This window comes from Leucoraja erinacea, unplaced genomic scaffold (genome assembly GCF_028641065.1).
Source record: "Leucoraja erinacea ecotype New England unplaced genomic scaffold, Leri_hhj_1 Leri_142S, whole genome shotgun sequence".
NCBI classification, from domain to species: domain Eukaryota; kingdom Metazoa; phylum Chordata; class Chondrichthyes; order Rajiformes; family Rajidae; genus Leucoraja; species Leucoraja erinaceus.
This window is the reverse complement of record NW_026575704.1, coordinates 1-72,089: the sequence shown is the minus strand read 5'-3', so window position 1 is coordinate 72,089 and position 72,089 is coordinate 1. Positions and strand designations below refer to the sequence as shown.

Genomic DNA, 72,089 nt, shown 5'->3' with positions numbered 1-72,089 from the left:
TGCTGTCTGTACGGAGTTTGTACGTTCTCCCCGCGACCTGCGCGGGTTTTCTCTCTGAGACCTTCGGTTTCCGCCCACACTCCAAAAAGGTACGTACGGGTTTGTACAGGTTAAGGGTCTTGGTATAAATGTAAAATTGTCCTCGGTACGTGTGTAGGATAGTGTTAGCGCGCGGGGATCGCTGGTCGGTGCGGACTCGGTGGGCCGAAGGGCCTCTTTCCGCCCTGTGTCTCGAAACTGAAGAAAACTAAGCTGCCTTCTGCAGGACAAATTAAAATGTTACTAGCTTCTAAATGTCACCTTATGAGCAGTTTTGCACAAAGACTGTTTGATCTAATTCACATTCCTTGGACTTTGTGCGCAGAAGTGCTGGCAAGGGATGAATAGATCCTGTTACAGGATTGTTTTTTTTATTCCTTCCCAGATTTCTTTTGATGGGCCTCTCTCCTGGGGCCTCCTGGTGAAAGGTTTTGGCCCACTCCGCTGCCCACGCACCAGCTGCCAACTCCCTGCCTTCTCCCTCTCTCTCCATCCCTGCCCCCCTGCCCCCCTCTGAAGATGGGGTCTCGACCCGAAACGTCACCCACTCCTTCTATCCAGAGACGCTGCCTTGTCTCGCTGAGTTACTCCAGCATCTCGTGTTCCATCTTCGGTTTAAAACCGGCATCTGCTGCTCCTTCCCACACACCCTTCCCCCATCCCACTTCTCCGACCACGGAGCCTCTTGCCCAGAGTATTGGAATCGAGGACCAGAGGACACAAGTTTAAATGAAGGGGTTAGAGTAAAGGGGAGGTCATTTAAGACTGAGGTGAGAAAAAACTTTTTCACCCAGAGAGTTGTGAATTTATGGAATTCCCTGCCACAGAGGGCGGTGGAGGCCAGGTCACTGGATGGATTTAAGAGAGAGTTAGATAGAACTCTAGGGGCTAGTACCTAAATGGAAAGACCTGGGCGTCCTTGTACACCGGTCACTGAAAGTTGGCGTGCAGGTACAGCAGGCAGTGAAGAAAGCAAATGGAATGTTGGCCTTCATAACAAGAGGATTTCAGTCTAGGAGTAAAGAGGTTCTTCTGCAGTTGTATAGGGCTCTGGTGAGACCACATCTGGAGTATTGTGTACAGTTTTGGTCTCCTAATTTGTGGAAGGACATCCTTGTGATTGAGGCAGTGCAGCGAAGGTTCACGAGATTGATCCCTGGGATGGCGGGACTGTCATATGAAGAAAGACTGGATAGACTTGGCTTGTACTCGCTAGAAGTTAGAAGATTGAGGGGGGATCTTATAGAAACTTACAAAATTCTTAAGGGGTTGGACAGGCTAGATGCAGGAAGATTGTTCCCGATGTTGAGGAAGTCCAGAACACGGGGTCACAGTTTAAGGAATAAGGGGGAAATCTTTTAGGACCGAGATGAGAAAAACATTTTTCACACAGGGAGTGGTGATTCTGTGGAATTCTCTGCCACTGAAGGTAGTTGAGGCCAGTTCATTGGCTATATTTAAGAGGGAGTTAGATGTGGCCCTTGTGGCTAAAGGGATCAGGGGGTATGGAGAGAAGGCAGGTACGGGATACTGAGTTGGATGATCAGCCATGATCATATTGAATGGCGGTGCAGGCACGAAGGGCCGAATGGCCTACTCCTGCACCTATTTTCTATGCTTCTATGTTGCTATGTACGAACACATGTAACAGATACAGGTACACTAGTGCTGGTGTGTGGAGCGATGGCTGGCCGGTGCGGACCTGATGGGCCGAAGGGCCTGTGTCTTTAAAGTCTCGGGACCTAAGTGAGAAGCAAATTCAGTGAGTGCAGAATTTTGTTTTTTTCTGCCCATGGATTTGATGGGAGCCAAGGTAAATGAACAAGACCTGGCCATTCCCTCCCCAGCCCTTTCCGAAGGATTTATCTTGGAATCCTTCCACATTGCACAAAAACATCGGAAGAATTTTAACCACAGAAGTCCATTTCGCCTTCAGAGCTATGATGCTTAATCCGATTCAGCACTTCAATCCTGCTAGCCCTTCAATAGGAGCTTGGCTTCTCCAACATGTGCCATTGCCTGAGGGCCTGAGCTACAGGTTGAGCAGGCTGGGACTCTATTCCTTGGAGCGCAGGAGGATGAGGGGTGATCTTATATAGGTGTGTAAGTTCATGACGAGAATAGATCGGGTCTCTTGCCCAGAGTGAGGTGAGGTGAGGTGAGGTGGCAAAAGATTTAATAGGAACCTGAGGGTAACGTTTTCACACAAAGGGCAGTGGATGTATGGAATGGGGAGAAGGCAGGAACGGGGTACTGATTGGGGATGATCAGCCATGATCACATTGAATGGCGGTGCTGGCTCGAAGGATGAGAGGGAATTTCATTGAGACATATAAGATTGTTAAGGGTTTGGACTATGACTAAGAGGCAGGAAACATGCTAGCCCCGATGTCTTGGGGGAGTCCAGAATTGCCAGGGGCCTGAGTTTAAGGATAAGTTGAGCAGGCCATTTAGAACATTCCTTGGAGCGCAGGAGGAATGAGGGGTTTCTCACAGAGAGTGGTGTGAGTCTGACGGGAATAGATCTGTCTCTCAGAGTAAGGTGCGCTGGAGGTGGGTCTCTGGATGCTTTCAAGAGAACCCTAGGGTAGGGCTCCTAAAGATAGTGGAGTGGGTGTATATATGGGGAGAAGGCAGGAACGGGGTACTGATTGGGGATGATCAGCCATGATCACATTGAATGGCGGTGCTGGCTCGAAGGGCCGAATGGCCTCCTCCTGCACCTATTGTCTGTTGTTTATAACCCCTGACACCTGTACTAAACAAGGGGTACTATGTGAATTTGCGCCTCAAAAATACCAATGGACACCAGACAATAGGTGCAGGAGTAGGCCATTCGGCCCTTCAAATCATCACCGCCATGGATGATCAGCCATGATCCCCAATGAAAGTACCTGCTGGCCTGCCTTCCGAATGGCCTATCCCCTGACACACTATTGTCTGGAGCCCTATCTAGCTCTCTCTTGAAAGCATCCAGACCACCTGCCCCAACGCCCTCTGAGGCAGAGAATTCCACAGACTCACCACTCTCTGTGAGAAAAAGTGTTTCCTCATCTCTGTTCTAAATGGCTTACCCCTTATTCTTAAACTGTGGCCCCTGGTTCTGGACTCCCCCCAACATCGGGATCATGATTCCTGCCTCTAGCCTGTCTAATCCCTTAATAATCTTATATGTTTCAATGAAATTCCCTCTCATCCTTCTAAACTCCAGAGTGTACAAGCCTAGCAGCTCCATTCTCTCAACATATGACAGTCCCACCATCCCGGGAATTAACCTTGTAAACCTACGCTGCACTCCCTCAATAGCAAGAATGTCCTTCCTCAAATTAGGGGACCAAAACTGCACACAACACTCCAGGTGTGATCTCACTAGGGCCTTGTGCTGGCTCGAAGGGCCGAATGGCCTACTCCTGAACCTATTGTCTATTGCCTATTGATATTTTTAAGGCGCAGATTGACAGATTTGTGATTAGTAAGGATTTCAGGGGTTATGGGGAGAAGGCAGGAGAATGGGGTTGAGAGGGAGAGATAGATCAGCCATGATTGAATGGTGGAGTAGAATCGATGGGCCAAACGGCCTTATTCTGCTCCTATAATATAAACTTTATTCCCTGGAGTGTAGGAGGTTAAGGGAGTCGTAGAGTGACACAGCTTTGGACCAGGCCCAATCGGCCAAACTTGGCCACGCCGGCCAACATGTCCCAGGCACACTCGTCCCACCTGCCTATGTACGGGTGATTTTATAGAGGTGTATACGATCATGAGGGGAACAAATAGGGTTGATGCACCAGGTCTTTTTACCGGAGTGGGGGATTAAAAACAAGAGGACATAGGTTTACTGTGAGAGGGGCAAGATTGCATTGGAACCTGAGGGGCAACATTTTCATTCAGAGGACGGTTCTGTGTCCTGTCCCATGTGTTATGTTCTACAGTATGTCCTATATCCTGTAATCTACGCATCATCTATGTCCTATGGTCTCCCCTCTTCTCCTCTCTCACATCAGGCAGAAGTGTGAAAACGCACACCTCCAGATTCAGGGACAGTTTCTTCCCGGCTGTTATCAGGCAACTGAACCATCCTACCACAACCTGAGAGCAGTCCTGAACTACTATCTACCTCATTGGTGACCCTCGGACTATCCTTGATTGGACTTTGCTGGCTTTACCTTACACTAAACGTTATTCCCTTATCATGTATCTGTACACTGTAAACGTCTCGATTGTAATCATGTATAGTCTTTCTGCTGAGTGGTTAGCACGCAACAAAAGCTTTTCACTGCACCTTGGTACACGTGACAATAAACTCAACTCAAACCCAAACTTAATGACGTCCTATTTCCTACATTCTATGTTCTCTGTCCTGTGTGCTATGTCCCATGGTATATGTGCTATGTTCTCTATCCCATGTCCCATGTCCCAAGTTCTATGTGCTATGTTCTCTATCCCATGTCCCATGTCCCATGTTCTATGTTCTGTCCTACATTCTATGTGCTGTGTCCCATGTCTATGTCCTATGTGCCATGTGCTATGTCCTTTGTCCTATTTTCTACATGCTATGTCCTATGAAACATATAAGATTGTTAAGGGCTTGGACACACTAGAGGCAGGAAACATGTTCCCGATGTTGGGGGAGTCCAGAACCAGGGGCCACACAGTTTAAGAATGAGGAGTAAGCCATTTAGAACGGAGACGAGGAAACACTTTTTCTCACAGAGAGTTGGCGAGTCTGTGGAATTCTCTGCCTCAGAGTGGGGTGGAGGCAGGTTCTCTGGATGCTTTCAAGAGAGAGCTAGATATGGCTCTTAAAGATAGTGGAGTCAGGGGATATGGAGAGAAGGCAGGAACGGGGTACTGATTGGGGATGATCAGCCATGATCACATTGAATGGCGGTGCTGGCTCGAAGGGCCGAATGGCCTACCCCTGCACCTATTGTCTATTGTCTGCTGTCCCATGTGCTATGTCCTTTGTACTGTGTCCCACGTTCTGTATCCCATGTTCTATGTGCTGTGTCGCATGTTCTGTGTCCTGTTTCAGGTACTGTAGCGGTTCACTGTGATGCTTTGTGTGTGAGCTGGTTGCAAGAGAGAGTGGAGAGAGAGGGACTGTAACAGGCTGCAGCTCCAGGTTAAACAAGCCAGCCCTTGTGCCGGGTTGCTGTCTTTGTATCCGGCCACTGTGAGATTGCAGTAGGAATGGGGCCTCCTTTGAAGGGGGGAGGATGGGAGGATACGGGGTGAGGGGAGACACAGGGGGGGGGGGGGGGGGGGGGGGGGTCAGTTGGCTGGGGCTGGCGGGATGTGGTTACCGCATCGATCGCTTTGGCATGGCCACCAGCTCGGGGGTGGGTGGGAGTGTGACCTTCACAAGCTATAGGAGTAGAATTCGGCCATTCACAGGGAGAACATGCAAACTCCGTACGGACAGCACCCGTAGTCAGGATCGAACCCGGGACTCTGAGGCAGCAACTCTACCGCTGCACCACCGTGCCCCCCCCCCCCACCAATAGGAATCTGAGGGGTAATTTATTCACACAAAGGGTGGTGGGTGGATGTAACGAGCTGACAGAGGAGGTAGTTGAGGCTGGGACCATGGCAACGTTTAAGAAACAGTTAGACAGGTACATGGATAGGACAGGTTTGGAGGGATATGGGCCAAACGCAGGCAGGTGGGACTAGTGTAGCGGGGACATGGGCAAGTTGGGCCACACTGTATCACTCTACGACTCTAAGTCCCTCTACACCAGTGTCTGAATTTGACGAGATACGTTTTGTACTCATTTGCACGCACTTCCCTTGACTAATGAAAGGCCGTTGAAGGAATTGAGGGGAGAGATTAGCGGGGCGTCTGCCAGCACGCTAAAGGTCACGGGCGTTTGGGAAAGGTCGCATGGGCAGGGGACTTTGTTTTCAGAAGGTGGAAGACAAGCGTAGGTTGTTCGAAGTGAGTGCTCGCTGGCCAGGATGGATGTGGTCAGAGCATTTCCTCTTGCGGGGAGAGTCCAAGTCGAGAAGCCACAAACGCACACAAAATATGTCACGGGGAAATAAGGAGCGAGTTCTTCGGGGAAGAGAGGAGCGAGTTCTTTACTCAGCGAGTGGTGTGAACACTGCAGGAAGTGGTCGGATGAAATGGTTTGGTTGTTTTCCAGAGGGAACTAAAGGACTCTGTGGGAGAAAGTGTGCGGAATTGGAGTCATGGGGTAATGAGTTACGAGGATCTGAGTGTAGTTGGGACACGGGCAAGTTGGGCCGAAGGGCCTGAATCCATACTGTATCACTCTACGACTCTAAGTCCCTCTACACCAGTGTCTGAAATCGACGAGATACGTTTTGTACTAATTTGCACGCACTTCTCTTGTCTAATGAAAGGCCGTTGAAGGAAATGAGAGGAGAGGTTAGCGGGGCGTCTGTCAGGACGCTAAAGGTCACGGGCGTTTCTGAGCTCCAGGGAGACAATAGACAATAGACAATAGACAATAGGTGCAGGAGTAGGCCATTCAGCCCTTCGAGCCAGCACCGCCATTCAATGTGATCATGGCTGATCATCCCCAATCAGTACCCCGTTCCTGCCTTCTCCCCATATCCCCTGACTCCGCTATTTTTAAGAGCCCAGTTGGAAGCCGCGCTGGTGACTCTGGGAGGGGTCGGGTTTTCCCACGGTTTCTGGGCTCAGCCCGTCAGTCGATTGAGGACCACTGTTGTAGTCAGTTGTGTATTAGAGCCTGTGTTATCGGAGAACTGTAATTGAGAATTAATTTTGTTCAAACAACCGACTGTCGTTTCTAATCGACCAAAGTTATTCCCTTTAGCGTGGATCTGTACACTGTAAATGGCTCGATTGTAATCACGTATTGTCTTTCCGCTGACTGGATAGCACACAACAAAAGCTTTTCACTGTACCTCGGTAACACGTGACAATAAACTACACTCAACAGAACTCAACTTAAATTTTGGTAAATTATGGTCCCCTAATTTGAGGAAGGACATTCTTGCTATTGAGGGAGTGCAGCGTAGGTTTACAAGGTTAATTCCCGGGATGGCGGGACTGTCATATGCTGAGAGAATGGAGCGGCTGGGCTTGTACACTCTGGAGTTTAGAAGGATGAGAGGGTATCTCATTGAAACATATAAGATTGTTAAGGGTTTGGACACGCTAGAGGCAGGAAACATGTTCCCGATGTTGGGTGAGTCCAGAACCAGGGGCCACAGTTTAAGAATAAGGAGTAAGCCATTTAGAACGGAGACGAGGAAACACTTTTTCTCACAGAGAGTTATGAGTCTGTGGAATTCTCTGCCTCACAGAGGGCGGTGGAGGCAGGTTCTCTGGATGCTTTCAAGAGAGAGCTAGATAGGGCTCTTAAAAATAGCGGAGTCAGGGGATATGGGGAGAAGGCAGGAACGGGGTACTGAATGGGGATGATCAGCCATGATCACATTGAATGGCGGTGCTGGCTCGAAGGGCCGAATGGCCTACTCCTGCACCTATTTTCTATGTTTCTAAGTCCAGAAGCAAGCGTTGGCCTAGCAAGAAAGTGAGTGGATGTAATTAAATGAGCAGTAAACTAAACAGGGCTTTCTCTGACACGTTGCAGGTAATCTAAACATCCCACACAAATATGGCCTGAAAGCACATTCAAAGCAGTGTTTTATTTAGTTTGTTGAAAAGCCCCATTGATGAAGTCTGCCCAGACGGCCAAGAAACATTTGACCTCCATTTAAAAGCCCGAGGAACGTGTATTTTTGGAGTCTTCACCATCTTTGACAACAAATCTGAATCATTAGTTTAACCTCATATTTCGCTTGGGCAGTTTGCACCAAAGATCCTATGGCGGAGCAAGATAGACCACTCCTGCTAAATGCAATGGGCTGACGTGTAGTACGCAACGGAGCGGAACGTGGGCCTTTATTTCATCCATTTCCGTAACCCGACCCGACCCGACCCGCAGTGTAATCAACGTTGCGGGGGAACAGTTTGTGTTAATAAATTATAATTCTGAAAATGAGGAGAAGATTTTTACCAAATAACTTTTATTTTTTCGAGGATGTTTCCGTAACCGGCTTCCGTCTCCGCAATAGTATCTTTGCTCCGCTACGGGATCTTTGGTGTGGAGACGGAAGCCGGTTACGGAAATGGGGCCGAAAATTACCCATGAATCTGCCCATGACCGTACCCGTCTTTCTCGTCGACTGGACCATCTTGCTCGCTATAGGATCTTTGGTTTGCACCCCAGCGGTATGGACATTGACTTCTCTAGTTTCAGGTAGACCTTACTTTCTCCTCCCCTTCTCAGCTCTCCCTCAGCCCACTGGCTCCACCTCTTCCTTTCTTCCTCCCCTCCCCCCTCCCCCCCAACCTCACATCAGTCTGAAGAAGGGTTTCGACCTGAAACGTCGCCTATTTCCTTCGCTCCATAGATGCTGCCTCACCCGCTGAGTTTCTCCAGCATTTTTGTCTCCCTTCGATTTTCCAGCATCTGCAGTTCCTTCTTAAACATTAGTTTAGCTTAGTTTAGATTAGAGATACAGCACGGAAACAGGCCCTTCGGCCCACCGAGTCCACGTCGTCCAGTGATCCCGCACATTAACACTATCCTACACCCACCAGGGACAATTTTTACATTTACCAAGCCAATTAACCTACAAACCCCTACAGAATCCGCGGAATTCTTTGCCACGGAAGGCTGTGGAGGCCAAGTCAGTAAGTAAGTAAGTTTATTGGCCAAGTATTCACATACAAGGAATTTGCCTTGGTGCTCCGCCCACAAGTAACAACATGACATACAGTGACAGTTCCGAATGACTCAGAAAACACTAAACATTAATAATAATAAAACATGAATGATAAAACACCATTGGTCAAACATGTGAACCAACAAAATACCAGATCAAAGGGAGGCTACAGATTTTTGGCTGTTGAGTAGAGCAACTACTCGTGGATAAAAACTGTTTTTATGTCTGGCTGTGGCAGCTTTGACAGTCCGGAGTCGCCTTCCAGAGGGAAGTGATTCAAAGAGTTTGTGGCCAGGGTGAGAGGGGTCAGAGATGATCTTGCCCGCTCGCTTCCTGGCCCTTGCAGTGTACAGTTCGTCAATGGAGGGAAGGTTGCAGCCAATAACCTTCGCTGCTGATCGGACAATTCGCTGCAGCCTCCAGGTGTCGTGCTTGGTGGCTGAGCCAAACCAGACCATGATGGAGAAGGTGAGGACAGACTCTACGATGGCCGTGTAGAATTGGACCATCATTGCCTGTGGCAGATTGAGGCAGCGATAGGTAGACTCTAGGTTATGGGGAGAAGGCAGGAGAATGGGGTTGGGAGGGAGAGATAGATCAGCCATGATTGAATGGTGGAGTAGACTTGATGGGCCAATTGGCCTAATTCTGCTCCTATCACTTATGAACATGAACCCCCTTACAACGCACTGGTACCTGGCAAAACAAACTACTGACGACAAGGTCGGCACGGTGGCGCAGCGGTAGAGTTGCTGCCTCACAGCGTCAGGGACCTGGGTTCGATCCTGACTACGGGTGCTGTCTGTACGGAGTTTGTCCGTTCTCCCCGTGACCTGCGTGGGATTTATCCGGGCACTCCAGTCTCCTCCCACACTCCAAAGACATACAGGTTTGTAGGTTAATGGTCCCTAGTGTGTGTGTGTGGAATAGAATATAACTTTAGGATTTGAAGGCAGGAGAGTAGGGTTGAGAGGGAAAGATTTCGATCAACCGAGATTGAAAGGCAGATCACCCAGACTTGTTGGGCCAAATGGCCTAATTCTGTTCATGACACGTGAGCTTATGGCTAGCGTTGATAGACAATAGGCAATAGGTGCAGGAGTAGGCCATTCGGCCCTTCGAGCCAGCACCGCCATTCAATGCGATCATGGCTGATCATCCCCAATCAGTACCCCGTTCCTGCCTTCTCCCCATATCCCCTGACTCCGCTATCTTTAAGAGCCCTATCTAGCTCTCTCTTGAAAGTATCCAGAGAACCGGCCTCCACCGCCCTCTGAGGCAGAGAATTCCACAGACTCGCAACTCTCTGTGAAAAAGTGTTTCCTCGTCTCCATTCCAAATGGCTTACTCCTTATGCCCCTGTCCCACTTAGGAAACCTGAACGAAAACCTCTGGAGACTTTGCGCCCCGCCCAAGGTTTCCGTGCGGTTCCCGGAGGTTGCAGGTGGTTGCCGGAGGTTGCAGGTAGTGGAAGCAGGTAGGGAGACTAACAAAAACCTCCGGGAACCTCCGGGAACCGCACGGAAACCTTGGGTGGGGCACAAAGTCTCCACAGGCTTCCGTTCAGGTTTCCTAAGTGGGACAGGGGCATTACTCTTAAACTGTGTGGCCCCTGGTTCAGGACTCCCCAAACATCGCGAACATGTTGTTTAAGAGGGAACTGCAGATGCTGGAGAATCGAAGGTTACACAAAAAAGCTGGAGAAACTCAGCGGGTGCAGCAGCATCTATGGAGCGAAGGAAATAGGCAACGTTTCGGGCCGAAACCCTTCCTCAGTCTGAAGAAGAGTTTCGGCCCGAAACGTTGCCTATTTCCTTCGCTCCATAGATGCTGCTGCACCCGCTGAGTTTCTCCAGCTTTTTTGTGTAACCATCGGGAACATGTTTCCTGCCCCTAGCGTGTCCAAACCCTTAACAATCTTATATGTTTCAATGGGATAGCCTCTCATCCTTCTAAACTCCAGAGTGTACAAGCCGAGCTGCTTCATTCTCTCAGCATATGACAGTCCCGCCATCCCGGGAATTAACCTAGTGAACCTACGCTGCACTCCCTCAATAGCAAGAGTGTGCGGGGATGGTGGGTCGGCATGAACCCGGTGGGCTGAAGGGCCTCCCTCCGCGCTGTATCTCTAAATTAAAAACTAAAGTGAACATCAACTGGGGAAAGTTTATTGGCAGCGACAGCTAGCACCATATTTGTGCAGAAAGAGCTGAGAGTTTATCACAGCTCCATCAGAGAGCAGTTGGCAGGGAACTCTATGGGCCGCCGTTGCCTTATGTGGAGTTCTTCAGTCCACTCACACTGGAACATTCCAGAGCTTTTTTGTCACACACACAAAAGCAGCCACGGACTCGGGGAGTTGAGAATGTCCAGAATGCGGGGTTGTCTGAGCTCATTTACCGGGACCTCCTCACTCACCCTGAACCTGGACTGCCAGACACAGTGCCCCCAGAGTCGCCTGGGCTTGAGAGCGCGAGGAGAGGATATTTACGAGGATGTTGCCAGGACTTTTGGTCCCCTAATTTGACACAGGACATTCCTGCTATTGAGGGAGTGCAGCGTAGGTTCACCCGGTTAATTCCTGGGATGGCGGGACTGTCATATGCTGAGAGAATGGAGCGGCTGGGCTTGTACACTCTGGAGTTTAGAAGGATGAGAGGGCATCTCATTGAAACATATAAGATTGTTAAGGGCTTGGACACGCTAGAGGCAGGAAACAGGTTCCCGATGTTGGGGGAGTCCAGAACCAGGGGCCACACAGTTTAAGAATAAGGGGTAAGCCATTTAGAACGGAGACGAGGAAACATTTTTTCTCACAGAGAGTGGTGAGTCTGTGGAATTCTCTGCCTCAGAGGGCGGTGGAGGCGGGTTCTCTGGATTGGATGAACTGCCATGATCATATTGAATGGCGGTGCAGGCTCGAAGGGCCGAATGGCCTACTCCTGCACCTATTGTCTATGTTTCTATGGATGCTTTCAAGAGAGAGCTAGATAGGCCTCTTAAAAATAGTGGAGTCAGGGGATATGGGGAGAAGGCAGGAACGGGGTACTGATTGGGGATGATCAGCCATGATCACATTGAATGGCGGTGCTGGCTCGAAGGGCCGAATGGCCGACTCCTGCACCTGTTGTCTATTGTCTATTGTCTATTGACTCGAGGGCTCGAGCTATGGGGAGAGGTTGAGCAGGCTGGGATTCTTGGTTCGTTTAGTTTAGTTTAGAGATTACAGGCCCTCCACAGAGTCCGCACCGACCAGCCATCCCCGAACACTAACGCTAACCGACACACAGGAGGGACAATTTTACATATACCCAGCCAATTCACCTACAAATCTGTATGTGGGAGAAAACCTGAGACCTCAGGGAAAACCCACGCAGGTCACGGGAAGAACGTACAAACTCCGTACCGACAGCAGCCGTAGTCGGGATCGAACCTGGGTCTCTGGCGCCGCGAGGCAGCAACTCTACCGCTTGCCCTTATATGCGGAAAGGAACTTCAGATGCTGGTATATACTGAAGGGCCGAATGGCCTACTCCTACAACTATTGTCTATTGTCTGGAGAAAAATAATGGGTAACATTTCGGGTCGGGACTCTTCAGATTTAAGTGTGACGAGACCCGAAACGTCAACCATTCTTGAATGATTGATACTTTATTATCTGCTCAGGTCCAGATGGGCTGGATTTAAATGAGCCACGGATACAGTTTCACGCCGGCCCCTCATGTCCAAGACAAATGTCGTGTCCCCGTTCCTCAGCACCTGAAAGGGACCTTCATAAGTAAGTAAGTAAGTTTATTGGCCAAGTACTCACATACAAGGAATTTGCCTCGGTGCTCCGCCCACAAGTAACAACATGACATACAGTGACGGTTACGAATGACTCAGAAAACACTAAACATTAATAATAATAAAACATTAATGATAAAACACCATTGATCAAGCATGTGAACCAACAAAATACCAGATCAAAGGGAGGCTACAGATTTTTGGCTGTTGAGTAGAGCAACTACTCGTGGATAAAAACTGTTTTTATGTCTGGCTGTGGCAGCTTTGACAGTCCGGAGTCGCCTTCCAGAGGGAAGTGATTCAAAGAGTTTGTGGCCAGGGTGAGAGGGGTCAGAGATGATCTTGCCCGCTCGCTTCCTGGCCCTTGCAGTGTACAGTTCATCAATGGAGGGAAGGTTGCAGCCAATAACCTTCTCTGCTGATCGGACGATTCGCTGCAGCCTCCAGGTGTCGTGCTTGGTGGCTGAGCCAAACCAGACCATGATGGAGAAGGTGAGAACAGACTCTACGATGGCCGTGTAGAATTGGACCATCATTGCCCGTGGCAGATTGTGCTTCCTCAGCTGCCGCAGGAAGTACATCCTCTGTTGTGCCTTTTTGACTAAGGGCGCTGCAAGGGCAACCGTCACGGCGCAGAAAGACGTGCGGACAGTCCACCAACGCCGGTGGCACATGGGATGGGGCCACATTATCACGAGATGTCGGGACGAGAGCCAGGGCGCCCAACCCGCCGCTGCGGGCTACTAGGCCGAGCTCAAGGCAGTAGCCCTGAAGCTGGACCTCGCTGCCGGGGGTTTGGTTCCGTCAGGTGGAATTCCAGTTCCACGTCGGGGTCACCACTGTAGCGGGGACTCCAGGAGTCCAGCCAAGAGTGAGGCGAAAGCGAGTTGTGTGTACGAAATGTCACTGCGCTGCTTCCAACTCCAACAACTGGGCACGGGCGTTTGTATCCGACCTTAAATACCCTGAAGGTCAACCCCGTGACCTGCGCCTCCCACACCGAGACACCTAACTCCTCCCTCCAGAGCCGAGGGTTCACTCTGCCCGTGGCCTACCATCAGGTGCCGCCACAACATGTAACATGTCACAGGGAAATTCTTTGTCTTGCTTACCATGCCCAATGTATGCAAAGAGTCGCTACATAAAGGACGTCAACAAAATTACAGAGTGTTCAATGGATTCCCCAATGGTACCTCTTTTTTTATCGCACGGAAACCCCCCCCCCCCAAGTCCATGTACAAAACCTTCCCCTTAGTCCCACCTGCCTGACCCTCGAACTAACAAACCCTTGTGTCCATCTGCATTTAGTCCAATTCATATCATAATTCAAATTACCAATTTTTGTTTGCACCACTTCCACTGGGAATTTGATTTTGCCCGCCAGCCGTACCAATAAAAAAGAAGAACACCCAATATACCCCTAAACTTCTGTCCACCACATTCTGAAGTCCATGTCCCCACTGATTGAAGGCGAAAAAAAAAAAGGTTCAATGTCTTCCTTTCGTTGTCTCACATCAACTCTGTCTATCCTCGAGCCTCGTTTTGAAGACCTCTATCAGGGCCCCCTTAACCTTCTGCGCCCTCGCATCGGGGCGATCAAGACCTGCAACGGGGGGGAATCTCAGTTCCCCCGCGCCGGGCGATCTCTGTAACGGGCCGGGTTGGTCGAAACCCAGGCAACATTCTAGTAAATCTCCCTTGCTCTGTGGACTCTCTATCTATTTTGTATCAAAGGACAGTCACATCCATTCCTATAGGTGGGCGACCCAAAATGCTTTTTTGCCATGCAGCACAGATTTGGTCTCAGACATAATGCCAATGACAATTTTAACACACATCCCAGCTTCTATACACAATTGTTCCCATTATGAGGGCTGGCATACCAAAGCTTTCATTAGTCCCTATCTACCCAGATTCCACCCTTAGTCGGAACTATGACGGTTATCCCCAGATGCCTCTGTTCAACGTATTCCCAATTCCCTACCATTTACCGTGTACGTCCTATTTTGATTTGTCCTGCCAAGGTGTAGCACCTCACATTTATCAGCATTAAACTCCATCTGCCATCTTTCAGCCCATTTTTCCAAATGGCCTAAATCACTCTGTAGATTTTTTATCGCCCCCCCCCCATGTAAAACCTTCTCCTGAGCTGCCTGACCCTCTGAACTAACAAACACTTTGTGTCCATCTTCATTTAGTTTATTCATCATCATAATAATCATAATTAAACTTTTTGTTTTGCACCATACGATGAATTTGATTTGCCAAGTCAGCCGTACCAATAAAAAGCAGCAGAACACACCATATACATTTTAACATAAACATCCACCACAGTGACTCCTCCACATTCCCCACTGTGATGGAAGGCGAAAAATAAAGTTCAATCTCTTCCTTTCGTTGTTCTCCCGTGGTTGGCGGCATCGAGCCTTCCGTTGACGGGGTGGTCTTGGCTCCCGTAGCCGGTGGCGTTTTGGCCCTCGCATCGGGGCGATCAAGTTCCTGCATCGGGGGGGAATCTCAGTTCCCCCGCGCCGGGCGATCAGACACCAGGCCGGGGCTGGTCGAAACCTTCTGCGCTGTTTGGAGCTTCCCGACATCTATCAAAGTATTAAAGGTATCAAAGGTATTTTATTGGTCACATTCACATACACCCAGGTGTAGTGAAGTGAAATGCTTTTTGCCATTTTGCAGCACACAAAAAAAAGAATACAGACATAACACCAATGAGAGTCTTAAACACAAAGAACATTCCCCCCACAATGGCTCCCACCATGAGGGAAGGCACAAAGTCCAGTCCCCAACCCCAGTTCACCCATAGTCGGGCCTATTGAGGCCTCCTCAGTTGCCTCTACGGAGGCCCGATGTTCCTGGCCGTTCTTGCCGGGAGGTGGTGCTCCGGCGTCGGGAGAGTTCTCCCAGCGGCTTGGGAACCCTGGAACGGCCGCTTCCGTACTGGAGGCCGCGATTTTTCCGAAGCCGACAAGGCGAAAATGTTCATGGAAATCCACAACTGAAAATCCTCATCGCGAGATCCCAGGCTCCCGGTGTAAAGTTCGGCGCTGCCACCCGCAGCTGGCCGCTCCACAGTCCCGCAGCTCCGCGATGTTTTACCCGGCGGTCTCAGCTCACCGGAGCTCCAGCGCGGCGACCCGGGCAAGGCATTGCCCGCTCCGCGATAGCGCTCCAACGCTGTGCCGCCGCCGAAGCCGTGGTTCTGGGCGGTCCCCGACAGGAAACGCCACTCCAGGCCCGCTGGGAGGCTGCGAGGACGGGTCGAATCTAGCAGCCCGGTGAACGTTCTGCCTCTCCGACCAGGTATGGACCCCTGAAAGATTTAGTTTCCCCTTTAATTTACAGCACCCCCCACACTAAATCCCTTCTATTTGGCTCCAAATAAAACACTTAACTAACTAAAATACAAAATAAAAAGATGAAGAGACAGACAGCTGCTGGCTGGGCAGCCGTGCACAGGACAGCGCCCCCTACGGTCTACGGTCTCTACCCGAGACTGCGAGCTCCTCGATGGTGAAATTGTCACGTCTACCGAGGTACCGTGAAATCCTTTTTTGTTGTGTGCTAACTCGTCAGCGGAAAGACTATACAGTACATGATTACAATTGAGGCGTTTATAGCTTACAGATACAGGATAAAGGGAATAACATTTAGTGCAAGATAAAGTCCAGTGAAGTCTGATTAAAGATAGTCCGAGGGTCTCCAATGGTAGTTCAGCACTGCTCTCTAATTGGTGATGGGATGGTTCAGTTGCCTGATAACAGCTGGGAAGAAACTGTCCCTGAAATCTGGAGGTGTGTGCGTTTTCACACTTCTGTACCTCTTGCTTGATGGGAGAGGGGAGAAAGAGGGAGTGGCCGGGGTGAGACTGGTCCTTGTAGATGCTGCTGGCCTTGCACTGAACATCTCACTGGTACAAGTGTCTGGATCGCTGGTCAGTACGGACTCGGTGGGTCAAAGGGTCTGTTTCTCTACTGTGTCTCTAAACTAAACTAAAGCTCATAAGATCATGTGATAGGAGTAGAATTAGGACATTTAGAGTCATTCAGTGATACAGTGTGGAAACAGGCCCTTCAGCCCAACTTGCCCACACATACCAACATTGTCCCAGCTACATTAGCCCCACTTGCCTGCGCTTGGTCCATATCCCTCCAAACCTGTCCTATCCATGTACCTGTCTAACTGTTTATTAAACGATGGGATAGTCCCAGCCTCAACTACCTCCTCTGGCAGCTTGTTCCATGCACCCACCACCCTTTGTGTGAAAAAGTTACCCCTCAGATTCCTATTAAATCTTTTCCCCTTCACCTTGAACCTATGTCCTCTGGTCCTCGATTCCCCTACTCTGGGCAAGAGACTCTGTGCATCTACCCGACCTATTCCTCTCATGATTTTATATACACCAGATCCTGCTGCAATCGTTCACAACCATCTTCACTATCTGCAAAACCACTCACTTTTGTATCATCAGCAAACTTGCTAATCTTGCCCTGTATGTTCTCATCCAAGTCATTGATGTAGATGACAAACAGTAACGGGCCCAGCACCGAACCCTGAGGCACACCACTAGTTACAGGTCTCCAGTCTGAGAAGCAACCTTCCACCATCACCCTCTGCTTCCTTCCATGGAGTCAATTTGCAATCCATTCAGCTATCTCTCCTTGGCCCATCAAGTCTACTTCGCCATTCAATCATGGCTAATCTATCTCTCCTCCTTAACCCCATTCTCCTGCCTTCTCCCCATAACCTCTGACAAGAATCTATCTATCTCTGCCTTAAAAATATCCACTGACTTGTCCTCCACAGCCTTCTGTGGCAAATAATTCCACAGATTCACCACCCTCTGACAAAGTAAATTTCTCCTCATCTCCTTCCAAAAAGAACGCCCTTTAAATCTGAGGCTGTGACCTCTGGTCGTGGACTCTCCCAGTACCTATTTTAGTATCATCCACAAACTAGGCCGCAAAGCCTTCAATCCCTTCGTCCAAATCGAGAGCCACGCGGACTGTGGGGGGGGGGGGGGGGCGATTGAGTGACAAACAAACGCTCGATACGGAATAAACTGGTCAGGAATTGTGTAAAAATGGGTGCATGAGGAGGCCATTTGGCCCTTCGAGCCTGCACTGCTAGATGTCGTCACAGAATGATCAACATAGAAACATCAGAAAAAACATAGAAATTAGGTGCAGGAGTAGGCCATTCGGCCCTTCGAGCCTGCACCGCCATTCAATATGATCATGGCTGATCATCCAACTCAGTATCCCGTACCTGCCTTCTCTCCATACCCCCTGATCCCTTAGCCACAAGGGCTATCCATCTAACTCCCTCTTAAATATAGCCAATGAACTGGCCTCAACTACCCTCTGTGGCAGAGAGTTCCAGAGATTCACAACTCTCTGTGTGAACAAAGTTCTTCTCATCTCGGTTTTAAAGGATGTCCCCCTTATCCTTAAGCTGTGACCCCTTGTCCTGGACTTCCCCAACATCAGGAACAATCTTCCTGCATCTAGCATGTCCAACCCCTTAAGAATTTTGTAAGTTTCTATAAGATCCCCTCTCAATCTCCTAAATTCTAGAGAGTATAAACCAAGTCTATCCAGTCTTTCTTCATAATCCAGTCCTGACATCCCAGGAATCAGTCTGGTGAACCTTCTCTGCACTCCCTCTATGGCAATAATGTCCTTCCTCAGATTTGGAGACCAAAACTGTACGCAATACATAGACACGCAATACGAATCAAGGAGGTTCTCGGCACTTTGGCCCTCATCAGTCAGAGTGTTGAGTATAGATGTTAGGAGGTCAGGTTGCGAATATATAAGATTATTATTTATTTTAGTTTAGAGATACAGCGAGGAAACAGGGCCTTTGGCCCACTCACTGAGCGCACTGACCAGCGATCCCTGCACACTAACACTAATCTACACACACAAGGGACAATTTACAATGATACCAAGCCAATTAATCTATAAACCTGAAATTTAGCACAGGGACTCCATCATATTGTTTAGTGTAGTTTACTTTAGTTCATGTCACAGTCTGCCCTCTCCTCATTCTCATCCACTTCACCTCCCGGTACTTTTCCACCGGTCCCTCCTTCTCCTCACCTGCCTGCCTGCCACTCCCCTCTCATCAGCCCAACTCTCCTCACCTGTTGCACTCAGCTGCCTCTGATCACCAATTAACCCGGTATATAGACTCTCCTCACCATTCACACAGTGCCAGATTGTTCTCAGCATTCATGCAAGACTCTCCAGCGATTTCCCGACTGACTACACGGATTCAAACCTGCCTGCCCCTGACCATTCCGTCCTGTCGTCTTCCCGGATATCACCTCGGCCTTCTGTCCCCGACCACGGCCTTCGTCCCGTACATCCAGGTTTCTGTCTGCCTCTCTCCTGGGCTGTTTGGTGTATCCCTGCAACCGCTCCTCGACTTCCTGCCTGGCTTCGACTCTCCTTTCGTCTGTCCCTCGCTGGTTTGTTTGCATCGTGTGTTGGATCTCCTGGTTACCGGACCTTCCGCTACCCCGACTACGTCTCCTGCCTGCCCCTCTTCGGAACCCTCGCTCAATCCTGAGCCTCTGTGTGAGTACGGTGTACCCATTCCTGTGTTACTACTCTGTGCTGCTATTGGGTCCAAGCTATACCCGTTACAGTTTAGAGATATCGAGCGGCAACAGGCCCTTCGGCCCATCGAGCCTGCACTGACCAGCGATCCCTGCACATTAATGCTATCCCCCACACACCAGGGACAATTTACACTTACTCCAACCCAATTTCCACCAGGTGGCGCCAGCAATGGCTGCCTCGCCAGCAGTCTGTCTGTCCCTTCCTTCTTTGTGTTTTAATAGTATGTGTTAAATCTTTTTTTTTTTTATCTCTTACCTCGGCGAAGATGCGATCTTTTTCCGTATGGTATCTCCGTCCGCACTGCGGCTTAACATCGTGGAGGTGGCGGCCTCTGCTGGAGGCCGACCTTTGAGAGCTCTACCACGGGGAGCCTACGGGACTTTAACCGCGGAGAACCGTGATCCCTTTGCCAGGGATCGAGCTCAGAGCTCCAACCATGGGTGCTCGCGGATTTATCATCACGGAGCTCGTGGTCTCTGGTCAGAGACCGACCTCGGGAGATCCAAGCCCTAGGAGCGTCGCCCGCCCCAACACGGGAGCTTCGACCGCCGTGATGTGAGAGCTTCAACCGCCCCGACATGGATGGTTACATTGCCCCGACCACGGGAGAATAAAGAGGAAGAAGTTTGGACTTTTTCGCCTTCCATCACAGTGGGGAATCAGCTGTGGTGGATGTTTATGTTAACCTTTATGTAGTTGTGTGTCTTGTTGCTTTTTTTTCCTGTATGGCTGTATGGCAATTCACATATTGGTACACGTAACAATAAAAAGCCTTTGAGACCTTTGAACTAACCTACAAACCTGCACGTCTTTGGAGCGTGGGAGGAAACCGGAGGTCCTGGAGAAACCCTACGCAGGTCATGGGGAGAACGTGCAGAGTGCAGAGAAGGTTCACCAGACTGATTCCTGGGATGTCAGGACTGTCTTTTGAAGAAAGACTGGATAGACTTGGTTTATACTCTCTAGAATTTATGAGATTGAGAGGGGATCTTATAGAAACTTACCTTAAGGGGTTGGACAGGTTAGATGCAGGAAGATTGTTCCCGATGTTGGGGAAGTCCAGGACAAGGGGTCACAGCTTAAGGATAAGGGGGAAATGCTTTAAAACCGAGATGAAAAGTCAGTGGTGAATGGAAATCTCTGCCACAGAGGGGTGAGGCCAGTTCATCTGGCGCTGTTAGATGTGGCAGCAACTGGAGAGAAGGCCGCTGCGCCACCGAATGGCCGCTCCCTGGCCTCTCCCATCCTAACTCCGTACAGACAGCACCCATAGTCAGGATGGAACCCGTAGTCAGGATGGAACCCGGGTCTCTGGCGCTGTGAGGCAGCAACTCTACCGCTGCGCCACCGTGCCACCCTCTCTCCCGTCCTGTGGTAGATACAAAAGATTGAAAGCACGCACTACCAGATACAGGAACATCTTCTCCCTCTCTGCCATCTGACTACTAAACGGTCCTCCCATAAGCTAGGGTGGAGTCCTGATCTTCCAACCTACCTCTTAGCGAACTTTGGAATTGTTTTTTAAATCTGCACTTTCTCTGCAACTGTAACACTATAACACTGTAACACTATATACTGCAGTGTATCATTCCCTGTGCACTCCCTGCTGTCCTTGTGTGTGGTTTGGCTGTACCTTTGTACAGCAGGATTTGTTTTGACTGGATTGCATGCCAACCAAAGATTTTTACTTAACACTGTTACAAACGAGAATGATCAAACAACACCCATAACTCTCTATCTAGACCCCTCAAAAGGTGGGAGTGTTGGAATACCATTTGTCCTTCGAGCCAGCACTTCCATTCAATGTGATCATGGCTGATCATCCCCAATCAGTACCCAGTTCCTGCCTTCTCCCCATATCCCCTGACTCCGCTATTTTTAAGAACCCTATCCAGCTCTCCAGAGAACCTGCCTCCACCACCCTCTGAGGCAGAGAATTCCACATGGCTGATCTATCTCTCCCTCCTAAGCCCAATCTCCTGCCTTCTCCCCATAACCCCTGACACCTGTACAGATCAAGAATCTATCTATCTCTGCCTTAAAAATATCCACTGACTTGGCCTCCACAGCCTTTTGTGGCAAAAAAATCCACAGATTCACCACCCTCTGACTAAAAATAATTCTCCTCATCTTCCTAAAAGAACCTCCTTTAATTCTGAGGCTGTGACCTCTAGTCCTAGACTCTCCCGCTAGTGGAAACATCCTCTCCACATCCACTCTATCCAGGCCTTTCACTATTCTATTCAATGAGGTCCCCCCTTCATTCTACTAAACTCCAGTGAGTACAGGCCCAATGCCGTCAAACGCTCATCATATGTTAACCTACTCTCTGGAGAACATGGATAGGCAACATTTCGGGTCGGGACTCTTCATCAGACAAGGAATGAGATGCGTTGGGAGGAACTGATGATACTGGTTTACACCAAAGATAGACACAAAATGCTGGAGTAACTCAGCGGGACAGGCAGCATCTCTGGAGAGAAGGAATGGGTGACATTTTGTGTTGAGACCCTTCGCCTGGGATGTGAGATGCAATGTCCTTGACCGTACGGGACTCCTCTCCTTACAAACCCCCCTGCCCTTGAAACAGAATAACAGGAAAATAAGATCAGCAGTCAACCAGGCAATTCGGCCCATCAATTTGTCCCCTAATTTGAGGAAGGACATTCTTGCTATTGAGGGAGTGCAGCGTAGGTTTACAAGGTTTATTCCCGGGATGGCGGGACTGTCATATGCTGAGAGAATGGAGCAGCTGGGCTTGTACACTCTGGGGTTTAGAAGGATGAGAGGAGATCTCATTGAAACATATAAGATTGTTAAGGGCTTGGACACGCTAGAGGCAGGAAACATGTTCCCGATGTTGGGGGAGTTCAGAACCAGGGGCCGCAGTTTAAGAATAAGGAGTAAGCCATTTAGAACGGAGACGAGGAAACACTTTTTCTCACAGTGAGTGGGGAGTCTGTGGAATTCTCTGCCTCAGAGGGCGGTGGAGGCAGGTTCTCTGGATGATTTCAAGAGAGAGCTAGATAGGGCTCTTAAAAATGGGATATGGGGAGAAGGCAGGGACGGGGTACTGATTGGGGATGATAAGCCATAGAAACACAGAAAATAGGTGCAGGAGTAGGCCATTCGGCCCTTCGAGCCTGCACCGCCATTCAATGTGATCATGGCTGATCATCCAACTCAGTATCCTGTACCTGCCTTCTCTCCGTACCCCCTGATCCCTTTAGCTACATCTAACTCCCTCTTAAATATAGACAATGAACTGGCCTCAACTACCTTCTGTGACAGAGAATTCCAGAGATTCACCACTCTCTGTGTGAAAAAACTGTCCTAAAAGATTTCCCCCTTATCCTTAAACATCAACTGCCTTTCAATCATGGCTGATCTATCTCTCCCTCCTAACCCCATTCTCCTGCCTTCTCCGCATAACCTCTGACACCCGTAGAGATGTAGGAGATTAGATAAAGCGGATGGAGTGGATATGGAGAGGATGTTTCCACTAGTGGGAGAGTCAAGGACCAGAGGTCGCAGCCTCAGAATTAAAGGACGTTCTTTAGAATTTATTTAGTAAGACGGTGGTGAATCTGTGGAATTCATTGCAATAGAAGGCTGTGGAGGCTAAGTCAATGGGTATTTTGAAGGCAGACAGATGGATTCTTGATTCTTGGACGGCACGGCGGCGCAGCGATAGAGTTGCTGCCTCACAGCGCCAGAGATCCGGTTACGATCCTGTACGAAGTGTCTACGTTCTCCCCGTGACCGGCGTGAGTTTTCTCCAAGATCTTCGGTTTCCTCCCGCACTCCAAAGACGTAGTTTAATTCGCTTGGTATGAATGTAAAATAATTGTCCCCAGTGTGTGTGGGATAGTGTTAATGTGCTAACCGGTGCTGGCTCGGTGGGCCGAAGGGCCTGTTGCCACGCTGTATCTCCAAACAAAACTGAAGAAGGGTTTCGACCCGAAACGTCGCCTATTTCCTTCGCTCCAGAGATGCTGCCTCACCCGCTGAGTTTCTCCAGCATTTTTGTCTACCTAAACTAAAAATTAGTACGGGTGACAATAAACAATAGACAATCGGTGCAGGAGTAGGCCATCCGACCCTTCGAGCCAGCACCGCCATTCAATGTGATCATGGCTGATCATCCCCAATCAGTACCCCGTTCCTGCCTTCTCCCCATATCCCCTGACTCCTCTATCTTTAAGAGCCCTATCTAGCTCTCTCATGAAAGTATCCAGAGAACCGGCCTCAACCGCCCTCTGAGGCAGAGAATTACACAGACTCACCACTCTCTGTGTGAAAAAGTGTTTCATAGTTTCCGTTCTAAATGGCTTAACCCTTATTCTTAAACTGTGACCCCTGGTTCTGGACTCCCCCAACATCGGGAACATGTTTCCTGCCTCTAGCGTGTCCAAACATAGAAATTAGGTGCAGGAGTAGGCCATTCGGCCCTTCGAGCCTGCACTGCAAAACCCTTAATAATCTAATATGTTTCAATAGGAATTCCCTCTCATCCTTCTAAACTCCAGAGTGTACAAGCCCAGCTGCTTCATTCTCTCAGCATATGACAGTCCCGCCATCCCGGAAATTAACCTTGTAAACCTACGCTGCACTCCCTCAACAGCAAGAATGTCCTTCCTCGAATTAGGGGACCACAGCTTGGTTAGGCCACTGTTCTGCCCAAGACCGCAAGAAATGACGCAAGAAAGTAGCCCAGTCCATCACTGAAAAAGGTCTGTGTGTCAGAGGTTATGGGGAGAAGGCAGGAGAATGGGGTGAGGAGGGAGAGATAGATCAGCCATGATTGAATGGTGGAGTAGACTTGATGGGCCGAATGGCCTAATTCTACTCCTATCACTTATGACCTTATGAATGACCTCATTCTGTTTCCATAACTTATGAACGTATGGATGTGTGTCTAATTGAATGTAGGGTCTGTTGTGAGATATTGAAATATTTTTGCAGTGACTAAGGAGGCAGGAATTGGGACAGGAACTGTTTTGCTAATAATCTCACTGACTGGAAGTTATAAATTCTTATTTTTATAAAAACTGTTTGTGTTTCTTTTCTGATTCTGGGCTGACATCATTGCTGTCCGTTACCAGCGCTAGACTAGTAATTGCTTTCATTAGTTCTTAAGCTTCTAGGTGCAGAATTAGGCCATTCGGCCCATCAAGTCCACATCAGCCCCATAGCTGGGGATTGTAAATTCAGTTTCATAAATGTTTCAATGTCTGAAGAAGGGTCCAGACCCGAAACATCACCTCTCCATGTTTTCTAGAGATGAGTTTTGAGTTTAGTTTATTGTCAAGTGTACCGAGGTACAGTGAAAAGCTTTTGTTTCGTGCTATCCAGTCAGCGGAAAGACAATACATGATTACAATCGAGCTGTCCACAGTGTACAGATACAGGATAAAGGGAAAAACGTGACTGGTTTGGTGCAAGATAAAGTCAGTAAAGTCCGATCAAGGATAGTCCGAGGGTCCACAATGAGGTAGATAGTAGTTCAGGACCGCTCTCTGGTTGTGGTTGGATGGTTCAGTTGCCTGATAACAGCCGGGAAGAAACTGTCCCTGAATCTGGAGGTGTGTGCGTTTTCACAATTCTGTACCTCTTGGCTGATGGGAGAGGGGAGAAGAGGGAGTGGCCAGGCTGAGACTGGTCCTTGATGATGCTGCTGGCCTTGCCGAGGCAGCGTGAGGTGTAGATGGAGTCAATGGAAGGGAGGTTGGTTTGTGTGTGCGATGGTCTGGGCTGCGTCCACAATTCGCTGCAATTTCTTGCGGCCTTGGATGGAGCTGCCAACCTGACCCGCTGAGTTACTCCAGCATTTTGTGTCTTTCTTCATTAAGTGTTTCATTTAGGTTTAGTTGAGAGATACAGGGCAGAATCCGGCCCTTCAGCCCACCGAGTCCGCGCCGACCAGCAATCCCCACACGATCCTACACACACCAGGGACAATTTACATTTACACCAATGCCAATTAACCTTCAAACCTGTACGTCTTTGGAGTGCGGGAGGAAACCGGAGCGCCCGGAGAAAACCCACGCAGGTCACGGGGAGAAGGTACAAACTCCGTACAGACAGCACCCGCAGTCAGGATCGAACCCGGGTCTCTGGTGCTGTGAGGCAGCAACTCTACCGCTTGTTTATCTTTCCCCAGTTACTGCCGAGCTACTGGGGTTTCCCAGCATTGGGGTGGCACGGTGGCGCAGCGGGCAGCCTGCATCCTGCGGGCATGAACATTGAATTCTCCCAATTTTGTTAGCCATTGCTGTCTCCTCCCGTTCCTCAGCCCTCGGGCTGTCTCCTTCCATCCCTCCGCCTCCTCCTCCTTTTTCCTTCCTTCTCCCCCCCCAACCCTCCATCAGTCTGAAGAAGGGTTTTCGGCCCGAAACGTTGCCTATTTCCTTCGCTCCGTAGATGCTGCTGCACCCGCTGAGTTTCTCCAGCAATTTTGTCTACCTTCGATTCTCCAGCATCTGCAGTTCCTTCTTAAACAGCGGTAGAGCTGCTGCCTCACAGCACCGGAGACCCGGGTTCGATCCTGACCACGGGTGCTGCCTGTACTGAGTTCTCACTATGTGACCACGTGGGTTTTCTCCGGGCACTCCGGTTTCCTCCCACACTCCAAAGACGTACAGGTTTGTGGGTTAATTGGCATTGGTGTAAATGTAAACTGTCCCTGGTGTGCGTAGGATAGTGTTAATGTGCGGGGATCGCTGGTCGGCGCGGACTCGTTAGGCCGTAGGTCCTATTTCCGCGCTGTATCTCTAAACTAGACTAAACATTGTCTGTTTTTATTTTAGCCTCCACAGTAATTTTTTTCAGATGCTCAAAATATCCTTCCTGCCGACCAACATTTAATCTGTCCAGTTGCCGTGGGAACAAGACCCATGACAACAGGCTGCTGGACGGTATAATCCCATTCCGTTAGCCCCAGCAAGCATTGTCGTATCTATAAAGACAGACACAAAACGCTGGCGTAACTCAGCAGACACAGGCTTAAGGTGAAGGGGAAAACATTTAATGTGAAAGGTTTGTATTCACTGGAGTTTAGAAGGATGAGGGGGGGGCTCTTATAGAAGCATATAAAATTATAAAAGGACTGGACAAGCCAGATGCAGGAAAAATGTTCCCAATGTTGGGCGAGTCCAGAACCAGGGGCCACAGTCTTAGAATAAAGGGGAGGTCATTTAAGACTGAGGTGAGAAAATACTTTTTCACCCAGAGAGTTGTGAATTTGTGGAATTCCCTGCCACAGAGGGCAGTGGAGGCCAAGTCACTGGATGGATTTAAGAGAGAGTTAGATAGAGCTCTAGGGGCTAGTGGAGTCAAGGGATATGGGGAGAAGGCAGGCACGGGTTATTGATGGGGATGATCAGCCATGATCACAATGAATGGCGGTGCTGGCTCGAAGGGCCGAATGGGCCTCCTCCTGCACCTATTTTCTATGTTTCTATGTCTATGTTTCTATGAAAATGGCGCTGCGGCTCAGCGGTAGAGTTGCTGCCTCACCGCGCCAGAGACCCAGGTTCGATCCCGACTACGGGTGCTGTCTGTACGGAGTTTGCACAGAATTAAAGGATGTTCCTTTAGGAAGGAGATGAGGAGGAATTTCTTTAGTCAGAGGGTGGTGAATCTGCGGAATTCTTTGCCACAGAAGGCTGTGGAGGCCAGGACTGACCATGGGTGATGCATCGTGGTCGGATGCAAGCCTGGGCGATCGGTGTCATATGGAGGACAGAGAGGCTGTTGCCCATGCAGCACGTCCCCCCCCCTCTCCACGTCACTGATCGATCCAAAGGAACAGCAGGGCCGTTACAGTTTGGCACCAGCGCCATCGCAGGAGCTGCCAGAGCGAGGTTGTAGACAACGACAAACTGCCTTAGGGCCTCCGACTCCGGATTGTCTTGAGGTTTATTCCTGGAGCTTTTTCCATGACTGGATATGGATGGCCACAAGGCAGTGGAGGTTTTAAATCAGAGTTTCCCCTCTCCTAGACGGACTGCCTTCCCAGGGTGACGAGCCCCATCTGCCCGAGACTCGTGGGGGAGGGAGCGTCTACCTTCCCCTGCAGGTCTATAGCAGTGGATATTTTTAAGGCAGAGATACATAGATTCTTAATTAGTATGGGTGTCAGAGGTTATGGGGAGAAGGCAGGAGAATGGGGTTAGGAGGGAGGGATAAATCAGCCATGATTGAATGGTGGAGTAGACTTGATGGGCCGAATGGCCTAATTTTACTCAATTTATTTACGACCTTATGTCGTTCTCCCCGTGACCTGCGTGGGTTTTCTCCGGGTGCTCCAGGTTTCCTCCCGCTCTCCAAAGACGTACAGGTTTATAGGTTAATTGGCTTGGTGTAAATGTAAATTGTCCCCTAGTTTGTGCAGGGTAGTGTTAGTGTTGGGGGATCGCTGGTTGGAACGGACTGGATGGGCCGAAGGGCCTGTTTGCACGCTTATCTCTAAAACTAAAACTAAAGGAATCTGAGGGGTAACGTTTACTCACAAGGGGTGGTGGGTGTATGGAACGAGCTGCCAGAGGAGGCAGTTGAGGCTGGGACGATCGCAATGTTTAAGAAACTGTTAGACAGGTACATGGGTAGGACAGGTTTGGAGGGATATGGACCAAATGCAGGCAGGTGGGACTATAGACAATAGGTGCAGGAGTTGGCCATTTGGCCCTTCGAGCCAGCACCGCCATTCAATGTGATCATGGCTGATCATCCCCAATCAGTACCCCGTTCCTGCCTTCTCCCCATATCCCCTGACTCCGCTATCTTTAAGAGCTCTATCTAACTCTCTCTTGAAAGCATCCAGAGAACCTGCCTCCACCGCCCTCTGAGGCTGAGAATTCCACAAACTCCGTACAGACAGCACCCGTAGTCGTGATCGAACCCGGGTCCCTGGTGCTGTGAGGCAGCAACTCTAACGCTGGGCCACCCTGTCGCACATTCGCTGCCCTGACTCTCCCGATCGAGGGAGCAAATGTTGATGACTAATCCAGTGAAAATGGTTAGGAACGGGCTGGAGATACACAAGATACACCGAAGATAGACACAAAATGCTGGAGTAACTCTGTGGGACATGCAGCATCTCTGGAGAGGAGTGGGAAGAGGGATCTCGACACGAAACATCACCCATTCCTTCTCCCCAGAGATGCTGCCTGTCCCACTGAGTTACTCCAGCATTTTGTGTCTATCTGCAGAGAAAATGGTGCCTGTCTCAGTCCCAGCGTCTGACTGATCTCTCACTGCCCTCTGCTGGTCATTGCAGCAATCGCCCCTCTGTCCTGACCTCCACTCCATCCACTTCCGCAGCTCATCTGCCCTCTAGCCCCTACCTCTCTTACCCTGAACAAATGGTGTTGCATAAAATCACGTGGGGAAATAAATGATCGATCATGGATCCTAGGACAGTACCAAAGGCAGACACAAAATGCTGGAGTAACTCAGCGGGACAGGCAGCATCTCTGGAGAGAAGGAATGGGTGACGTTTCAGGTTGAGACCCTTCTTCAGATGAAGAGTCAGGGGAGAGGGAGACACAGAGATATGGAAGGGTAAGGTGCAGAAACAGGAAGGAGAAATGGGTGGGGAGAAACAAGAGTTTTTTAGACAATAGGTGCAGGAGGAGGCCATTTGGCCCTTCGAGCCAGCACCACCATTCACTGTGATCATGGCTGATCACCCACCATCAGTACCCCGTTCCTGCCTTCTCCCCATATCCCTTGATTCCACTATCTTTAAGAGCTGTATCTAACTCTCTCTTGAAACCTGTCTAAGGTCAACCCGTGGAAAGCAGTCGGACCCGACAACATCCCAGGACGTGTGCTAAAGGAATGTGCTGAGGAGTTAGCAGATGTGCTAACAGACATCTTCAACATCTCCCTTAGTCAGGCCATTGTCCCCACATGCCTCAAAACTTCCACGATAATCCCCATAGCGAAGAAACCAGTGGTTGCCTGCCTAAATGACTACCGCCCTGTCGCCTTGACCCCAATAATAATGAAGTGTTTTGAACGCCTGGTGAAACCCCACATTACTGCCAGCCTCCCCTCATCGTTAGATCCCCTACAGTTTGCCTATCGCCCCAACCGCTCTACAGAGGATGCCATCTCCACCACGCTGCACACAGTAATCGCGCATCTGGAACACAAGAACACATACGCCAGAATCCTGTACATTGACTTTAGCTCAGCGTTTAATACCATCATCCCACAGAGACTTGTGGAGAAACTAACCCTGCTGGGCCTCAACACCACCCTTTGTCACTGGATCTTGGACTTTCTCACAGAGAGACCGCAGTCAGTCCGTGTTGGCAAGAACACTTCAGGCTCGATCACGCTGAGCACCGGCTCCCCTCAAGGCTGTGTGCTCAGCCCGCTGTTGTTCACACTGCTCACACATGACTGTGCTGCCAGATTCAGGGACAATAAAATCATAAAGTTCGCGGACGACACTACAGTGGTGGGACTCATCAGTGGAGATGACGAAACAAGGTACAGGGAGGAAGTAGAACAACTGGTGGACTGGTGCGGCAAAAATAACCTGGAATTGAATGTCGAAAAAACTAAGGAGATGGTTGTCGACTTCAGGAGGGCGCAGCCAGAGCATACACCGCTCAACATTAGTGGCACTGCAGTGGAGAGAGTGGAGAGCATAAAGTTCCTCGGTGTGCAGATAACGGACAACCTCACCTGGTCCAGGAACACCACTGGGACCGTCAAACGGGCCCATCAGCGACTGCACTTCCTGAGGAAACTAAAACAGGCCTCACTCCCCACCAACATCCTCAGGACTTTCTACAGGGGCACGGTGGAGTCTGTACTCACGTACTGCATCAATACGTGGTACTGCACCTGCAACTGCTCGGACAGGAAGGCTCTGCAGAGGGTAGTGAGGGGAGCAGAGAGGATTATTGGCGTCTCCCTACCCTCGGTACAAGAACTGTTCCAGAGCCGCTGTCTGAAGAAAGCACAGAGAATTGCCAAGGACAAACTGCACCCCCTCCACACACACCTGGATCTCTTGCCATCAGGCAAGAGATATCGAAGCATCAAAGCCCGGACTACGAGGCTGCTAAACAGCTTCCTACCACAGGCTGTGAGGCTGCTAAACAGTCACTCTGCACTCACAGTCACTTGACTTGACTTGACTCTGCGGCTGGCACGGACACTTTAATAACTGGCACTGGCCACTCAAATCAGCGGCCCCGGACATTTTTTTATGATTGGTTTACTGTTTTTAACATTGTGTTTTTTTACCTGATTTTAACTATTTATTCTGTTCCATCAGGGACTGGATTGTTTTTTTTAGTGTTATTATGTGAGAAGTGTTTTAAATTTCATGTGCGAGGCTCCGCTATTCACTGGGAAACGTCTTTTCATTTTGCACTGTACTTGTTGCTTGCAAGATGACAATAAAGGTTGATTGATTGATATAGACGGTGATGTGGAGAGATAAAGAATAATGAATGGAAGATATGGAAAAAAGTCACGATGGTGAAGGAAACAGGGCCATTGTCAGCTGTTTGTTGGGTGAAAATGAGAAGCTGGTGCGACTTGGGTGTGGGAGGGATGGAGAGAGAGGGAGGGAATGCTGGCGCTACCTGAAGTGAGTGAAATCAATATTCATACCACTGGGGTGTGAGCTGCCCAAGTGAAATATGAGGTGCTATTCCTCCAATTTGCGTTTAGCCTCACTCTGCCAATGGAGGAGACTGAGGACAGAAAGGCCGGTGTGGGAATGGGAAGGAGAATCAAACCGGGAGATCAGGTTGGTTCAGGCGGGCTGAGCGAAGGTGTTCCGCAAAAACGATCGCCCAGTCTGCGTTTGGTCTCGCCGATGTATAAGAGCCCACATCTTGAATAATGGATACAGTAGATGAGGTTGGAGGAGGTGCAAGTGAACCTCTGCCTAACCTGGAAGGACTGTCGGGGTCCCTGGACAGAGTCGAGGGAGGAGGTATAGGGATAGGTGTTGCATCTCCTGCGGTTGCGGGGGAAGGTACCTGGGGAGGGTGTGGTTTGGATGGGAAGGGATAAGTTGACCAGGGAGTTGCGGAGGGAACGGTCTCTGCGGAAAGTGGAGGAGATGGGAAAATGTGGCCAGTGGTGGGATCACGTTGGAGGTGGGGAAGATTTTGGAGGAGTATGTGGTGTATGCGATGGCTGATGGGGTGGAAGGTAAGGACTAGGGGGACTCTGTCTCTGTTGCGAGTAGGGGGAGGGGGAGCAAGGGCGGAGCTGCGGGCCACCGAGGAGACACAAGTGAGGGTCTCATCTATGATGGGAGAGGACATCTCGGATGTTCCAGTATGGAACACTTCATCTTGGGCGCAGATGCGGCGTAGACTGAGGAATTGGGAGTAGGGGTGGGAAGAAGTGTACTCGAGACAGTTGTGGGAGTCAGTGGGTTTGCAATAGATATCAGTCAATAGTCTATTTCATGTGATGGAGTGTTTATTTACAATAAAGAACTATATCCATATAGGTTCGCTCATGTTTTACAGTCCGATAATGATTAAATTACGAAGCATTTATTAAATAAGCAATTAACAAACTTATAATGAATAGTTATACATATATACACATAGTAGAGCATCTTTGATCTCCTGCAGTAGATATGGCAATAATGGATGGTAAACACTGGCTAGATCTTTAATATCTGCTTGTAAACATACAATCTATGATGCTAACTTTATATTTTGGAGTATTGTGAGCAGTTTTGGGCCCAATATCTGAGGAAACACTTTTTCACACAGAGTTGGGAGTCTGTGGAATTCTCTGCCTCAGAGGGTGGTGGAGGCAGGTTCTCTGGATGCTTTCAAGAGAGAGCTAGATAGGGCTCTTAAAAATAGCGGAGTCAGGGGATATGAGGAGAAGGCAGGAACGGGGTATTGATTGTGGATGACCAGCCGTGATCACATTGAATGGTGGTGCTGGCTTGAGGGGCCAAATTAACCTACAAACCTGCATGTCTTTGGGATGTGGGAATAAACCGACTCAGTCACAGGGAGAACGTGCAAACTCTGCAAGGGCTGTAAGGCAACAACTCCACCGCTGCCCCACTGCGCCACCTCTGTAAATTGCCCAGGATGTAGGGAGTAGCTGCCCATGTGGGATCAGTGTGAACGGGTGATTTACGGTCTGTGGGCCGCAGGGCCTGTGTCCATGCTGTGTTTATTTGTGGAATTCCCTGCCACAGAGGGCAGTGGAGGCCAAGTCACTGGATGGATTTAAGAGAGAGTTAGATAGAGCTCTAGGGGCTAGTGGAGTCAAGGGATATGGGGAGAAGGCAGGCATGGGTTATTGATTGGGGACGATCAGCCATGATCGCAATGAATGGTGGTGCTGGCTCGAAGGGCCGAATGGCCTCCTCCTGCACCTATTTTCTATGTTGGACTTTAGGCTTTCGAGATACAGCGAGGAAACACACCCTTCGGCCCACCAAGTCCGTGCCGACCTGCGATCCCCCCGCACATTGACACTATCCTAAATACCAGGGACAATTTGCAAGTTTACTGAAGCCAATTAACCCACTAACTTGTGCGTCTTTGGAGAGAGGGAGGAAACCGGAGCACCCGGAGAAAACTGTTGCAGGCCACGGGGAGAACCTACAAACTCCGTACAGAGAGCACCCGTAGTCGGGATCGAACCCGGGTCTCCGGCGCTGTGAGGCAGCGACTCTACCGCCGTGCCGCACGACGTGTCCTGGTCTTTTCTTGCTTCCAGTTCCTTCCCACTACAATCAGTCAGAAGAAGTGGCCCGACCAGAAACGTCATCTATCCATGTTCTCCAGAGATGCTGCCTGACCCGCCGACTTACTCCAGCACTCCGTACTTGTGTTTTCTATGAGTGAACCGGTCAGTCTGCGAACCAGGGTCGGCAGGTGGCGCAGCGGTCGAGTTGCTGCCTCACGGCGCCAGAGAGCCGGGTTCGATCCTGACCTCGGGTGCTGTCTGTACGGAGTTTGTACGTTCTCCCCGTGACCTCCGGGTGCTCCAGTTTCCTCCCGCACTGCAAAGACGCGCAGGTTTGCAGGTTAATTGGCTTGGTATAAATGTAAATTGTCCCTAGTGTGTGTAGGTTAGTGTTAATGTGAGGGGATCGCAGGTCGGCACGGACTCGGTGGGCCGAAGGACCTATTTTCGGCTGCATCTCTGAAACTAGACTTAAAAAAATAACCACCCAAGATAGCCGTGACTTTATCGGTGACCTGATACGTCAGTCAATGATGCCGGCGGTCCCCGAAAATAATCGGCAAGTGGGACAGGCCCTTTAAAGCTCTGATCCATGCAGTGGTCAGCCCACCTAGCCATAGAGGGAGTACAGAGAAGGTTCACCAGACTGATTCCTGGGATGTCAGGACTTTCATATGAAGAAAGACTGGATAGACTCGGCTTGTACTCGCTAGAATTTAGAAGATTGAGGGGCGATCTTATAGAAACTTACAAAATTCTTAAGGGGTTGGACAGGCTAGACGCAGGAAGATTGTTCCCGATGTTGGGGAAGTCCAGGACAAGGGGTCACAGTTTAAGGATAAGAGGGAAGGAAGTCTTTTAGGACCGGGTTGAGAATATTTATTTTCACACAGAGAGTGGTGAATCTGTGGAATTCTCTGCCACAGAAGGTAGTTGAGGCCAGTTCATTGGCTATATTTAAGAGGGAGTTAGATGTGGCCCTTGTGGCTAAAGGGATCAGGGGGCATGGAGAGAAGGCAGGTACGGGATACTGAGTTGGATGATCAGCCATGATCATATTGAATGGCGGTGCAGGCTCGAAGGGCTGAATGGCCTACTCCTGCACCTAATTTCTATGTTTCTATGTTTCCATGCCGATCTGCGATCCCTGTAGGGACAATTTACAACCAAAGCCAATTACCTTGCAAACCTAGACACACAAAACGCTGGAGTAACTCAGCAGGCCAGGCAGCATCTCTGGAGAGAAGGAACAGGTGACGTTTTGGGTCCAGACCCTTCTTCCAACAACGAAAATAAAGTCTGAAGAAGGGTTTTGGCCCTTCACGTTGCCTATTCCCTCCGTAGATGCTGCTGCACCCGCTGAGTTCCTCCAGCATTTTTGTGTACCTTCGATTTTCCAGCATCTGCAGTTCCTTTTTAAACACTAAAATAAAGTCAGTCAGCGGAGAGAGAGAAGAGGGTTGGGGAGAAAGACCAGTTTAGTTGGTGTCAGGGTTGGGCTGGGAAGCCGGGAGTGATCTCGCCGGGGGGTCACAGCAGCCTGCCGAGGATCAGCCCCTGTGGCGTGGACGGCTCTACTCCTGGCAGCTCCAGGAAGCCCAGCCGGAGGTGGAACTCCAGCCCCTTCTTGTCGCTGGTGTTGAGCTCGCAGAACAGGCCCTGGGAACCTGGGGGGGAGAGAAGCAAGAAGCTATTGTCATATACACTGCACCAAAACGGAACAATGGCACACATTATCACTTGCAGCAGCTTGACTGATATGTCAAGTCAAGTCAAGTTGGTTCGTCACATACACATACGAGATGTGCAGTGAAATGAAAAGTGGCAATGCTCGCGGACATTGTGCAAAAAGACAAACAAACACACTACAAAGAGAATGGAACAGAATCATATTGATGTTGGGGAAGTCCAGGACAAGGGGTCACAGCTTAAGGATAAGAGGGAAATCCTTTAAAACCGAGATGAGAAGAACTTTATTCACACAGAGAGTGGTGAATCTCTGGAACTCTCTGCCGCAGAGGGTAGTTGAGGCCAGTTCATTGGCTATATTTAAGAGGGAGTTAGATGTGGCCCTTGTGGCTAAGGGGATCAGGGGGTATGGAGAGAAGGCAGGTACGGGATACTGATTTGGATGATCAGCCATGATCATATTGAAAGTTCTTCTCATCTCGGTTTTAAAGGATTTCCCCCTTATCCTTCAGCTGTGACCCCTTGTCCTGGACTTCCCTAACATCGGGAACAATCTTCCTGCATCTAGCCTGTCCAACCCCTTAAGAATTTTGTAAGTTTCTATAAGATCCCCTCTCAATATCCTAAATTCTAGAGAGTATAAACCAAGTCTATCCAGTCTTTCTTCATAAGACAGTCCTGACATCCCAGGAATCAGTCTGGTGAACCGTCTCTGCACTCCCTCTATGGCAATAATGTCCTTCCTCAGATTTGGAGACCAAAACTTGTACGCAATACTCCAGGTGTGGTCTCACCAAGACCCTGTACAACTGCAGTAGAACCTCCCTGCTCCTATACTCAAATCCTTTTGCAATGAAAGCTAACATACCATTCGCTTTCTTTACTGCCTGCTGCACCTGCATGCCTACCTTCAATGACTGGTGTACCATGACACCCAGGTCTCGCTGCATCTCCCCCTTTCCCAATCGGCCACCATTTAGATAATAGTCTGCTTTCCCGTTTTTGCCACCAAAATGGATAACTTCACATTTATCCACATTATACTGCAGTATAAAGTATCCAGAGAATTGGCCTCCACTGCATTCTGAGGCAGAGAATTCCACAGATTGGATCGAGGGGCCAAATGGCCTACACCTGCACCTATTTTCTATGTTTCAATCAAGTTTCCTCTGCCATTCAATCATGGCTGACCTATCTCTCCCTCTCAACCCCATTCTCCTTCCTTCTCCCCATAACCCCTGACATCCGCACTAATCAAGAATCTATCAATCGCTGCCTTAAAAATATCCATTGACTTGGCCTCCACAGCCTTCTGTGGCAATGAATTCCACATATTCATCACCCTCTGACTAACATAGAAACATAGAAAATAGATACAGAAGGCCATTCGGCCCTTCGAGCCAGCACCGCCATTCATTGTGATCATGGCTGATCATCCCCAATCAATAACCATTGCCTGCCTCCTCCCCATAACTTTGACTCCACTAGCCCCTAGAGCTCTATCTAACTCTCTCTTAAATCCATCTCCACTGCCCTATGTGGCAGGGAATTCCATAAATTCACAACTCTCTGGGTGAAAAAGTTTTTTTCTCACCTCAGTCTTAAATGACCTCCCCTTTATTCTAAGACAAAATAAGTTCTTCCTCATCTCCTTCCTAAAGGAACGTTCTTTAATTCTGAGGCTGTGACCTCTGGTCCTAGACTCTCCCACTAGTGGAAACATCCTCTCCACATCCACTCTATCCAGGCCTTTCACTTTTTGGTAAGTTTCAATGAGGCCCCCCCCCCCCCCCCATCCTTCTAAATCTCCAGTGAGTAGAGGCCCAGTGCAGTTGGACGTTCATGATATGTTAACCCACTCATTCCTGGGATCATTCCTGTTAACCTCCTCTGGACCCCCTCCAGAGCCAGCACATCCTTCCTCGGGTATGGAGCAGCTGAAGGGCAGGACGGGGCAGGGAGATGGCAGATCACTTTACCGTTAGCCTTTAGTGCAGACAGTGCACAGATAACTAAGTTCCACGCTTCACTGGGATCCGCCATCTTGGGATGGACATCCATTTGCATCAGGGAAGGGAAGTGGTAGAGCAACGAGTCGGAGAAACTGGGCGTCTTCCTGTAGAAATACATCGTCAGTTCCTGAAAGAGAAACAAGAGAAAGATGAACTACCCTTGAACATGTCCATAAGTTATAGTAGCGGAATTAGGCCATTTGGCCCATCAAGTCTACTCAGTCATTCAACCATAAGTTCATGTAATAGGAGTAGAATTATGCCATTCGGCCCCATCAAGTCTACTCCGACATTTAATCATGGCTGATCTATCTCTCCCTATTAGCCCAGATTTTGTGAGGTTTGTGTTTATTATTGTCACATGTGCCGAGGTACACAATAGACAATAGACAATCGACAATAGCTGCAGGAGTAGGCCATTCGGCCCTGCGTGCCAGCACCGCCATTCAATGTGATCATGGCTGATCATCCCCAATCAGTACCCCGTTCCTGCCTTCTCCCCATATCCCCTGACTCCGCTATTTTTAAGAGCTCTATCTAGCTCTCTCTTGAAAGCATCCAGAGAACCGGCCTCCACCGCCCTCAGTGGAGGCAGTGAAAAGCTTTTTGCTTTGCATGCTTTCCAATCAGATCAGATATACTATACATGAATGCAATCAAGTCAAAATCCTATGGTCCAAATGCAGGCAGGTGGGACTAGTGTAGATGGGGCATGTTGGCCAGTGTGGGCAAGTTGGGCTAAAGGGCCTGTTCCACGCTGTATCACTCCATGACTCTAACAATATTTAAAAGACATTTAGATAGATAAGTCAAAGTCAAAGTCAGTTTTATTCGTCACATGCACCCGAAGGTGCAGTGAAATGAATTTGCCAGCAGCGATACACTTAAAAAGAACACACAATACACAATAGAATTTAACCCAAACATCCACCACAGCATTCTTCACTGTGGTGGAAAGCAACAAAGTTCAGCTAGTCCACCTCCTTTGTTCACCCGTGGTCGGGGCCATGAACCCTCTGTAGTCGCCACTGCGGACGGCCCGATGTACAGGCCCTCTCGTTGGGATGATCCAAACTCTGACGTCGGGACGGTCGAACACATTCCGCGGCTTGGAGCGCCCGAATCAGCATTTTCTTACCGGAGACCGCGGTTTCAGGCTCCGGATGTTAAGTCCACGCCCCGCCCGTGGCTAGAAGCTCCGTAGACCACAGCCCCATGATGCCAAAGTAACCAGGCCAGCGATCGGAGCACTCCTCTCTGGCGACCCCCGGCAAGGGTTCGCCCACTACGCGATGGAAAAGGCCACACTGTGCCTGTTGCTGAAGCTCTGGGCCCAACACGGTGAAAGGCCGCTCCAATCCAAGCTGTTAGGCCGCGAGGGAGGTGACATGGAAAAAATTGCCTCTCCGTGGAGGAGGTGACCGAAAAACGGTTTCCCTCTTTTTCCCCCCACCAACCCTCACATACGACACACCAAGAGACACATAAACTAACATTAGACACACTAAAACAAACAAAAAAAGTTGAAATAACGAACAGGCTGCTGGCAGGGCAGCTGACTTGCAGCGCCCCCACCGACCAGGTATAGGAATAGGACAGGTTTAGAGAGATACGAGCCAAACGCAGGCAGGTGGGACTAATGTTGATGGGGCATGTTGGTTGGCATGGGCAGGTTGGGTAGAAGGGCCTGCTTCCATGCTGTAACACTCTAAGACTCAGTTGTCCAGAGCTACTCAGTCAACTATAAAGTTCCATTGTGGATCTGTAGAAGGGTCTCGACCTGAAACGTCACCTATTCCTTTTCTCCAGAGATGCTGCCCGACCCGCTGAGTTACTCCAGCGTTTTGTGTGGTGGAAGATTGCAACCTTCACGTGGTCCGGATTGTTTCGACGAATGCAATCAACTCGACGTGCACAAACGGAAGATCAAATAGAACAAGTTGTCCTACAACTTTAGGAGAAGGAGGAGAAGGAGAAGAAGGAGAAGGAGAAGAAGAAATGTCTATCTATAATATTCCATTCCCCAGAACACGCCAAGCCCTCACCTGAGTTGGAGTTAGGATCCTGTGAGGTGCTGGCCTGGAGTATTTCTCCTGCATTGCAGGAAGCCAGGTTACCTCTGCGCCCTTTAGGAATGCCTTGACGTCCAGGGCTCCAGATACGCAGCCACAAACTCCATGCTCATCCTCCAGCACAAAGCAATACCCTGGGCTTAACGTCAGGAAGCGGCCCAGAAACCTAGAGGCAAGAGGCAGGACTGTCATCATCTATCTATATCTATCTATCTATCTATCTATCTATCTATCTCAAAAAGGCTGGCAGTATCATCAAAGACCCACACCATCCTGGCCACACACTCATCTCCCTGCTACCTTCAGGTAGAAGGTACAGGAGCCTGAAGACTGCAACGACCAGGTTCAGGAATAGCTACTTCCCCACAGCCATCAGGCTATTAAACCTGGCTCGGACAAAACTCTGAACATTAATAACCCATTATTTGTTATTTGCACTTTATCAGTTTATTTATTCATGTGAGTATATATTTATATAATGGTGTATGGACACACTGATCTGTTTTGTAGTCAATGCCTACTATGTTCTGTTGTGCTGAAGCAAAGCAAGAATTTCATTGTCCTATCAGGGACACATGACAATAAACTCACTTGAACTTGAACTGGAGAAGCACACCTTGATGTGGGGAGGATGTTTGCACTTGGTGGGAGCGTCTAGGAATAGAGGTCTTAAGAACTCTTAGGACTTGGGGCATGTTGGCATTTTTTTAGGAAGGAGATGAGGAAAAATGTCTTTAGTCAAATGTTGAATCTGTGGAATTCTTTGCCACAGAAGGCTGCGGAGACCAAGCAAGTGGATATTTAAGGCAGAGATAGATAGTTTCTTGATTAGTACGGGTGTCAGAGGTAATGGGGAGAAGGCAGTAGAATGGGGTTAGGAGGGAGAGATAGATCAGCCATGATGAATGGTGGAGTAGCCTTGATGGGCCGAATGGCCTAATTCTGCTCCTATAACCTATCATCATCGGCGGTCACTCTGACGGAAACGAGTATGACTGTCCTCTCCTCTCCATTGGGTCGTCTACTTGTGGGTCTGTAGATGTCAGTAGAGGACGATCCGCGATCCACACACCTTGGTGCAACGCGGGCGGTGGAGACTGGAGGTGGTTGGTAGTCGTCGAGTCCCCTTCTCTCTCCCTCTCTCTCCTTACGGTGCTGTCGCTTTGTCTCTGCCACACGGCATAGTTCGGTTTCGTGACGTGCACCTCCTTCCCGCACGGATTTCCTCCAGGAGCGCCTGTCCAGTGTAATGTGCTCCCAGTTGCTCGATGTGATGTGGAATTTCTTCAGGCTGTTCTTGATGTTGTCCTTGAAGCGTTTCTTTGGCCCGCCGGGGGCTCGCCGACCTTCCTTCACTTGAGAGTACAGGATTTGTTCAGGGAGACGTGTGTTGGACGTGCGGATGACACGGCCAGTCTATCGAAGTTGGTGCTGCATTATTGTGGTGGTGATGCTGGTCGTGTTGGCTTCCTCCAAAACCCTGATGTGTTGGTGTGTTTGTCCTCCCAGCTGATCCTCAGAATCTTTCGTAAGGATCTTTGATGGTATTGTTCCAGGGCACTCGGGTGGCTGCTGTAGGTGGTCCATGACTCGGCTCCATACAACAGGGTGGGGAGGACAACGGCTCTGTGGACCAGCGGTTATGTTTGGGCCTTTACGTCTCGGTAACATAGAAACATAGCAAATAGGTGCAGGAGGAGGCCATTTGGCCCTTCGAGCCAGCACCGCCATTCATTGTGATCATGGCTGATCGTCCCCTATCAATAACCCTTGCCTGCCTTCTCCCCATATCCCTTGACTCCACTAGCCCCTAGAGCTCTATCTAACTCTCTCTTAAATCCATCCAGTGACTTGGCCTCCACTGCCCTCTTGGACTTGAGGATGTCCTTCCTCAAATTAGGAGACCAAAATTGTACACAATACTCCAGATGTGGTCTCACCAGAGCCCTATACAACTGCAGAAGGTAACCTATGACATGAACATGAAATGAAGGGATATGGATTATGTGCAGGGAGATATGAGATGGTCTTGGCACCGTGTTTGGCACAGACATTGTGGGCCATAGGGCCTGGTCTTGTGCTGTGCCGTTCTAGGTTCACGTTACAAAGGACCATCAGGAGGGGTGGGTGGGTTGCCCATCACTGGTGCTAAGGGATCTACTGGGCTCTTACCTGTCTCCGATCAGGTCTGGGTGGCAGTTTTCGTGGTCCTTCTCCCTCGAGGTACAGATGAGACTCTCTGTGCACATGGAATACAGTGCCCTCTGTAATAATAATAATAATAATAAAAATAATAATATATTTTATTGTCATTGCACATAAGCGCGATGAGATTTGGGTATGCAGCTTCCATCCGATGCCATAACATTAATAACTAATTCAATTTGGATTTAGATATCCCGAGTACATGGATTGTAAAAAGAACAGTAAAACAGTTCAACAGACTAAAGTGCAGATGTGTCTGTGCGACGTGACCCTTCCCTAAAAAATTCACATGGGGCAAAGCCAAGGTGATACAGACACACACCACGATGAACAGGAAGTTTTGTATTGTAATTAAGATGGCTAAAGCACAGTGTACGGAAAGTCCTTTAAAAGAGGGGGGTAGGGAGAGGAGGAGAAGGGGGGGGAGGAGGAGTGAGGAGCAGACACAACAGTGGGGAACCATGGCTGAAAATCACCTCTAACAACCTCCACCCCCCTCCCCCAGCCTTCTCCAAACCCCACCCAGGTCTCTGGTGCAGTAATGGGCCAGTCCCACCTAGGCAACTTTTTAGGCGACTGCAGGAGAGTATGTTCGCCGGTGTTTGTCGGGGAGTCACCTTCGTGGTCGCGAGGAGTTCCCGCGTTCTGGGAACTGGTCGCTGCCTCATTACAGTGGCCGTGAATTTTTACAACATGTTGAACAATTAACGGCGACTATAATGAAGCCGCCACGGAGAGTAGCGAGAATTCTCGTGCCGTAGGTGGGTCGCCAGGAGGTCGAAGGTTCTCGGAGGTTCTCGTAGGTTGTAGCCGGTGCTGACCGGTGAACTTCATTGGCTCATTGGGAAAAAAAAGGTAAGCGGTAGTTTTCAGAACCAAGGATAACCGACCGGTAATGTTAAATGTCCGCCGAGCTTCACAGCCGTGTATCTCTGGCTTCTTAAAAGTCATCTCCACTCCTTCTCCCCCCCCCCCCTCTCCCTACCCCCCTCTTTTAAAGGACTTACCGTACACTGTGCTTTAGCCATCTTAATTACAGCGCCAACCTTCCTGTTCATCGCAGTGCGTGTCTGTATCACCTCGGCTTTGCCCCGTGTGAATCTTTTAGGCAGGGCAAGCGGGGGGGAGCGCTGTCTAAAAAATTCACATGGGCTGGTGAAGGAAGTGATGTGTGTGTGTGTTCCACTCTGACAGTCGCCATTCCAGTTCCCAGTTTTTCAGGTGACTGCCAGCAACTTGACGGTCGCTGGCAGTCCGCTGAAAAATCTCCCAAGTGGGACAGGCCGATAAGGCAGCAACTCTACCAATGCACCACCGTGCCACCCCAATGCTGGAAGCTCCCAATAGCCCGGCAGTAACTGTGGAAAGATGAACAATCAACACTTCACAGCGGTAGAGTTGCTGCCTCACAGCACCAGAGACCCGGGTTCGATTGCGACTACGGAGTTTGTGCGATCTCCCCGTGATCGTGTGGGTTTTTCCCGGTTTCCTCCCATCCTCCAAAGATGTACAGGTTTATAGGTTAATCGGCTTCGGTAAAAATCATAAATTGTCCCAAGTGTGTGTGTAGGATAGTGCTAGAGTGATCTCTTGGCAGCGTGGACTCAGTGGACAAAGGGAACCTGTTTCAGCGCTGTATCTCTAGACTAAACTAATCTAAATCCAATCAAGTCAAACTTAAGTACGCTAGGTAGAGCAAAGGGGAAGATACAGAGTGCAGAATATAGTTCTCAGCATTGTAGCACACCAGTTCCACAGACAATGTCCAATGTCCTCTATACTGTCCCATCACTGTCTATACTGTCCGATGCAGGGAGCATTGTCCCTCTGGACTGTGCAGTTTAAGCCCCTTGTACATTGTCCCATTAAATGTAGTCGTGGAGTCATAGAGTGATACAGCCTGGAAACAGGTCCCTCAGCCCAACTTGCCCACACCGGCCAACATGTCCCATCTACACTAGTCCCACCTGCCTGCGTTTGGCCCATATCCCTCTAAACCTGTCCAATCCATGTTCCTGTCTGAATATTTCTCAAACAGTCCCTGCCACAACTACCTCCTCCGGCAGCTCGTTCCATACACCCACCACCTTTTGTGAAAAGGTTCTTCACGTTCCTATTAAATCTTTTCCCCCTCAGCTTAAACCAATGCCCTCTGGTTCTCGATTTCCTAGGCAAGAGACTCTGTGCGCCTACCCGATCTATTCTGTAGATTTGTTACTTCTTACTAACCAATTGTAGTGCTTGTTAGTAGAATCTCCGCCTACTATGCGGTTTATATTATCAGAAGTCTGCTTAAGTAATTCAGTCTGCTAGTTACTGTACACCATGCAAATGGATGCTGTGAGTTAACTTTAATAAACATGTGTTGTACCTTGACACGCGTACGACTCATCTCCTAATTTGAGGAAGGACATCCTTGTGATTGAGGCAGTGCAGCGTAGGTTCACGAGATTGATCCCTGGGATGGCGGGACTGTCATATGAGGAAAGATTGAAAAGACTAGGCTTGTATTCACTGGAGTTTAGAAGAATGAGGGGGATCTCATAGAAACATATAAAATTATAAAAGGGCATGACAAGCTAGATGCAGGAAAAACGTTCCCAATGTTGGGCGAGTCCAGAACCAGGGGCCACAGTCTTAGAATAAAGGGGAGTTCATTTAAGATTAAGGTGAGAAAAAAAATTTCACCCAGATAGTTGTGAATTTATGGAATTCTCTGCCACAGAGGGCAGTGGAGGCCAAATCACTGGGTGGGTTTAAGAGAGAGTTAGATAGAGCTCTAGGGGCTAGTGGAGTCAAGGGATATGGGGAGAAGGCAGGCACGGGTTATTGATAGGGGACGATCAGCCATGATCACAATGAATGGCGGTGCTGGCACAAAGGGCCGAATGGACTACTCCTGCACCTATTTTCTATGTATCAATGTTTCTATTACATATTCCTCTCATGATTTTATACACTTCTATAAGATCACCCCTCATCCTCCAGCGCTCCAGGGAATAGAGGAGTTACTCAAGGAACAAGGAACGAGATGAAACTGTGTGGGTTGCCTGCCCACTTTCTTTGCCAGCAAAGCCAGCAGCATCATCAAGGACCCGTCGCATCCCGGCCACTCCCTCTTCTTCCCTCTCCCATCGGGCAAGAGGTACAGAAGTGTGAAAACGCACACCTCCAGATTCAGGGACAATTTCTTCCCAGCTGTTATCAGGCAACTGAACCATCCTACCACAACCAGAGAGCAGTGCTGAACTACTATCTACCTCATTGGTGACCCTCGGACTATCCTTGATCGGACTTTGCTGGCTTTAACTTGCACTAAACCTTCCCTTATCATGTTATTCCCTCATCATGTATCTACAGTACACACTGTAAATGGGTCGATGCTCTATTCCTTGGAGCTCAGGAGGATGAGGGGTGATCTTATAGAGGTGTACAAAATCACGAGAGCAATTGATCGAGTAGATACACAGAGTCTCTTACCCAGAATAGGGTAATCGAGGACCACGGGACATAGGTTCAAGGTGAAGTAGAAAAGATTTAATAGGAATCCGAGGGGTAACTTTTTCACACAAAGGGTGGTGGATGTATGGAACAAGCTGCCAGAGGAGGTAGTTGAGGCTGGGACTATCCAATCGTTTAAGAAACTGTTGGACAGGTACATGGATAGGACATGGAGGGATATGGACCAAACGCAGGCAGGTGGGACTAGTGTAGCTGGGACATTGTTGGCCAGTGTGGGCAAGTTGGGCCAAAGGGCCTGTTTCCACACTGTATCTCTCGATGACACTATGACTATGACTCTACGTAGAGTCTTTCCGCTGACTGGTTAGCACGCAACACAAGCTTTTCACTGTCCAGTGCTCCAGAGCACTGCTTTTAACCAAATACCTTGTCCCTCTGTTCGAAGGGCCTGACGCTGTATGCTTTCACTGTGGGAAAGATTGGAGGAGGCTGGTTGAAGAGTTCGCTGCTGCTTGTGATCGGAAGCATCATCTGGAACAAGAGGAATGGAAATCATTACCAAAATCACAGAACAGAACGGTGGCACGGTGGCGCAGCGGTAGAGTCGCTACCTCACAGCGCCAAAAACCCGGGTACTATCCCGTCCACGGGTGCTGTCTGTACGCTCTTCCCATGACCTGCGTGGGTTTTCTCCGGGTGCGCCGGTTTCCTCCCACACTCCAAAGACGTGCAGGTTTGTAGGTTAATTTCTGTAGATTTGGTTATAATTGTAAATTGTCCCTAGTGTGTGTAGGATAGTGCTAGTGTGCGGGGTGATCGCTGGTCGGCGTGGACACGGTGGGCTGAAACGCCTGTTCCCGCGCAGTATCTTTAAACTAAACTAAGCATGGAAACTGGCTCAACTCGTGGATGCCGATCAAGATGCCCCATGTACACTCATCCCGCCTGCCCCCATTTGGCCCATATATTAGTCATAGTCATGTACAGCACTTTGTTGCAACTGTGGTTGTTTTTAAAGTGCTCTATAAATAAAGTTATTATAGTTATTATATTATAGATTCAAACAGCATGGAAGCAGGCACTGTCGGAGCCAGTTATGTTTACTGTTGGGATATTGTACTATTTTGTCTAGATATATCTTGCAGTATTATTTTTTTACACTTGGGGGCGGTCATTAGAAGCACAAGGGGGCGTATATATATATATACATAGGGGACATGAGAGGCAGACCAGGCACGGGAGGGAGAGCATACAGTTTTCAGCCAGCTGGGGAGAACAGCCAGCTACAATTTGTATGCAGAATAAAGAAAACCTGGAACGTTCATCTCTTTATTTGTACAGCTACTTCAATAAAGAACTGGAAATAAAGAACTGGAAATAACGAATGGAAAATCTGTTCCATTCGGTCTGCGTCAGATCACACCTACCTTCATGGCAACGGAAACGAGGACACTGGTAAAGTTGGAAATTTGCCATTACAGGCACTTAGGCCCAGTTAGCCCATGCCGATCAAGGTGCCCCATATATAAGTCCTCTAAGTTTCGTTTAGTTTAGAGAGACAGAGCGGAAACAAGGCCTTCGGCCCACCGAGTCCTCGCCGACCGTCGATCCCCACACACTAACCCAATCCTACACACACCAGGGACAATTTACAATCATTACCGAAGCCAATTACAAACCTGTACGTCTTTGGAATGCGGGAGCGCCTGAGAAAAACCTACGCAGCTCACGGGGAGAACGTGCAATCTCCACACAGACAGCACCCGTAGTCAAGATCGAACTCGGGTTTCTGGAGCTGCAAGGAAGCAACTCTACCACTGCGCCACCGTGCCGCACGGCCCTTCTTAGGGAAGGAAGAAAGAGGGGAGGGTTTGTGCTGTATTAATGCGGTGAAGAGGTTACCTGAAACTCTCCCACAAGCCCTCCTCTGTAAATCCAGGGCTCTCCCTCTGTAGCCGACACGTGACCGGCACTGTTGGTACGGCACCCTGTGGAAGAACCACAGATCACAGGCTTCATTAAACTCTGCAGATGAAAGAAACCTACAACAAACTGCACCGGAAAAGCAAAACGCTGCAGATGTAGGAAACCTGAAATAAAAACAGACAGTACGACAAAGTCCCAGCAGGTTCAGAGGAACATAGACCAGTACGGTAGGCGGCGCGACTCTCGTCAGCAGCGGCCTCTGCAGCCCGTCTGCGTTTTTATTATTTTCTGTCTATGTTTTTATGTAGTTTTTGTTATTTTTTGTTGGGGTGTGTGTGTGTGGGGGGGGGGGGGGGGGGGTAACTTTTAATCTCTCCCTGCACGGGAGACCCGACCTTTTCTTTGTCGGGTCTCCGTTGTCGTTGCGGCTGCAACGAGGAGCGGCCTCCAACAGGAGAAGACCGGGGGCTCTGGTGCCGACGACTCATCTCACCGTCGCGGAGAAACATAGAAACATAGAAACATAGAAAGTAGGTGCGAGAGCAGACCACCAGGTCCATCGAGCCCGCACCGCCATTCGCTCATGGCTGAACACTAAACAGACACACTTACCCACAAACAGTAGACACAAGATGCAGAACACAAGACACTACCCTCCCCTTTATACCGCTATCACCCCTCTCCACCCCAAGAACCTCGTGATCTCCTGGGGGAGGCAAAAAACCGGATAAAAACCCAGGTCCAATTCGGGAAAAAAAATCCGGGAAATTCCTCTCCGACCCCAATCTAGGCGATCGACACTTGTCCAGGAGATCACTCAGGTCTTACTATACTAACCATACCTAGGTCCATATCCCTGCCCTCTCCCCGTAGCCCCTTATCCCCTTGGCAGCTAAAAAACCATCTATTTTAGTCTTAAATATATTTAAAGTTTCTGCTTCCACTGCTCCCTGGGGCAGTGAATTCCATAAATTAACCACCCTCTGGGTGAAGAAGTTCTTCCTCATCTCAGTTTTAAAAGAGCCCCCCCTTATTCTGCAACTATGTCCCCTAGTTCTAGTTTCCCCGATCATTGGGAACATCCTCGGTGCATCCACCCGATCAAGGCCCCTCACGATCTTATATGTTTCAATGAGATCGCCTCTCATTCTTCTAAACTCCAAAGAGTAGAGTTCCAGCCTACTTAACCTTTCCTCATATGTCAATCCCCTCATTGCAGGAATTAATCTTGTAAACCTTCGCTGCACTGCCTCCAGGGCTAGTACATCCTTTCTTAAGTATGGACCCCAGAACTGTACACAGTATTCCAAATGTGGTCTCACTAATACTGTGTACAGCTGCAGCAAGACCTCCGTGTTTTTATACTCAATCCCCCTAGCAATAAAGGCCAAAACTCCATTGGCCTTCCTGATTGCTTGCTGCACCTGCATACTAACTTTCAGTGATTCATGTACTAATACCCCTAGATCCCTTTGCGTTGCATTACAACGCAGCTCCTCCTCATTTAGAAAATAACTTGCCCTATCATTTTTTTTTCCCAAAGTGAATGACTTCACATTTATTAGTATTAAATTTCATCTGCCAAGTTGTTGCCCACTCACCTAGCTTATCTATATCCTTTTGCAGACTCTTCCTATCCTCCTCATCCCCTACTTTTCCTCCCATTTTTGTATCGTCCGCAAATTTTGATATATTACACTTGGTTCCCTCCTCCAAATCATTTATATAAATTGTGAACAACTGGGGTCCCAGCACCGACCCTTGCGGAACCCCGCTAGTTACCGGTTGCCATCCCGAGTATGAACCATTTATCCCCACTCTCTGCTTCCTATTTGTTAGCCAATCCTCTACCCATGCTAATATATTACCCCCAATCCCATAATTTTTTATTTTTTAGCAATAGTCTCTTATGTGGCACCTTGTCAAAAGCCTTTTGGAAGTCCAAGTATACCACATCCACCGGTTCCCCTTTATCCACCCGGGTTGTTACTTCCTCAAAGAATTCGAGCAGATTCGTTAAACAGGACTTCCCCTTCACAAAACCATGTTGGTTCTGTCCGATGAAGTCATGTTTATCCAAGTGCCCCGTTAGTGTTTCTTTAATAATTGTCTCTAACATTTTACCCACCACCGATGTTAGACTAACCGGTCTATAGTTACCCGCCTTCTGTTTACTTCCTTTTTTAAATATAGGTGTTACATTGGCCATTTTCCAATCCACTGGGACCGTTCCTGCCTCCAGGGAGTTTTGGAAAATTATCACCAATGCATCCACAATCCCCACCGCTATCTCCCTCAAGACCCTTGGATGTAATCCATCAGGCCCAGGGGATTTATCCTCCTTCAGTCTCATTAATTTCCCTAATACCACCTCCTTGGTGATCTTAATAGTATTTAGCTCCTCCATTCCCACCGCCCCCTGTTTATCCAGCGTTGGAATATTTTTTGTGTCTTCTATGGTGAAGACTGATACAAAATACTCGTTTAATGCCTTTGCCATTTCCATGTTCCCCACCAACAACTCACCAGTCTCACCCTCCAATGGACCAACGTTCACCTTAGCCACCCTTTTTCTTTTTATATAGCTATAAAAACTCTTACTATTAGTTTTTATGTTGTTCGCTAAATTCCTTTCATAGTCTATTTTCCCCGTCTTAATTAATCTCTTAGTTATTTTTTGCTGACCTTTAAATGCTTCCCAATCCTCTACCCTCCCACTATCTCTGGCTACCTTATATGCCCTTGCCTTCAGCCGAATACTATCCTTTATAGTTTTACTGAGCCATGGCTGACTGTTCTTACCCTTACCCCTTTTTTTCTTCATAGGAATAAATTTTTCTTGAAGGTTATACAGTATACCCTTAAACGTACACCACTGCTCATGTACCGTCTTATTCTTGAGTCTGCTATCCCAGTCAACTTTGATCAGCTCAGTCCTCATACCTTCATAATCCCCCTTATTTAGACTAAGCACCCTAGCCTGAGTTTCAACCTGCTCCCCTTCTATTTGAATATGGAATTCGACCATATTGTGGTCACTTGTTCCCAACGAGTCCCTAACTATGACATTTTTAATTAATCCTGCTTCATTACACAGGACCAGATCCAAGATTGCCTCCCCCCTTGTCGGTTCTGTGACATACTGTTCTAGGAACCCGTCTCTAATACATTCTATAAACTCTTCCTCTAGTCTACCCTGCCCAGTTTGGTTTGCCCAATTAATATGAAAATTGAAGTCCCCCATGATTACAGCAGTTCCCTTTTTACATGCGTCAACTATTTGCAGATTTATGTTCTGACTAACAGCGTCACAGCTATTTGGAGGTCTATAAATTACACCCACTAGTGTTTTTTTCCCCTTATTATTCTCTATCTGTACCCAAGCTGTTTCACTATCCTGATCCTTCAACGCAATATCCTTCCTCTCTATTGCCGTTATTCCCTCCCTTATTAAAAGGGCCACCCCTCCTCCCTTTCTTTCCTGTCTATCTTTCCTAATTGTCGAGTACCCCTCTATATTTAACTCCCAGTCCTGATCCCCTTGCAGCCATGTCTCCGTAATGGCCACGATATCATAACTATATATACTTAATTGCACCGTTAATTCATTTATCTTATTACGAATACTCCGTGCATTTAGATAAAGCACTTTCAGATGATTTTTACTACCCTTCCTTTCCGTTTTTGCCCCTTTTACATCTAAAGCTTTATCTTCACACATTCTGTCTCCTGTCACATTTTGACTTTCCGCTTCCCCACTGATACCCTGCTCTATTTCCTCTACCCCTGCCGTTATTACCCCCCTTGATACCTCCCCCCCGCTACTTAGTTTAAAGACCTCTCTACTGCCCTAGTTATATGATTTGCCAGGACCCCAGTCCCAGCACTGTTCAGGTGAAGTCCGTCCTTACAGAACAGATCCCCCCTGTCCCAGTACTGGTGCCAGTGGCCCAAGAAACCAAACCCATTATTCCCACACCAGTCTTTGAGCCACGCATTTAGCTTCTTAATTTTACGTATCCTCGCCGATTTGGCCCGTGGCTCAGGTAGCAATCCGGAGATCAGTACCCTCGAGGTTCTGCTTTTTAATTTATTCCCTAACTGCTCAAACTCCTTCAGCAGATCCTCCTTCCTCGTCCTTCCTATGTCATTGGTCCCCACATGGACCACGACCACTGGATCCTCCCCCTCCCACTGCAAATTTCTCTCCAGCATCGCAGAGATATCCTTAACCCTAGCACCGGGTAGGCAACACAGCCTTCGGGGACATGTTCTGCTGGCCGCAGAGAACCCTATCTACCCCCCGAATAATACTATCCCCTATCACTACGGCATTTCTTCTAACTCCCCCCTCTTGAATGGCCTCCTGATCCACGGTGCTGCAGCCAGGTTGCTCATCCCTCCCACAGCCCCTGATCCCGTCCTTACATTGAGTAAGAGCCTCGGTCATGCTCGTCAGGGACAAGGGCTGTGGCTCCTGCCGCATCTCCTCCTGGTTCCCCCTACCTGCCTCGCTTATGGCCACACCTTCCTTTCCTTGCTCACTGCCTACTGAATTAGTTAAACTGGTCGGTGTGACCATCCCCTGGCACAAAACATCCAGGTAATACTCCCCCTCCCTGATGTACCGCAGCGTATGAAGTTGGGTCTCCAGCTCATCAATGCGGAGCTGGAGTTCCTCTAGCCTCAAACACTTACTGCAGCTGTAGGGATCTTCTACATCAATGGTGTCGACAAATTCCCACATCTCGCAGTATTGGCACATCTCCTGACCGCCCATCTTATATAAGTAATTAACTGGTCCTATTTAAGAATCCCCTACTGTATTGATACACCCCTTATTTATATAATCCTACCTCCTATAAATGGGAAAGTACTCACCCCAGCCGTAAATTACCTACTGGTTTGGCTGTCTAGTGGTAATTCCGTCCGCTCTTCCTGTCTGGTCCACTGCTCCCTTGCAGTGCGTGGCAAACCTCTTTGCCTCTCCCAGAATCCTTAGCCTCTCAAGCGTATTGCGTGGTCTCCTCTCCGAAGACTCTCGAGCCAAAGACTCACACTTTTCTCACAGGGCACTTCCCTCACTAGGCCGCTCACTCACTGCCGCTCGCAAAGAGCTGTCCTGCTTAAATTGACTGATAAATTGCCTATTTACACAGCCAATTCCTCAGTTTTCAACTGTTTTCACCCCTCTCCTCACACTTGGGCTAGAGCCAATCAGTGGTATCTCTAGCTAATCTGTTGCTGCTGTTGCTCCTCCCAAATCTACAGCAGTACTGGCAGAAAAGGCGAAGTGCAACGGGGTCTTGGGGTCCTTGTACATCAGTCGATGAAAGTAAGCATGCAGGTACAGCAGGCAGTGAAGAAAGCGAATGGCATGTTGGCCTTTATAACAAGACGAGTTGAGTAGAGGAGCAAAGAGGTCCTTCTGCAGTTGTCCAGAGCCCTAGTGAGTCCACACCTGGAGTATTGTGTGCAGTTTTGGTCCCCTAATTTGAGGAAGGACATTCTTGCTATTGAGGGAGTGCAGCGTTGGTTTACAAGGTTAATTCCCGGGATGGCGGGACTATCATATGCTGAGAGAATGGAGCAGCTGGGCTTGTACACTCTGGAGTTTAGAAGGATGAGAGGGCATCTCATTGAAACATATAAGATTGTTAAGGTCTTGGACACGCTAGAGGCAGGAAACATGTTCCCGATGTTAGGGGAGTCCAGAACCAGGGGCCACAGTTTAAGAATAAGGAGTAAGCCATTTAGAACGGAGACAAGTAAACGCTTTTTCTCACAGAGAGTGGTGAGTCTGTGGAATTTGCTGCCTCAGGTGGAGGCAGGTTCTCTGGATGCTTTCAATGGAGAGCTAGATAGGGCTCTTAAAAATAGCGGAGTCAGGGGATATGGGGAGAAGGCAGGAACGGGGTACTGATTGGGGATGATCAGCCATGATCACATTGAATGGCGGTGCTGGCTCGAAGTGCCAAATGGCCTCCTCCTGCACCTATTGCCTATTGTCTATTGTGTGTAGGATAGGGTCAATGTGCGGGGATCGCTAGTCGGTGTTGACTCGGTGGGCCGAAGGGCCCATTTCCGCACTGTATCGCTAAACTATACTAAACATGGTCTGAGATCTGAACAATAATACTCACATTGGAAGCACTGCATCCAGGAGTGGAAGGAATAGGTGCTCTTCTCAATTCGTCCATCTGAGGAAAAGGAGTCAATGGTCAACAAGAGTTTGTTATGGCCGGGGAAATTATCAGAGTAAATTTCATCACCAGCGCAAAGGTTTGATTCATTGATTGAAAAATACAGCCTAGAAATAGGCCCTTCGGCCCGCCGAGTCGACGCTAACCGTCGATCACCCATTCACACAAGTTCTGTATGTATGAAGGAACTGCAGATGCTGGTTTAAATCGAAGATAGACACAAAATGCTGGAGTAACTCAACGGGACAGGCAGCATCTCTGGGGTGAAGGAATAGGTAACGTTTCGGGTCGAGACCCATCTTCAGACTGATCTGTCTTCTTCAGTCTGAAGAAGGGTCTCGACCCGAAACGTCACCTATTCCTTCTCTCCAGAGATGCTGCCTGTCCTGCTGAGTAACTCCAGCATTGTGTGTCACACCAGTTGTAGATTAGCCCACTTTCTCATCAACTCCCTACACACCATTCAGAGGCCTGAACCCTGCAGCTTATCTTTGATTGCCGATGAATGTTAACATGGTGGTCAGTGCTCATCCTCCCGGTGGCCTGTGTCACCTCACCTCACCTGATGGTTTAGTTTAGTTTAGTTCATAGATACAGAATGGAAACAGGCCCTTCGGCCCATCGAGTCCATGAAGGACATCAATCACCCGTTCGCTACTTGTATCCACTCCCCAAACATTCGAGGAAATTTACAGAGAGCCAATTAACCTACAAACCCGCAGGTCTTTGAGATGTGGGTATAAACCGGAGACCTCGAGGAGACCCACGTGGTCACACTCTGCTTTACGCCTCTATGACTCTCTGTCCACTCCAAACTTCTAACTTAACATAGTAACATAGACAATAGGTGCAGGAGTAGGCCATTCGGCCCTTCGAGCCTACACCACCATTCAATATGATCATGGCTGATCATCCAACTCAGTATCCTGTACCTGTCTTTTCTCCATACCCCCTGATCCCTTTAGCCACAAGGGCCACATCTCCCTCTTAAATATAGCCAATGAACTGGCCTCAACTACATTCTGTGGCAGAGAATTCCACAGATTCACCACTCTCTTTTTCTCATCTCGGTCATAAAAGACTTCCCCCTTATCTTTAAACTGTGACCCCTTGTCCTGGACTTCCCCAACATCGGGAACAATCTTCCTGCATCTAGCCTGTCCAACCCCTTAAGAATTTTGTAAGTTTCTATAAGATCCCCCCTCAATCTTCTAAATTCTAGCGAGTACAAGCCGAGTCTATCCAGTCTTTCCTCATATGAAAGTCCTGCCATCCCAAGAATGAGTCTGGTGAACCTTCTCTGTACTCCCTCGATGGCAAGAATGTCTTTCCTCAGATTAGGAGACCAAAACTGTACGCAATAGTCCAGGTGTGGTCTCACCAAACCATGTACAACTGCAGTAGGACCTCCCTGCTCCTACACTCAAATCCGTTTGCTATGAATGCTAACATACCATTCGCTTTCTTCACTGCCTGCTGCATCTGCATGCCTACCTTCAATGACTGGTGTACCATGACACCCAGGTCTCGTTGCATCTCCCCTTTTCCTAATCGGCCACCATTCAGATAACAGTCTACTTTCCTGTTCTTGCCACCAAAGTGGATAACTTCTTACCTTAAAACCCATGCCCCTAAGTATTTTTAGTTTAGTTTGGAGATTCAGCATGGAAACAGGCCCTTCGGCCCACCGAGTCCGCGCCGACCAGCGATCTCTGTACACCCGCACTCTCCTACACTCACTATGGGCAATACATAATCGATACCGAAGCCAATTAACCTGCAAACTGGTACCGTCTTTGGGGTGTGTGAGGAAACCGGAGCACCCGCGCAGGTCACCGGGGAGAACGTGCAAACTCCGTACAGACAGCAGCCGCAGTCAGGATGGAACCCGCATCTCCGGCGCTGGGAGGCAGCGACTCTACCGCTGCGCCACCGTGTGGAATGGAAGCTCTCACACTCACCCAGCCACATCACAAAGGCCTTGACCACAAGGAGCGTGTTCCTGATGTCCCAGAGGTAGGGGTAAAGGTCGTAGACAATGGCCCTGTTGGGGCTCCTCATGAAGTGTTGGTAGAGTTGGACGATCTCGTCACACCACAGCTGGAACGAGTGTGTGCCAGAATTCTCCACTCCTCCGCCTGTGGCAGTAAAGGTGACTGAACTTCAGTGCCTTCCATCACAGTGAGGAATGTTTATGTTAAACATTATTTTATGTGCTGTGTGTATTTTTTCCATTCACTCAGTATTGCTGTATGGTAACTCAAATCTCACTGTCTACATCGGTGAGACCAAGCGCAGGCTCGGCGATCGCTTCGCCGAACACCTCCGCTCGGTCCGCATAAACCAACCTGATCCCCCGGTGGCTCAGCACTTCAACTCCCCCTCCCATTCCGAATTCGACATCTCTGTCCTGGGCCTCCTCCATTGCCAGAGTGAGCACCACCGGAAATTGGAGGAACAGCACCTCATATTCCGCTTGGGCAACCTGCACCCTAGCGGCATAAACATTGACTTCTCCAAGTTCCAGTAGCCCTTGCTGTCTCCTCCCCTTCTCAGCCCTCTGTCTCCTCCTCTTCCTTTCTCCTTTCTTCTCCCCGCCCCCTCCACCCTACATCAGTCTGAAGAAGGGTTTCGGCCCGAAACGTTGCCTATTTCAGTGTATCGTCGGAGGTTGAGGGAAGACCTGATAGAAGTTTATAAAATTATAAAGAAAAGGGGAAGTACAATGGGGTCTTGGGGTCCTTGTACATCAGTTGATGAAAGTAAGCATGCAGGTACAGCAGGCAGTGAAGAAAGCGAATGGCATGTTGGCCTTCATAACAAGACGAGTTGAGTAGAGGAGCAAAGAGGACCTTCTGCAGTTGTACAGGGCCCTAGTGAGACCACACCTGGAGTATTGTGTGCAGGTTTGGTCCCCTAATTTGAGGAAGGACATTCTTGCTACTGAGGGAGTGCAGCGTAGGTTTACAAGGTTAATTCCCGGATAGGCAGAATTGTCGTATGCTGAGAGAATGGAGCGGCTGGGATTGTATACTCTGGAGTTTAGAAGGATGGGAGGGGATCTTATTGAAACATATAAGATTATTCAGGGTTTGGACATGCTAGAGGCAGGAAACATGTTCCCAATGTTGGGGGAGTCCAGAACCAGGGGCCACAGTTTAAGAATAAGGGGCAAGGCATTTAGAACGAAGATGAGGAAACACTTTTTCTCACAGAGAATGGGGAGTCTGTGGAATTCTCTGCCTCAGAGGGCGGTGGAGGCCGGTTCTCTGGGTACTTTCAAGAGAGAGTTAGATAGAGCTCTTAAAGATAGCGGAGTCAGGGGATATGGGGAGAAGGCCGGAACGGGGTACTGATTGTGGATGATCAGCCATGATCACATTGAATGGCGGTGCTGGCTCGAAGGGCCAAATGGCCTACTCCTGCATCTATTGTCTATTGTCTATGAGAGGCATAGGTAGGAGAGACAGGCTGGAATTGTCAAATACTGAATAGATTTCAGGGGAGCTGGTTTAGTTCATTGTCACGTGTCTATTGTCTATTGTCCATTGACAGGGAGCATCTCTGCATAGAATGAATGGGTGACTTTTCAGTTTAGTTCATTGTCATGTGTACCGAGGTACAGTGAAAAGCTTTTGTTGCGTGCTATCCAGTCAGCGGAAAGACAATACATGATTACAATCGAGCTGTCAATAGTGTACAGATACATGATAAAGGGAATATCATGAACAACATTTAGTGAGAGGAGATTAAAAAGAGCATAATTTAAGTAAGAAAGGTCGCTGCAGGAATAGAGAAGTAGATCTCTAGTAGATCCCAGAGGGCCATTGACAACGCCCAGAGGATTGTCGGCTGCCCTCTCCTTACCTTGGAGGACCTACACAGTTCCCGCTGCACCAAAAAAACCCAGAATATAATAAAGGACATCTCCCACCCCGGACACTCCCTGTTTGAACTGTTGCCGTCAGGCAGACGGTACAGATCCACAAGGACAAGGACAAATAGACTAAAAAACAGTTTTTACCCCACTGCTATAAAAGCACTAAATGTAGCCTCAAGGAACGCAGGGGCGATACAGACTAAGGGACTGTGGTAACGGTGTAAAATCGACAGAAGGATGGAGGGTTGGGTGTGTATGCGTGCTTTGTCTGTGATTTTTATTTATTTGCTTATCTTTATTATTTTACCGTGGATGTTTCGTTAGCTTTAGAAATGTTTAAATGCTGCACTGACTGGCTGACATTTGAAATTTCGTTGTACATGGCCCATGTTACAATGACAATAAAGAAACTATTCTATTCTATTCTATTCTATATTCTATATTCTATCTTCAATCATGCATGTTAATCGCTCCACACTCTTAAACCTTATTCCTGCAGCAACTTTTCTTACTTTGAAACCCCTGCCCCACGGTACGAGTTCATTCCAAGAGCTCTCCCGAGTTTGCCCTGATTCGAACTGGGAATTACGGTAATGGCCACTCGTCGGTACTCGGGGCTCTCGTGGACATTTTTCATCATGTTGAAAAATCTTCACGAGTCTTCCCGTTCTTACCTGCCAATAGCGAGACCACCTGCCGTTAGCGCTAAGAGACGTCCCCCGAGCCCCGACGTACCCGCTATGTTCATTCTCCGTGCTTACCATGAGTTTGATTTTTTTTAAAACTCGGGAGAGCTCTTGGAATGAACTCGTACTGTGGGACAGGGCTGTTACTATAATACTCCCCTTATGATGTCTCTATACACTGGAAATGGCTCGATTGTAATCATGCACTGTCTTTCCGCTGACTGGATAGAACGCAACAAAAGCTTTTCACTGTACCTCGGTACACGTGACAATAAACTAAACTGAACTCAGACAGCATTTAGAGTATTGTTCAAGAAGGAACTGCAGATGCTGGAAAATCGAAGGTAGACAAAAATGCTGGAGAAACTCACGGGTGAGGCAGCATCTATGGAGTGAAGGAAATAGGCAACGTTTTGGGCCGAAACCTTTCTTCAGACTTTTGAGTATTGTGTTCAGTTCTGGCCACCATGGTATAGGAAATATGTTGTCAAGTTGGAGAGGGTGCAGAGAAGATTTACAAAGATGTTGCCAGGACTCGAGAGTCTGAGCTAATGAGATGAATTAATTAGTTAGGGCGAGATTGAGCGGGATAGGACTGTATTCCTTGGAGCGCAGGAGGAACAGGACAAGACCAGAGGTCATAGGCTCAGAATTAAAGGCCGCTCTTTTAGAAAGGAGGTGAGGAGGAACTTCTTTAGTCAGAAGGTAGTTAACCTGTGGAACTCATGGTTCAAAAATGGAGGAGGACTGGCCAGATTTTGTGACTTCCACCACAATGACAAAATTGTGTTAAATTTGTGTTAAATTTTTATTGTGTTTTTGTGTGTTCTTTGTCATTGTACCGCTGTTGGCAAATTCAATTTCAGACGAATAAAACTGACTGATCATTGCCACAGAGGGCTGTGGAGGCCAAGTCAGTGGATACTTCTAAGGCAGGGGTAGACAAATTCTTGATTAGAACTTGTCAAGGGTAATGGGGAGGGGGGGGGGGGGGGGGGTGGAAGGCTGGAAAATAGGATTGGGAGGCCGAGATCAGTCATGACCTCAGGACCTTATAGAAACTTAGAAAATAGGTGCAGGAGGAGGCCATTCGGCCCTTCGAGCCAGCACCGCCATTCATTGTGATCATGGCTGATCGTCCCCTATCAATAACCCGTGCCTGCCTTCTCCCCATATCCCCTGACTCCACTAGCCCCTAGAGCTCTATCTAACTCTCTCTTAAATCCATCCAGTGACTTGGCCTCCACTGCCCTCTGTGGCAGGGAATTCCTAAATTCACAACTCTCTGGGTGAAAAAGGTTTTTTTCTCACCTCAGTCTTAAATGACCTCCCCTTTATTCTAAGACTGTGGCCCCTGGTTCTGGACTCGCCCAACATTGGGAACATTTTTCCTGCATCTAGCTTGTCCAGTCCTTTTTATAATTTTATATGTTTCTATGAGATCCTCCCCCTCATCCTTCTATGACCTGACGATGCAGGTTTACACCAAAGATAGACATAGATTGCGGGATGTTGTGAACGCTACCGCCATGCCACCCCCAATCTCACCCCCCCCCCCCCCCCTCCATTGACCCGTTTACCTTCGGCCCGTCTATCTTGGTGTTGGAGCCCACATAGTGGGCGTTGGTCTTGAGCCACTGGAACTGGCGGAGCTTGCTGGCCGTCCCGTCTCCGTGCTGGTAGGGCAGGTGGAAGAGGTCCACCATCAGGCACAGGTGGGCCGGGCTGAGGTTCAGGCTACGTCCGGCCGCTCCTCCCACCCTCGCCGTGCGGATCTCCTCCTCAGCCGCCTTCCCGGGCCCGACGTTCCCCACCCCTCCTTTATCCGGAGCGCTCTGGGTCCCGGGACCTCTCGTTCCCTCCGGCTCTTGGCCGCTGACCATCGCGGGGTGAAGGCTTTTACCGTCAACCTCAGGGCCCTCAGCTGCCTCAGGGTTACTTAATGGCCCAGTCCCTCCTGCCTTCGAAGTGCTCCCCCGTGTCCGCGGGTCACCAGGCTTCCCGACCCTCGTCTCGACCTTCCTGTTCAGAGGGACCTCTTCGGACAATCCGATCTCCGGCCTCGGCCCCCGTTCCTCCTTTAGCTGCTGTCTGCCTACGAGAAGACATTGAGGTGAGAGGGGAGAGCGGGTTCAATGGAGATGTGCGGGTCACGTTTCGTTCAGTTTAGAGATACAGCGCGCAAAAAAACAGGCGCATATGGGGAGCAGGCAGGAGCGGGGTACTGATTGGGGATGATCAGCCATGATAACATTGAATGGCGGTGCTGGCTCGAATGGCCAAATAACCATATAACATATAACCATATAACAATTACAGCACGGAAACAGGCCATCTCGGCCCTACAAGTCCGTGCCGAACAACTTTTTTTTCCTTAGTCCCACCTGCCTGCACTCATACCATAACCCTCCATTCCCTTCTCATCCATATGCCTATCCAATTTATTTTTAAATGATACCAATGAACCTGCCTCCACCACTTCCACTGGAAGCTCATTCCACACCGCTACCACTCTCTGAGTAAAGAAGTTCCCCCTCATATTACCCCTAAACTTCTGTCCCTTAAGGATGACCTCCTCCTGCACCTATTAGGCTTCATAGCAAAAGGATTTGAGTATAGGAGCAGGGAGGTCCTACTGCAGTTGTACAGTGTCTTGGTGAGACCACACCTGGAGTATTGCGTACAGTTTTGGTCTCCAAATCTGAGGAAAGACATTATTGCCATAGAGGTAGTGCAGAGACGGTTCACCAGACTGATACCTGGGATGTCAGGACTGTCTTATGAAGAAAGACTGGATAGACTTGTTTTATACTCTCTAGAGTTAGGAGATTGAGAGGGGATCTTATAGAAACTTACAAAATTCTTAAGGGGTTGGACAGGCTAGATGCAGGAAGATTGCTCCCGATGTTGGGGAAGTCCTGGACAAGGGGTCACAGCTTAAGGATAAGGGGGAAATCCTTTAAAACCGAGATGAGAAGAACTTTTTTCACACAGAGAGTGGTGAATCTCTGGAACTCTCTGCCGCAGAGGGTAGTCGAGGCCATTCATTGGCTATATTTAAGAGGGAGTTAGAAGTGGCCCTTGTGGCTAAGGGGATCAGAGGGTATGGAGAGAAGGCAGGTACGGGATACTGAGTTGGATGATCAGCCATGATCCTATTGAATGGCGGTGCAGGCTCGAAGGGCCGAATGGCCTACTCCTGCACCTAATTTCTATGTTTCTATGTTTCTATTGTCTATTGTCTAAACATGTCCTATCCCTGTACCTGTTTCTTAAATGGTGCAATAGTCCTTGCCTCAACTACCTCCTCTGGCGGCTCATTCCATACACCCAGCACCACCAAATTGCACACAGTATTCCAGATGTGGTCTCACCAAGACTAAGATAGACTAGCTATAGTGAGATGTCCCTTCTCTGGTCGGCAAACACTGGTAGTGCTCTAGACATTTCCATCCCGGGAAAGGATTTGACTGTCTACCGTCTCTATACCTCACATCATTTTAACTATTAGGTCTCCCCTCAACTTCCAGCGTTCGAGAGATAAACAATCCATCTGTTCAAACTCTCATAGAGATTCCCCTCGTAGACAATAGACAATAGGTGCAGGAGTAGGCCATTTGGCCCTTCGAGCCAGCACCACCATTCACTGTGATCAGGGCTGATCATCCCCAATCAGTACCCCGTTCCTGCCTTCTCCCCATATCTCCTGACTCCGCTATCTTTAAGAGCCCTATCTAGCTCTTTCTTGAAAGCATCCAGAGAACCTGCCTCCACCGCCCTCTGAAGCAGAGAATTCCACAGACTCACCACTCTCTGTGAGAAAAAGTGTTTCCTCGTCTCCGTTCTAAATGGCTTACTCCTTATTCTTAAACTGTGGCCCCTGGCTCTGGACTCCCCCAACATCAGGAACATGCATCATGCCTCTAGCGTGTCCAAACCATTAACAATCTTATATGTTTCACTAAGATTCCCTTCTAAACTCCAGAGTGTACAAGCCCAGCTGCTCCATTCTCTCAGCATATGACAGTCCCGCCATCCCGGGAATTAACCTTGTAAACCTACGCTGCACTCCCTCAATAGCAAGAATGTTCTTCCTCAAATTAGGGGACCAAAACTGCACACAATACTCCAGGTGTGGTCTCACTAGGGCTGTGTACAACTGCAGAAGGACCTCTTTGCTCCTATATTCGATTCCTCTTGTTATGAAGGCCAACACGCCATTCGCTTTCTTCACTGCCTGCTGTACCTGCATGCTTACTTTCATAACTGATGTACAAGGACCCCCAGATCCAGGCAGCATCGTGGTGCACCTCCTCCGCACCCTCTCCAAAGCATCCACATTCTTCCTGTAATGGGACGACCACAACTGCACGCATTGCTCCAAATGCGGCCCGACTGCAGTCTTGTCATCGTAATTTTGTGTCTCTGATTATTGACATCAAAAGAGCATCAGTTCATGAACCACTCCTTGCCAGGAAACATCTGATTGTTCCCCGACGTCACTGGGTCAATATCCCTGGGGCCCCTTCCCCATTATCATTGAGTCACTAAAGAAGAGTTCCATAAGATCATACGATCATGCGATAGGAGCAGAATTAGGCCATTCGCCCCATCAAGAGTTCTCCGCCATGGCTGATCTATCTCTCCCTCCTAACCCCATTCTCCTGCCTTCTCCCTGTAACCTCTGACACCCAGTCAAGAATCTGTCTCCCTGCCTTAAAAATATCCACTGATTTGGCCTCTACAGCCTTCTGTGGCAAAGAAATCCACAGATTCTCCACCAAAGAAATTCCTCCTCGTCTCCTTCCTATAAAAAAACCCTTTAATTCTGAGGCTGTGACCTCTAGTCATAGACTCTCCCACTAGTGGAAACATCTTCTCCACATTCACTCTATCCAAGCCTTTCACTATTTGGTACGTTTCAATGAGGTCCCCTCCTCACTCTGCCAAAGTGCAGCGAGTACAGGCCCAGTGCTGTCAAACGCTCATCATATAATAATAATAATAATAATAATAATAATAATAATAATAATAATAATAATAATAATAATAATAATAATAATAATAATAATAATAATAATCTTATTTATATAGCACATTTTTAGTCAACTTGCATTGACCCCAAAGTGCTTCACATAATTACATTACATTTACACACAGGCAAAGGTGGGTGAAGTGTCTTGCCCCAAGGACACAACGACAGTATGCACTCCAAGCGGGATTCGAACCGGCTACCTTCCGGTCGCCAGCCAAACACTTAGCCCATTGTGCCATCTGTCGTCCCACTCATTCCTGGGATCATTCCAACCCGAAAAGTCACCTATCCATGTTCTCCAGAGAAGCTGCCTGACCCACTGAGGAGCACCATGTGCTTGATGAGTACGGGTGTCAGGGATTATGGGGAGAAGGCAGGAGATTGAGGTTGAGAGGGGAAGATAGATCAGCCATGATTGAATGGTGGCGTAAAACCTGTTGGGCTGAATGGCCTAATTCTGCTCCTATCACTTGTGAACTTATGAACCTTCACTAGAACGATAGCAGTGGTTTAAGGGGAATTAGTGATTGCCAATAAAAAGTACGAAACACAATTATTTTAGTTTAGTTAGGAGATGTGGCGCATAAACAGGCCATTCGGCCCACCGAGTCTGGGTAGACCAGCGATCTCCGCACACTACACTATCCTACACACTAGGAATCATTTATAATGACACCAAGCCAAACAGCCTACAACCTCGTACATCTTTGGTGTGTGGGAGGAAACCGGAGCACCCGGAGAAAACGGGGAGAATGTACAAACTCCTTACAGACAGCACCCGTAGTCAGGATTGAACCGGATATCGGGCGCTGTGAGGCAGCAACTCTACCGCTGCGCCACCGTGCCGCCCACCATTAAAATTATATAAAAGACATACATACAGAGACGCACACATGCACACACACATGATCGCGCACAACCATGCACACACACAACCATGCACACTCACACGCACAAACATGCACACACACGCACAAACATGCACACACACACACACACACACACATGTACAGATGCGCACACACGCACAAACATGCACACACACACACACACATGCACAAACATGCACACACACACACATGCACAAACATGCACACACACACATGCACACACACACATGCATAAACATGCACACACACACATGCATAAACATGCACATGCACAACCATGCACACAAACACATGTACGCACACACACACGTCGACACACACACATGCACACACACGCGCACACACACACATGTACACATGCACACACACGCACACATGCACAAACATGCACACACACACACATGCACAAACGCGCACACACACATGCACAACCACGCACACACACACACACACACACACGCGCATGCACACAAACACACACACACACGTACACACACACACACACACACACACAAACATGCACACACACGCAACATGCACACACACACACGTACGCATACACACACACACATACACACACACACACACACGCACAAACATGCACACACACACAACACACACACACACACAACACACACACAAACACACACACACACACACACACACACACACACACACACACACACACAAACATGAACACACACGCACAAACATGCACACACACACACATGTACAGATGCGCACACATGCACAAACATGCGCACACACACACACACGCACAAACATGCACACACACACACACACATGCACAACCATGCACACACACACACACACACATGCACAAACATGCACACACACATGCACAACCATGCACACAAACACACACACACATGTACACACGCACGCACGCACACACGTCGACACGCACACATGCGCACACACACACACACGCACACACACTCACTTGGGTTCAAAGGTCTGTTGACTTCCTTTACCCAGTCAGCCAGTGCAACTTTTAGTGCTTCTTTGGGGCAGTATGTTTGGTCAATCTCAGCTCCGTCATCAGTATCTGAAAATAAGTTAATGATGTTAGTTGTTTGTCGGAGTTATCCTGCCTTCAAATTGTCCAAAACCTTCGCTCCACCTGAACGCATGCATTGGCCCCCCGATATTACAACAAACTTGCTTCATGAAATTAAAGCTAGCTGGAAAGTGTGCAGAGAAGATTTACAGGGATGCTGCCTGGCCCGCTGAGTTACTCCTGCATTCTGCATCACTGAATCTTTGTCACTGAATCTAAATCCTTGAATGTGGAAGGCATGTTGCCATGACTAGATGGTCTGAGCTACAGGGAGAGGTCGAATAGGCTGGGATACTTCGAGAGATGATCTTATAGAGGTGTATAAAATCATGAGAGGAATAGATCGGGTGGATACAGTTCCCTGAAAGTGGAATCTCATGTAGATAGGGTGGTAAAGAAAGCTTTTGGTGTGCTGGCCTTTATAAATCAGAGCACTGAGTATAGAAGTTGGGATGTAATGTTAAAATTGTACAAGGCATTGGTGAGGCCAATTCTGGAGTATGGTGTATAATTTTGGTCGCCTAATTATAGGAAGGATGTCAGCAAAATAGAGAGAGTGCAGAGGAGATTTACTAGAATGTTGCCTGGGTTTCAGCAACTAAGTTACAGAGAAAGGTTGAACAAGTTAGGGCTTTATTCTTTGGAGCGCAGAAGGTTAAGGGAGGACTTGATAGAGGTCTTTAAAATGATGAGAGGGATAGACAGAGTTGACGTGGACAAGCTTTTCCCACAGAGAGTAGGGAAGATTCAAACAAGACGACATGACTTGAGAATTAAGGGTCAGAAGTTTAGGGGTAACATGAGGGGCAACTTCTTTACTCAGAGAGTGGTGGCTGTGTGGAATGAGCTTCCAGTGAAGATGGTGGAGGCAGGTTCGTTTTTATCATTTAAAAATAAATTGGATAGTTATATGGACGGGAAAGGAATGGAGGGTTATGGTCTGAGCACAGGTAGATGGGACTAGGGGAGAATACGTGTTCGGCACGGACTAGAAGGGTCGAGATGGCCTGTTTCCGTGCTGTAATTGTTATATGGTTATATATGGTTATATGGATGGTCTTTCACCCAGAGTTGGGGAATCGAGCACCTGAGGTCATAGGTTTAAGGTGACGGGGGGGGGGTGGAGAAAGATTTAATCGGAACATGAGGGGTAACTTTTTCACACAAAGGGCGGTGGCTGTATGGAACGAGCTGCCGGAGGAGGTAGTTATGGCAGGGGCTATAATAACGTTTAAGAAACATTTAGACAGGTACATCGATAGGGCAGGTTTAGAGGGATATTTTAAAAATAAGGGGTAAGCTATTTAGAGCAGAGATGAGGAAACACTTTTTCACACAGAGGGTTGTGAGTCTGTGGAATTCTCTGCCTCAGGGGGCGGTGGAGGCCGGTTCTCTGGATACTTTCAAGAGAGAACTAGATAGGTCTCTTAAAGATAGCGGAGTCAGGGGATATGGGGGAGAAGACAGGAACGGGGTACTGATTGGGGATGATCAGCCATGATCACATTGAATGGCGGTGCTGGCTCGAAGGGCCAAATGGCCTACTCCTGCGTCTATTTTCCTATTGAATAGATCGGGTAGATGGTCTTTCACCCTGGGTAGGGGAATAGATCTATTGTACTGCAGTTGTACAGGGTATTGGTGAGACAACACCTGGAGTATTGCGTACAGTTTTAGTCTCCTAATCTGAGGAAAGACATTCTTGCCATAGAGGGAGTACAGAGAAGGTTCACCAGACCGATTCCTGGGATGTCATGACTTTCATATGAAGAAAGACTGGATAGACTTGGTTTATACTCTCTAGAATTTAGGAGATTGAGAGGGGATCTTATAGAAACTTACAAAATTCTTAAGGGGTTGGACAGGCTAGATGCAGGAAGATTGTTCCCGATGTTGGGGAAGTCCAGAACAAGGGGTCACAGCTTAAGGATAAAGGGGAAATCCTTTAGGACCGAGATGAGAAAAACAATTTTCACACAGAGAGTGGTGAATCTGTGGAACTCTCTGCCACAGAGGGTAGTTGAGGCCAGTTCATTGGCTATATTTAAGAGGGAGTTAGATGTGGCCCTTGTGGCTAAGGGGATCAGGGGGTATGGAGAGAAGGCAGGTACGGGATACTGAGTTGGATGATCAGCCATGATCATATTGAATGGCGAATGGTGCAGGCTCGAAGGGCCAAATGGCCTACTCCTGCACCTATTTTCTATGTTTCTATGTCTATTGGGTATCTTCCCAGCAGCTAAGGCCCAACGTACCCAATGCCCGGCTGGCTGCTGCCCGCACTCCGCACTTGTGCCACGTGCCCAGGGTGTGGATGGGCACGTAGTTGGCCTCCAGCTCGCAGTTGGGGTTGAGCAAGACGCCCTGCAGCTTGGACACCAGGCTGGTGGGGCGCCCCCTGTAGGGCCCCAGGAAGACGCGTCTCTGGGCATAGTCGTTGGCGTGAAGGTTGTCCCATATCAGCGGTCGCCGCTTCACCACCTCCTGCACGTCCGCCACCGACTCCACCGAGATCTCCTTGGAGATAACCGTGCTGCCTGCAACACGCACAAACAAAAACAAAAGCTCATCATTCCCTACAGCAGCAGATTTGCTGCCCTAACAGTCCCGGGCTCGATCCTGACTACGCCTGCAGTCTGTACGGACTTGGTACGTTCTTCCCGTGACCTGCGTGGGTAGGATATTCAAGACAAGAGTCAAGAGAGTTTTGTTGCCATGTGCCAAATGATGAGAGGGATAGACAGAGTTGATGTGGACAAGCTTTTCCCTTTGAGAATAGGGAAGATTCAAACAAGAGGACATGACTTCAGAATTAAGGGACAGAAGTTTAGAGGTAATATGAGGGGGAACTTCTTTACTCAGAGAGTGGTAGCGGTGTGGAATGAGCTCCCAGTGGAAGTGGTGGAGGCAGGTTCGTTGGTATCATTTAAAAATAAATTGGATAGGCATATGGATGAGAAGGGAATGGAGGGTTATGGTACGAGTGCAGGCAGGTGGGACTAAGGGGAAAAAAATTTGTTCGGCATGGACTTGTAGGGCCGAGATGGCCTGTTTCCGTGCTGTAATTGTTATATGGTTATATGGTTATATGGTGTCCCAGATAGGACTTGCTTGCAGAATATGTAAACATAACACAGAACAGGAGATAAAAGTTCAGTGTGTCTGTATATCTTTGAAACATATAAGATTGTTAATGGTTTGGACACACTAGAGGCAGGAAACATGTTCCCGATGTTGGGGGAGTCCAGAACCAGGGGCCACAGTTTAAGAATAAGAAGTAAGCCATTTAGAACGGAGACGAGGAAACACTTTTTCTCACAAAGAGTGGTGAGTCTGTGGAATTCTCTGCCTCAGAGGGCGGTGGAGGCGGGTTCTCTGGATGCTTTCAAGAGAGAGCTAGATAGGGCTCTTAAAAATAGCGGAGTCAGGGGATATGGGGAGAAGGCAGGAATGGGGTACTGATTGGGGACGATCAGCCATGATCACATTGAATGGCGGTGCTGGCTCGATGGGCCGAATGACCTCCTCCTGCACCTGTTGTCTATTGCTCTCCAGTTGTTGGTCGGATGGTTCAGTTGGCTAAATCAACCGCATGTCGGCTCTCACCTGTCCAGATGACCCCGATCCCAGGGTGAAGGTCGGCCCCAATGACCTTCAGATAGTTGGAGGCTTTGAGACTCGGGTAGCACAGGGAGACGCAGTACTCTGAAACACACCCAAACACACAGAGAAGAAGCTGAGAGCTTTGTTGAGGAGGGCTTATTTTTCTATTTGTTGCTTCTAGAGCTGGGACCAAGGGAACAATATCAGATGTTTCATAAGTTCATAAGTTCTTGGAGCATTCAGCCCATCAAGTCTACTCCACCATTCAATCATGGCCGATCTATCTCTCCCTCCAAACCCATTCTCCTGCCTTCTCCCCCCGACGCCCTGAAGAAATTTTATAAAGTTACTAGACCAAGTGCAGACCCGTTGGGTCTGTTCCCCCAACCTGCGGTTGTGGGGGGGAGGTGGCATGCAGCGTCACACACACTAACTATCCCCCACCCCCCCCTACACTCACGCTAATTACCCCCCTTGATATTATATTAATATTATTAATTTGCTCCTTTTACCCCATAACCACCCTATCTACTGACGCATAGCCCCCAACTTGCAGTCACATCTAGAGAGGGGGGGGGGGGGGGGGGTAGAGAGTCATGGCAGAGAGAGAAGGGCAGAGACACAGAGAGAGAGACAGAGAGAGACAGAGAGAGGGGCAAGAGGGATAGGGGGTGGAGAGGAGGGTAAGAGAGAAGGGTGGGTGAGGTGGGGAAAGGTGGGGGAGGTGGGGGAGAGAGGAGAGAGAGAGGGTGAGAGTGAGGGGGAGGGAGAGGGGGTGCTGAGAGGGGGGGTGAGGGGAAGAGGTGGGGGGAGGGTGGAGGGAAGAGGGTATGTATGGGGTGTGGAGGGGAGGGGGGTTTAGGGGAGGGGACGGTGGGGGAGGGATGGGAGGGAAAAGAGGGGAGAGAGAGAGAGGGGGAGAGGGGGGGGGGGAAGAGGGAGAGGGGGAGAGAGGAGAGGGGGGAGAGGAGAGGGGGGGAGAGGGGAGGAGGGGGAGAGAAGAGGGTAGGGAGAGGGGGGAGGGAGGAGATCGTGGGAGAGAGGAGAGGGGGAGGGAGAGGGTGGGAGAGGGAGAGGGGGGAGAGAGGAGGGGGGGAGAGGAGAGAGGGGGGAGGGGGAGGGGAGAGGGTGGGGGTAGAGGAGAGGGGGGAGAGAGGAGGGGGGATGATGCTATCTCTCTCCTCCCTCCCTAACCCCGTTCTCCTGCCTCCTCCCCATAACACCCGTATTAATCAAGAATCTATCTATCTCCGCCTGAAAAATATCCACTCACTTGGCCTCGACAGCCTTCTGTGGCAATGAATTCCACACTCTCACTACCTTCAAGGAACTATGTACCTTCACATTCACCATATTTTGCCACCATTTACATAGAAATAGTCCAAATTACAATCCACACTCATAAGTTCTAAGAGCAGAATTAGACCATTCGGCCCATCAAATCTACTCCATTAAATCATGGCTATTTTATCGCACCCTCCTAACCCCATTCTCCTGCCTTCTCCCCCTAACCCCTGACTCCCGCACCAATCAAGAATCTATCTAGCTCTGCCTTAAGAATATCCATTGACTTGGCCTCCACAGCCTTCTGTGGCAATGAATTCCACCCTCTAACTAATTAAATTTCTCCTCATCTCCTTCCTAAAGGAACGTCCTTTAATTCTGAGGTTGTGACCTCTCGTCATAGACTCTCCCACTAGTGGAAACATCCTCTCCACGTCCACTCTATCCAAGCCTTTCATTATTTGGTACGTTTCAAGGAACGTCCTTTAAATCTGAGGCTATGACCTCTGGTCCTAGAGGAATCATCCCGTCCACACCCACTCTATCCAGGCCGATTCTATCCTATCTATCGGCTGCCATCACAGTCTGTATCGGCTGGTAGGAGCCATGTTCTAACGTACCTGTCGGGCAGAACAAGAAGACGGGAGGCTCCCCCAAGTACCGGTAGATCTCGTTGGCCACCGACACCTGCGCGTGAGCGAATGAGCTGAAGACTTCTTTGTCAGCGGGGCACATGGTGTGGTCGATGTCATCGAACAAGATGGCGAAGGCCCGGCACCCAAACTCCTTGACCTGTTGGAGGGCAAAGGTCACCAGAGAGGTCAGTGGGAGACAGGCGACCAGAGACACAATGGTTCAAGGGTTCTTTACCAGGGAATGGAGCAGCAGGACTTGTACACTCTGGAGTTTAGAAGGATGAGAGGGTATCTCATTGAAACATATAAGATTGTTAAGGGCTTGGACACACTAGAGGCAGGAAACATGTTCCCAATGTTGGGGGAGTCCAGAACCAGGGGCCACACAGTTTAAGAATAAGGAGTAAGCCATTTAGAAAGGAGACGACGAAACACTTCTTCTCACAGAGAGTGGCGAGTCTGTGGAATTCTCTGCCTCGGAGGGCGGTGGAGGCAGGTTCTCTGGATGCTTTCAAGAGAGAGCTAGATAGGGCTCTTAAAAATAGCGGAGTCAGGGGATATGGGCGGAAGGCAGGAACGGGGTACTGATTGGGGGTGATCAGCCATGATCACAATGGATGGCGGTGCTGGCTCGAAGGGCCAAATGGCGTACTCCTGCACCTATTGTCTAATGTCTATTGTAGCTGCCAGGGTAAACGGAATGAAAAAAGGTTGGGAACCCCTGCACTATGCTCTCTGACTGATGACGGCCAATGTGCCAAAAGCCTTCTGACCTCCCGACCTACCTGCAGTGCCCACCCTCAAGCAACTATATACCTGACTACACCTTCAAGGAATTATGTACCTGACTCCACCTTCAAGGAACTATGTACATTCACATTCACCATATTTTGGCACCATTTACATAGAAATAGTCCAAATTCCGATCCACACTCATAAGCTCTAAGAGCAGAATTAGACCATTCGGCCCATCAAATCTATTCCACCATTAAATCGTGGCTATTTTATTGCTCCTAACTTCATAACCACTGACACCTGCACTAATCAAGAATCTATCCATCTCCACCTTAAAAGTATCCATTGACTTGGACTCCATAGCCTTCTGTGGCAAAGTATTCCACAGATTCACCACTCTCCGACTAAAGAAATTCCTCCTCATAATTTCCTTCCTAAAAGAACGTCCTTTAATTCTGAGGCTGTGACCTCTAGTCCTTGACTCTCCCACTAGTGGAAACATCCTCTCCACCTCCACTCTAACCAAGCCTTTCACTATTCTGTAAGTTTCAATGAGGTCCCCCCCTCATTCTTCTAAACTCCAGCGAGTGCAGGCCCAGTGCCGGCAAATGTTCATCATAGGTTAACCCACTCATTCCTGGGATCGTTCTTGTAAACCTCCTCTGGACCCTCTCCAGAGCCAGCACATCCTTCCACAGATACGGTGCCTAAAATTGCAAACAATACTCCATATGCGGCCTGACCAGAGCCTTAATATCCCTGTTTTTTTTTAATTCTAGCCCTCTTGAAATAAATGCCAGTATTGAGTTTGCTTTCTTTACTACTGATTTGACTTGCAGATTAACATTTTGGGAATCCTGCACCAGCGCTCCCAAGTCCCTTTGCACCTCCGATTTCTGGATTCACTCCCCATTTAGAAAATAGTCTACTGCTTTATTCCTACTACCAAAATGCATGACTCCACGCTTTGCTACACTATATTCCATCTGCCACTTCTCTGCCCCCTCTCCCAACCTGTCCTTGTCGTTCTGCAGAGTCCCTGCTTTCTCTACACTACCTGCCCCTCCACCTATTTCCATATCATCCGCAAACTTGGCCACAAAGCCTTCAATCCCCTCGTCCAAATCATTAATATACAACGTGAAGAGTAGCAGCCCCAGCACCGACCCTTGCGGAACTCCACTAGTCACTGGCAGCCGACCAGAAAGAGTCCCCTTTATTGCCACTCTTTGTCGTCTGCCATCCAGCCAACCTGCTATCCATGCTAGTATCTGCCCTTTGATACAGTGGGCTCTCATCTTCATCAGCAGCCTCACGTGTGGCACCTTATCAAAGGCTTTCTGAAAATCCAGGTAAACTACATCCACTGACTTTCTGTCCAGCTATTTACTTCTTCAAAGAATTCCAGCAGATTGTTGCGTGCAAAGCATCACCGGAAAAGACAATACATGCTTACAATCGAGCCATCACAGTGTACAGATACAGTATAAAGGAAATAATGTGAATAATGTTTGGCGCTAGACAAAGCCCAGTAAAGTTTGATTAAAGATCGTCCGAGGAATGTCCAATGAGGTAGATAATAGCTCAGGACGCTCTTTCTAGTTGTTGATAGGATGATTCAGTGGCCTGATAAAAGAGGGAAGGAAACTGTACTGAACTGACGGTGGGCGGTTTTCACACTTCTGGAACTCTTGCCGGATGGGAGAGGGGAGAGAACGGGGACGTGGCGCGGGGAGACTGGTACTTGACTGTATGCTGAAGGCCTTGACGACGGCAGCGTGGAGGTGT

At 48.8% G+C, this 72,089-nt stretch overlaps 1 protein-coding gene across 1 annotated transcript; it reads right to left on the bottom strand.

The window, feature by feature from the left end:
• Positions 1-34,390: 34,390 nt before the first annotated feature.
• Positions 34,391-69,783, bottom strand: LOC129715818 (protein O-GlcNAcase-like; the record flags this gene model as incomplete). The annotated part of the gene is given in 14 exon segments (XM_055665686.1): positions 34,391-34,570; positions 36,572-36,731; positions 38,650-38,842; positions 40,849-40,940; positions 44,770-44,874; positions 46,246-46,331; positions 52,413-52,469; positions 54,434-54,590; positions 54,593-54,610; positions 58,619-59,133; positions 63,928-64,032; positions 66,300-66,581; positions 67,651-67,749; positions 69,552-69,783. Coding segments are annotated over 14 exon segments (2,238 nt in total), but the record flags the coding sequence as incomplete, so codon positions are not given.
• Between the last annotated feature and the right edge of the window lie 2,306 nt (positions 69,784-72,089).